The sequence below is a fragment of the Gossypium hirsutum genome, chromosome D05 (genome assembly GCF_007990345.1).
Source record: "Gossypium hirsutum isolate 1008001.06 chromosome D05, Gossypium_hirsutum_v2.1, whole genome shotgun sequence".
In the NCBI taxonomy this organism is placed as follows: domain Eukaryota; kingdom Viridiplantae; phylum Streptophyta; class Magnoliopsida; order Malvales; family Malvaceae; genus Gossypium; species Gossypium hirsutum.
Window position 1 is genome coordinate 27,314,593 of NC_053441.1, and position 72,089 is coordinate 27,386,681.

Below are 72,089 nucleotides of genomic sequence, written 5' to 3' on the forward strand. Positions count from 1 at the left end.
CAATGGCGATATCAAATGCATCCTTTACATTGTTTAAACCCTTTTGGGGTTTTGCATAAACTATTTTGGGAATGTATTAAATCACTTTCTCCCTCATTTGGTTTATTTCTTGTTTGTAGTAACTTTGAAGAGCGGTTTTAATGGAGGAGGTACCATTTTTGACCAAGTCACGGTGGCTGAAAATAGAGTAAGATTTGGGGTTATTGGGTAAGAACCATTGGTATCGAAGGTAAGTTGTTTGATGCCAGAAAAAGATTGGGATCAAGCCGACGATCATACAGTTGAAGACGGACTGGCGGGTAAAGCTGTCGCCTCTGGGTTAGAGACAAAAATCAGAATCTAAAAATGTCTGGAGGATGATAGAGGTGCCTTTGGAACAACGGTTGTCGGTGCAATCCATAGCTTTACATGGACCCGAAGTGTTGTTGCAATGGTTGAGGTGTAAGCCTCTAAAATCGTTCTTTGATGGCAACGCAAGGTGCTCAGACAAAGCAAAAGAGGGTTTTACGACAGTGGTTACGGACAAAGTTTTGCCATTGGACGATATTGAAATCGGATCTTGGGTGGAATCCGATTCGGTTTCCACAATAGCAAACTGGAATCACTCCAGGCATCTCTATTTTTTCTCTTATCCTTCTTCTTCTTCTCTTCTCTGTTATTAAGGGTTTTCAATTTCTTCTTAAATTGGGTGAGTTTCCATTGTGGACATCCAACGTGGCAAGTTAACTGGCCACATCAGCTAATTAACTTGTCACATTAGCTGTGCCGTTAAAACACTAACGAAAACTGTTAATCGGTGACTGTTTTGTCACTTTTTTATAACGGTAGTGACTGAAATGAAGCTTAGGTGATTGTTTTGTTAGCTACCTCAAAGTTAAGTGATTGTTGGTGTAATTTACCCTTATTTTAATTATAAAAGTTTATTTTTGTAATTTTTCTAATCGAGTTGGTGACCCGGTTAAAGGTGACACCAACTCAGTCAAAGAGTTTAAATAATAGTATAAATAAATACACAAATTTGATAAGAGAAAACATTTTATGTTAAATGTTAATTTTTTAAAGTTTACTCAAGAATTATTATCTGTGTAATGGTAAAAATTTTGTTTATAAATCTATTAAACATGAGTCCAATCCCAATACATGTTAATTTTAAATTTTTTTATTTAAAAGCTATATAAATGTATGATAAGAAAAAAATCATCAAAACAATAATAGTTGTCATTTAATAAAAAAATTATATTAGTCATTTCCTAATTAAGTTGGTACCCGATTAACTTGTGACACCAACTCAATCGGAGGTTTTATTAATAGTAATTATAGATATCCAATTGATGAAGGTAATGAAGTATGCATAATAAAATTAAAATATATAAAAATGTCAAAATAAAGTTTTTGCTAAGTGGTAAATTAAAGGTTTTATTAATAAAATTGGTTTAAGTTCAAATCTCACTATATATATTTATTGTTTTTTTAAATAAAAAGACTAAAATGCACTCGAATAATATAATTTATTTTAATTATGCAAGGGCGTTTCCATAATTTCTCTAATTGAGTTGGTGATCTGATTGGGGTGACACCAACTCAATTAAGAGATAATAGTTTAGATTAGAAAAATAATTTTAGACTGGTGTATATATTTTAAATTTTTTGATGATAATTGGATTTAATTTTAAATTTTATATTAAAAACTACACCATTAAATCAATGGCTAAATTCTACTATTAGTTCATATACTTTGCGAAAGTTATGGATTTAGTCTTTATATTTTAATTTGATCAATTTTAATCCTTTTCTTTTTTGAAATAGTCAATTTTATCCCTTGTACTTTTTAAAATTTGAAATTTTAGTCCTAACCCAAACATAAGCAGTTAAATTTATTTGGTTAAATTCAATTACTAGTCCTACACTATGCGTACAATTGTATTTTGGTCCATCTTCTCCAATTTTACATTCTAAGTCCCTATACTTTTTCGAATCCTGAAATTTTAGTCTTGAGTAATATGTGAAAATAATAATCGGATATAGTGTTACAGATATGATAATACGTTTGGTGTATCATATTTTGAAGTAATTTGCACTTAACAAATTTATTAGTATTATTTGGTGAGAATTGAAATTTTAAAATTCATTTAAGTACATGAATTAAAACGGATCAGATTAAAGTATATGGACTAAATCCATAACTTTCATAAACTAAAAGTAAAATTTAAGCTTAAATCAATTATATATTTTTATAGTTATCTATAATTACTATTTAATACTAAAACTATCTATTTAATATCCAAAATTTCAATTAAATAAAATAATTATAAAAGTGGGTGGGTATGAAATTTAACGAATATTAAGTAAGCTGAAGCCTGGAATTGATAAAATAAGTGGGGACCGAAATCATCTGTATACAAATAGAGTTAATTACCACATTCTCTTTCCAAAAGTTACTTTTGTTATGATAACTTTGGATTAAGACTGCAAAAAGTTGGTTGATTAGTCTCCACTTTAAATAAATCAATTTTTCATGAATTCATGATCTGGGTTCCAAACAAATAAAATGAATAAACAAATCATTAACCCTTATTGCATGAAATTAGAGCCATGAATTATAGTTTTTTTTATAATTAAAATCTTAATTATTTATATTCAGTGGTAATTAGCTTATATTTGAAAATATTTGTAATTTACTATATTTGGTAAACATCTTTTAGAATTTCTAGCATTTGATCCAACACTCTATTCCATATTGGAAACATCATCCAAGTTTCTTTCGATAAGCCAAGAGAGTTTCTCCATTGTCTGTGTGAAGAACTTGTGTCATTGTGACTTCAAGTAGAAAATTGTAATGGGTGAGGAGAGAATCTAGCTTACATTTTGAGGAAAAAGTTAAATGATACAAATAAATTTGTAGTGAATGATTGTTTGAAAATTTTAATAATTTTAGAATTTAGGATTTAATTGTAATTCAGCCAAGTACATCCGTATCCATAACTTTTTGACTTCTCAAAAAGCAGTTAATAATTGTTTGGAAGTGGGAACTTTACATTTACGTATTTTGTTTAGGATTGATTCAGAATTCAAGCATTTTGAAACCTTCTTTATGTGTTCCAATTTCCATATGGAAAAAACAAAAGAAAGCTGGCTTTTATTCCTTTCCTGAACCATGAATATTTATTTCAAGATTACAATAAAATATTCAACCATGAAGTGTCCCCTTTTTAAGGATAATATTATCAAAGCACATAATACTTCTTTACCGATCCACTCCTGCACTAATATTTCTATCATTCAGCCTTCCAGGGTCGAGAAGAAAAATGATCCCGCATCCATTAACTAAAGATTAGATCCTAGTTTTATACAATCAGTACCCCTCTTCTCGCATTTGCATAACTATGTTTATATGTGTTTAATTATCTCAATCACTATCACTTTTTATTCAATTAAATTCAATTTCTAATTATCAAATTTTGAAAAAGTTGAATAATGGATAATAAGAAAAGCATAATGATTTTTTTTGCCCTCCAACTTTACAAAAAAATCATATTAGTCATGCATTTAATTTTTTGTTTTTTTTTTAACTCTTAAACTTGTATTTTTTTGTCAATCGTCTCAAAATGGATGAAAAAGTTTAACGTTTGTTACCTTTGTTGACGTGGCATACACGTGGATTTCCACATGGATCACACATCAACATTTAATTAATTTTAAAAAATATTTTTTTTAATTTTTATAATTTTTGAATGATTTTTAAATTTTTTAAAATTTTAAAAAATTAATTAAACGCTTATGTATGTCACATCAACAAAGTTTAAAAAATCATTAACTTTTCCATCCATTTTGAGGTAAATTTGACAAAAAAGACGTAAATTTAAAAATTTTAAAAATTAAAAATTAAATAAAAAACTAAAATATTTTTTTATAAAATTTAAAAATTAAATAAATCATTATACAAAAAAAAAAATTTATGATCGGACCTAACCATAGATATCATTACTAGTGCCTAAAATCATCATTTTACAACTATGAAAAAATTGATGTTCAAATTTTAGTTTATCTGTTCTTTTTCGTGTACAACTTAAAAGAAAAAGCCTAAAAAACAAAAAAAGTTTAATTAAGAAAAAATATTTTCGTTTAATTTTAATTAAAATATAATACTTTTAAAAATTGAGTTGTATTATTAAAATTTAAATAAAACAAAGCAAACAAATATGAAGCGGTCCAAGAAATAATGTAATGGAAGAAAGGGAATCGAAAAGGTAGCATGTGCCTTTCCATTCGTACGAGTTTGATGAAACAAACAAAATATATAGAAAATGTGACAAAGCACGCACATGCTTCCTAAACCCTTTCTAGATTCTTTTCTTTTCTTTTCCTTTTTATTATTAAAAATCTTTCTGTACACAAATATAACATATAATAAATAATAAAGCATAATATTTGAAATAAATTAAAAATAATATATGAAATATTTACGATATTAAAATGAAAAAATTAGATCAAATTATTTTTTTATGATGTTACCATTTATCTTGAGTTAGTTAACATTCTTATTTTAATAATGTTACTTATTTAAATAATAGAAAGAGGTGACACTAAATTAATAGAAATATTATTATTATTATTATTAGAACCACATGTGTTTTGACAACTCTTTCCACCCACCTCAATCATAGGATTGAAAGAAAATATAAGAATTCATTAATGTAAATAAATAAAAGAATGGGTAGGTTGTCAATTTTCTTTTAGTTTTATGTTTCAATTTATGAATGAAATATGATTTATTTCAAATTTTAAATAGTAGATAGATAACGATTAATTAACAAAAAAAAATGTTGATATGGTTTCTTCAACTTTTGGCATTTTCACACAATTTTGATCCTCCCATCCATTTTAAATAATCATCTTGTTTTTGTTTGAAATGTCTCAACTCTCAAAAAAAAAAATTGTTGGTTTAATGTCCACAATAAATAATCTAATTTAAATGAAAAAACATTGACACGTATAATTTTAAATGGAGTGCTAACACATGATTTTAAAATTTTAATCAACGTTAATAATATTAAAAATAAACAAACGTGTTATTAATTCAATTTTGATTCATTTGCAACCTTAATATTATTCGTCTCCTACATTTTTAGCTTTGCCCCTACAAACATCTCATAGTAATCTATATTTATATATTAAAGTAAGGTCCTAACAATATTATTCATTCCGACATATGGCACACACCTACCTTGGTTTTTTTTTTATATTTTATTAAAGTGGTTAAATTTCAATTTTGGCCCTCTTAACATGCTTAAATTTGAGTTTTAGTCTTTATATTTTAGTTTCTAATAAAATTTAGCCTCTACATTTTTATAATGTTATTAATTAGTGTAGGATATATTGAGTGGAGAAAATAGATCCAGAGACAATATTGAATTAAACAGTAGACTGCGAGGTGCAGGTGGCGCTTTCCAAAGAGAACTATTTGCCTCCACAAAAAGTTGCTAGAAGGATAAGACAAAGGTCCTCCTGGGATACAACGAAGCTTTTGAATTTCCTTTGTTTAGCAAAATCAAGAAATTCCCTAACTCTTACTCTAATTTTTGAAAATATGATTGATTGTAATAATTTTTGTGAGTACCATAGACCCTCTATTTAAGGTCTGTTTGATTGCCAGTAAAATATTTTCCGTAAAATGATTTCGGGAAAATGTTTTACTTTTCTGTAAAATGATTTACTGGAAAATATTTTCTGGTGTTTGATTGAATCTGTGTAAAATATTTTCGGCTGTTTGGCAGATTTCCTGGAAATATTTTTCGAAAAAATTGTTTTTACATATATTGATATATATTAATAAATTTTTATATTTTAAATTATTTTTACATATATTGCAATGATTTATTTATAATAATACTCAATTATTAAGCTACAATATTAATCGTTATAAATTGAAAAAAATTAATATCAAATAAATTATTTGTAATTGTGTTAAAAAACAAGTATTGAATAATTAAAAAAACAAGTTACTGGAAAATCGATAAACAGAAGCAATTTTCTACCGGAAATGAAGGAAGGAATGAAGGAGGCGATAGAGAGGAGAGCACGGAAAATGTCTTACGGAAATTGAAAGGGTAAGACATTTTCCCTAAAATATAACCCATTTTCCCTTGTTTTGGAGTTCATTTTCCAAATGGAAAATGTTTTCCGCCAATCAAACGCTGGAAAAGTTGGAAATGATTTTCCGGAAAATCAATTCCTTCAATCAAACAGACCCTTTTATGCACTCAATGGATCCTATTTTGAAAAGTCACGACCCTTCATGTTGGACATACTTCTTAGAAGAAATATGTCCCATAAAAATGTATCCATTGAATGATAAATCATCACTTACTAATTTTAAATAAGTGCTCATCAATAATTAAATTTGCAATACAATTTCCAACAATTAGTTTAATATTTTTATAATGTAATTAATTAGTTCAAATAGTGAGTATTGATAGCTTTTCAATTAAAATGTTACGTGATTATATATAATTTGAAAGTAGATTTATAAATCCAAAAAGTAGAGGGATTAAATTGTTGAAAATAAAAGTAGGAGGACTAAATTTTAAATGTACGAAGTGTAGAGACTTAGAGTCATGATTGTTTGAACCGGTTGGGGTATCAACCTGGAGAACGGCATCAGACTAATTGACCTGCAAACCAATACGGATCGATTGAACCAAGTTAAAAAATCGATCGATTTAAATTTTTATTTTTTAAATATTTTTTTTCTTTTTTTAATGTTTTATTCAATCAAACTATACAAACTAGTAACCTAACCCGTTCGATCACCGATTTGGTTTTAAAAAATCTTGCTTGGAGTGTATTTTAATTTTCAAAATTTTACACTATAAGTTGATATAAGCAAATAATCAACCCAATGCGAAGCATGGATAGACCATACTAATTAATATTTATTACTTTGTAAAAAGAATGAGTTTTTAATCATTTTTTTGACTAAGTTGATATCTGGTTGACTCGTGACATCAACTTAGCTGTAGATTTTAATATACTACATTTATAGCTTAAATGTAAATTTTAAAATACTTAAGGTAAAAAAAAAGGTAAGGCTGAACATATCAAAATTTTGTACCAATTAGTATGACCTGGTATCTACTGATACAAGCCGGTATTGATTGAAACAAGTCAAAACATATAGAAACAGTCAAAACACACCAAAATTTTGACCAAATGAAACCTAAATTACTTGATAGATGATACCAATTGAAGATCGAAAAGAAACATACCAACTAGTACCGCTACTACTAATACAATACCGATTATCATATTTATTAATTAAAAAAAGTAAACCACTACACGAAAAATACTTTGCTTTTGAAAATTTTAAAATATTTTACAATAATAATAATCATAGGGCTGAAAATTTTAAAATATTTAAATTTACATTCACTTAATTTATTAATCCAGAAAGCAACATCCATCGAACATTTAATTCTCTAAAAAATTGAAACTATTAAATTGTTTATTAAATAAATATAAAACTAAACCAATAATATTTTTAAAAAATAGAAAATATATGTTTTTATTTTTTACCTACATTGTGATTCCTAAAAGGCGTGGTGATTGTAAAAATTATGGATTCCGGTCCCTCATAGAAGTCGACAAACAATTACTCAAAATGTTGAAAACAGCATCAATTGGCTACCGAAAAATATCCAATAATTAGCATTATAGTAAGGATTAGTATTTGTTATATTGATAGTAATTTTTTTTATTTTACAAATAATCTTAAAAAAAATTTTATGTTTTTTAAATATTTATTTATTTTAATAATAAATTTTATTTGTGAAATATAAAAACAGATGATGGGATTTTTCATAAAGTATGATCATATAGGTAGTACAAACTTTGTAATTGATATGTCAAATATTTGGAATAATGGGTGTGGTTAAATGTTTCGATTATTCTGTAGAAAATTACAACAAAATGATTGTCCACATGGTAGAGATCTCTGACAAGGTCTTTTTTTTCATTTGATGAAGTATGTGATAGGATGTAACTCTGAACAAGGGCGCTACATTTTGTGTCTTTCTTTCCAAATAAAAAAATAAAAAGAAATTCCATGTGTTGAGAGTACTTTATATTTTATTATATATAATTTTACTTTTACCATTAAAATCATGAAACTTGAATTTTATAAAATAAAAAAGATTTATTAGATGAGAAAAATGTGAGTCAAAAAGGGTAATAAAATTGGGTTGAAAGAGTAGATTAATATTGGGCTAGGGTGCCCACTTTATTCATAGATTGTTAAATAATGGGATAGGCAACTTTTAAAAAGTTGGGGACCCCCTAGGTGTTGGACACATGTTCTAAAGAAGAATTAAATGGCAACGCAAACAAACAAGACCTAAATCAATGAAACCTAAAAAGAAAAAAGTTGTGCCATATTGCTAAAATGCATTATGGGAAACATTAAAACTTAGGGTCGAAGGTAGCTCAATATTATTTTACCATCAGCATGCAACTACCCCTTATACCTAGGCTTGAAGGGAGCTTTGCTTGTTGTATATTGTATTTAATTTACACCACTTGTACGTCTATTATGTGGTTGGGTTTAGTGAGTTTTAAAATCAACATGCAATTTCTACCTACTTTTTAGTATAATATATATATATTTGTAAATAAAAATCAATTTCAGGAAAAGATTCTAATATCTTATTCTATATGTTGAGTAATATTTTCTCGTATCGTATTAAAAGAAACACATGAGGTATTTATACATGTTCCTGTTGCTACTATTACAACTCACAATAGGGTCTACTGTTTTGTCTCAACCTTTGGGTCAATGGTACTGACATTCTTTGTCTCGGGTTCTGACATTCTCTATGCCTCTTTTGGCTTATTGGACACTTGCTTGCGGAGCACGCAGTCCTTTCCGATCCTGGATTGACTCTCTCAGTGAACCTCGCACCTGCTAATCACGAGTGGAGATCTCTTGTAGGGCTTGCAATCCCTTTCGCGGACATAGCTCACGACCTCGCCCCTGCGAGGCTTATGCGAGCTCTCATTACGAGCTTCTAGTGCGAGCTATCTTTGCGAACATCTAGCATTCCCACGAAGTCCTCAGCTGACTATGCTTGTAGACAAATATTCTTCTTTCAGGTCGGAGATCCAGATCCTATCCATCACTTGGGCTATCAATATCCAAATCTTAACACTGTAATTATTTAATTTTAATAATTTTGTAAATATAGCTAATATCATTTAAGTTATAATCGAGCTTATTAGAATGTATCATACTTAAATAAACATCACATCACCTTTTGAGTAGGATAAACACATGATATATCTCTGCTTATTTATTTATTTATTTATAGAAAACTGTTATTTTTTAAAATTAAAAATGATTTTGAAAAATTAATTTAACCTTTTGAAGAAAAAAACTAAAAAATTCAAAACTTAACTACAAAATACTCTTTTAAAAATTCTTTTGTTTTTTTTTTCTAGAAATATAAAATTAAAACAAAAACGTTTTGAAAAAAACTATATATTTTTTAATTTCTTTTAAACACCAAAATAAACATTTCCTTACACTATTTAGAGTATCTAGGAAACGACCATGACACTATATCTGTATGTACTGAAACTTCAACTTTTCATGTGATGAAGAGTTTGGACCTAAGATCATAATTTCCAAGTGTAATAATCTCTATTGCATCAGTCTTTTCATAATTTCATTTTATTATAACTAATTTTTTTCAGTATCATTTTAGTCCATGTTCAAACTTCAGTCTGTGGGTATTAGTTATGTAGGTGTTATAAGTTTACTAGATATTAATTTAAATTGGAACGTATAAAAAATTATTTTTAATAAAATAACAAAGTGTAAATTATAAATTTAATTATTTATGTATGGTTTAAATTATGTAGGGGAGTGGATTATGGGATACAACACAAATTTGGAAAATGTTCAGTCTTTAATGTTGAACTGTGGGGAGTTCTTGAGGATTAGCTCTCATTCACAAAAGGCGCTATGATGGTGTATTAATACAAACTGATAGCTTGGAGGTGATTAAAGCCATTAAGGATTCCTCTTTTTCACGCTCGAATTCTGCCCTCATCAGACATATTCATCATCTGTTGCTGAATGTAAGTTCGTATGCCATTCAACATTTTCCTAGAGACTGTAATAAAGTTGTTGATTGCTTGGCTACAATGGCCTTTGATATGAATCAAGGTATGAAGATTCTTGACAATATATCGAGAGAGGTGCTAGCACTTTCCCATATGGTTCAAGCAAGTGTCAACACTGTCCCTAGAATTTTTATCACTTTACCAAAAAAAAATGTTTTTATCATAGAATTTCAACAAATTACAATATGGTCACTAACATTATTGATTTTTTTGCATTTTGGTTATTGTGTCATTGATTTCTGATAACAATGTAATGAAAAGCTGAAATTGGCATGTTATAGCATCATTTCAGATGAAAATTTTGGATTAAATTACACAACTAATCCCTATACTTTTTCTTTTTAAGCAATTTAGTTTTTTTATTATGTAATTTTCCTTTTCCTTTCTCTTTTTTTCTCTTTTATTCCTCCTGATGATATATCCAACAGCTGTCATTCTCGATCTTCAATTCAAACATTACATGCAACATCGATATATAAAAACCTCTAATATTTCCCCCAATTTGTTTCTTTTTATTTCTCTAATTTCTATCTATTTTTTTTTATAAAAAAATATATACTTGAACTTTTTTCTTTAGAATTGAAAATACTGGCTTCTTTCCCTTTTTTTTTTTATTTCCAAAGAACCAAACAAAATGAAATACTAAAAATTCCTTAATAAGCTCGAATGAAAGATGGTTGTGGGGACTTGGGAAGAAGAATAAAACAAGTTTGAGACGGCTTTCTTCGTTATTGTTTAATATATATTTTAAAATTTCTGGAAAAATGGAAGATGAATTAAGAGCTTTCTTTTAATTTCTTTCTCACACACGCATATATATGAATTAAATGAAAAAGGAAAACTGAAAGAAAATAAAGTAGATTGATTAGTTATCCAAATTGACTTATAGAAATGATATCTCATTATACCTTAATATCAGTTAACAATCCAGTCACCAAAATATAACAAATTAACAATATTATACTCATATTCTAACTTTTTAAAATTTAGTGACCAAATTGTAATAAATCAATAATGTTAGTGATCATACTGTAACTTTTTTTAAATTTTAACGACAAAAATATAATTTAAACCAAACTTACTCAATATCAAATATTATCACACAAGTATTACTATCTTTTAAATAGTACTAAAAATAGCTCCTTCAAATATCAACAAAGAAGCCTCAACCCATACTCTAAAAAGATGTTTACTTTTATCTTTGTTTCATTTTGTTTTCAGTGTCACATGATTTAACATATGTTTAGTTAAATTAATATAAAACATAAATAAATTAAGAAAGGTAATAGTTAAATTAAAACCCATACATATAATTAGTACTAAGAATACCGTTGTGTTTAAAAATAAGAACAATTAAGTAGGTTGTGATTTGGATAACCCTAAATTGAGAAATGGTGTGAATTATGGAGTTGTTCCAAAAAGATTTTTTGTTTGGGATCCAACTCTGAATAAATGCACTAACATTTAAAAATGAATTATCTTCAAATTATAAGAAAAACAAAACATTCACTTATTTGGAACTTGGAGTCTTCAATAGCATCACCCACAATAAAACTCGAGCTGTGTCTTAACTAGTCGATGTTTTAGAATTCCCACTAAATCACTCTATCGAATTATTTAGGCAAAAGCAGAATTATGAAATAGTTGACCTTTTAGGCCGAGGACATGACATTAATAATGGATCCGCCCATTTCCATTGAAAAGTAAACATAGCACTAAAACTCAACTTTGCTTTTCTCATAAACCCATTTTCATAAATGAGACTTATCACTTTCGCCTACATAGGTAGGTCATTTGTCCACCGCACCACCGACATAAGAAAACTACAATATTATGTTATAAATAAAATGCCCCTCATTTGAGTAATTCTTTTTATTTGTTATAATTGAAGTGAGGTAAAATCCACTCTTCCGAAACCCTTCTTTTACCATAAATAACAATAAATTATCATATATCTCCATTAATCAAATTATTATATTTTACTCTCTTTTTTTTATAGGTTTTTTAAACTAATGTATTTAATAGTCCAGTTCTCTTCTTCCTATAATTCATTTCGGCTCCATCATTACGATTTTCAATTGACTTCAAACAAAGTTTAATCTCACTATTACCCTGATTATCAGTCTGATTGTCCATCCAAATATCCTAAGCTCTACCACAAATTTCTGAATCTACCCCCTTCAATTAAAAAAAAAAATGAAAACAAAGTAAATAAAGGTTTCTTCTCTACCACCTAAACATTATCTCTACATGAACCCGATGATGTAAATGTTGAAGAAAAAGTTGGATCCATAATACATTTGCCCAAATATCTTTATATTATTGTTATTAGTGAGAAAGATTATTAGGAAACAAATGTGGGCACCAGAATCTCCCTCTACGTGACTTAAGGGGGGCCACCTCACCCCTCCACCAAATGCCAATTCCCCATTTTCTTCTTTTTCTCTCCCTTCAACACATGTTTCTGTCTTTACACTCCTCCAACGCAATGAACATCTCCTCTCCTCCTTCTTTGCTTCTACTCTTCTCTTTCTCTTCATTTCCTTAATTCTTCCCACGGATTTCAGCTCTTTCCCATTTTCTTTATACCATGAGTAAGCTTGTTGTTGAAGTAGTGGATGCCTACGATTTGATGCCTAAAGATGACCAGGGTTCTTCAAGCCCCTTCGTGGAAATTGAGTTTGATGGCCAACGTCAGAGGACTCAAACCAAGCACAAAGATCTTAACCCTTCTTGGCATGAAAGCCTTGTTTTTGATATAAGCCAGCCCGGAGATCTTGAGTACAAGACCATTGATGTCACTGTTTATAATGATAGGAAAGGCAATCATGGTCACCATCGGAATTTTCTCGGCCGAGTCAAGATTTCGGGGGCCTCCGTCCCCTCGTCGGAATCCGGTTCCAGCGTGCAGCACTACCCGCTTGATAAACGTGGCCTTTTTTCGAATATCAAAGGCGAGATTGCACTGAAACTTTATCAAGTCTGTGATGAACTTCCTCGGGAGCAGGTACAACGTGCGGTTCCTGCTAGTGTGGTGGCTGAAAATGAAGAGACTGGACGTTTCCAAGAATCCCAGTTCAACGAAACTCCGTTTCAGGAGATCAACGGTGGACGTTTTCAAGAATCCCAGTTCCAGGAAACTCCATTTCAGGAGATCAACAACGTCAACAATTTTGATGAAGAGATCAAGGTAGACGAAAAGAAGAAGAAGAAGAAGAAGAAAGAACCAGAAGTGAGGACTTTTCATTCTATAGGGAAAGAACCAGAAGTGAGGACTTTTCACTCTGTAGGGACTGGAACTGGCGGTCCTCCACCAGCTCCGCCTCCAATGAAGGAGAAACCACCAGCGGTGGAGATTAGAGCAGATTTTGCTAAAGCAGCAGCACCAGCGGCTAGTGTGATGCATATGCAGATGCCAAGGCAGAACCCCGACTATCTGTTGGTGGAAACTAGGCCACCTGTGGCGGCACGATTGCGATACAGGGGCGGTGACAAGACGTTGACTACTTACGACTTGGTGGAGCAGATGCATTACCTGTATGTAAATGTGGTTAAGGCCAAGGATCTTCCTGTAATGGATATGTCAGGAAGCCTTGACCCTTACGTGGAAGTGAAGCTTGGGAACTACAAAGGGCAAACAAAGCACTTGGAGAAGAACCAAAACCCTGTATGGCACCAAATCTTTGCATTCTCAAAGGAAAGGGTGCAATCAAACTTGCTTGAAGTTGTTGTGAAAGATAAGGATTTTGGGAAAGATGATTTTGTTGGGAAAATCGTGTTTGATGTCATGGAAATCCCACTTCGAGTTCCACCAGATAGTCCATTGGCTCCTCAATGGTACAGATTGGCAGATAAAAAAGGTGACAAGGTTAAAGGCGAAATAATGTTGGCTGTTTGGATGGGAACGCAAGCTGATGAGTCGTTCCCTGAGGCATGGCATTCCGATGCTCACAACATTAGCCACTCCAACTTGGCTAATACGCGGTCCAAGGTTTATTTCTCCCCCAAGCTGTATTACCTCAGAGTTCATGTCATGGAAGCTCAAGACCTTGTCCCGCACGACAAAGGCCGGCTGCCGGATCCATATGTTAAGGTAGTACTTGGTAATCAGATTAGACCTACAAAGGTAATACAGCGCACCATTCATCCAGTTTGGGATGATCAGCTTATGTTTGTTGCCTCTGAGCCTTTTGAAGATTACATAATTATATCTGTTGACGATAGGATTGGACCTGGTAAAGATGAGATTTTAGGGAGGGCAATGATTCCGGTTAGAGAAGTGCCTCAAAGATTAGAAACTGGTAAGCCACCGGATCCCCGGTGGTTTAATCTACTAAAGCCTTCAAAGGCAGAAGAGGAAGGTGAAAAGAAGAAAGAAAAATTCTCAAGCAAGATCTTGCTGCGGATTTTTCTTGAGGCAGGGTACCATGTTCTTGATGAATCTACACATTTTAGCAGTGATCTTCAGCCATCATCCAAGTTCCTCAGGAAGCAGAGCATCGGGATTCTAGAACTTGGGATTTTGAGTGCAAAGAATTTACAGCCTATGAAGATGAAGGATGGTAAGCTGACTGATGCATATTGTGTCGCAAAGTATGGAAACAAATGGGTGAGGACTAGAACTCTTCTTGATACTCTGTCTCCTCGATGGAACGAGCAGTATACTTGGGAAGTTCATGATCCCTGCACTGTAATCACCATTGGAGTGTTTGATAATTCCCACACCAATGGGAGCAAAGATGATGCAAGGGATCAAAGAATCGGGAAGGTGAGAGTTCGGCTATCGACTCTCGAGATTGATCGTGTTTATACTCATTATTATCCTTTGTTGGTTCTTACACCTGGCGGTTTGAAGAAGAATGGGGAACTTCAGTTGGCATTAAGGTTCACTTGCACTGCGTGGGTTAACATGGTGGCTCAATACGGTAGGCCATTGCTTCCCAAGATGCACTATGTCCAGCCTATACCAGTTATGAACATAGACTGGCTGCGCCACCAAGCAATGCAGATTGTGGCAGCAAGACTGCAGAGAGCAGAGCCACCACTTCGGCAGGAAGTGGTTGAGTACATGTTGGATGTGGATTACCATATGTGGAGTCTCAGAAGAAGCAAGGCGAATTTCAATCGTATAATGTCGCTTCTTTCGGGGGTAACTGCTATTTGCAAGTGGTTCAATGATATCTGCTACTGGAGAAACCCAATCACAACATGTCTGGTGCATATTTCGTTCTTGATACTTGTTTGCTACCCAGAACTAATATTGCCTACAATTTTCCTTTACCTGTTTGTGACTGGGATATGGAACTACCGTTTCAGACCAAGACATCCCCCACATATGGATGCTCGGCTTTCACAAGCGGATCGTACACACCCCGATGAGCTAGATGAAGAATTTGACTCGTTCCCAACATCCAGACCATCAGATATTGTACGAATGAGGTATGATAGACTGCGAAGTGTTGCTGGTAGGGTACAGACAGTGGTTGGAGATCTGGCAAGCCAAGGGGAAAGGGCTCAGGCAATACTAAGCTGGCGTGATCCAAGAGCAACAGCAATCTTCATCATCTTTTCCTTGATCTGGGCTGTGTTCATTTATGTTACTCCGTTCCAAGTGGTGGCTGTTCTGTTCGGTCTCTACTGGCTGCGTCATCCTCGCTTCAGGAGCAAGCTGCCATCGGTGCCTGTCAACTTCTTCAAGAGATTACCATCAAAGTCAGACATGCTAATTTGAGAAACTAAGGTTACTTCCATCATTATCATTCGTTTAATCAGTATGTGAATAAAGATGATTCGGTGAATAACTTTCAGCAGATCTTACCTGGAGATGGGGGAGAGAAGAGCAATCTACTACCCCATTACAAAGAATCTCACTTTTCCTGGTCCGAATATGCACTTTCACAGCTTTCTTCAGATTCATCTATGAAACCCCACCATTCTTTTCGGCCGCTATTCAAGATTTTGCTTTAGTTATCATGTGTACTTCATGACTGAAAGCTTATTATGTCCACATGGGTGCTGTAAAGGAGTGAAAAAGGTGAAAAGAACTGTAGGCCAGTGCCTGCAAGTGTCAGAACTAGTTTCTATTTATAGGATGAAAATGTTTATATAATAAACATAAGATGAAAAATAGTTCTTCAAATCCCTCAATCTCATTGGCACTTGTGTTAAAAAGTACAAAAAAAAAAAGGCAATTCTGACATTGGAAATCTTCCAAAACCAAAAAGAGAATTTCAGGCAAAGGACTATTCATTTTGATAGTAAAGTCCTGAATTCTAGATGCATTATCACTGCAACAATCATCAAAAAGCTGACAAAGATTCCAACAAGAAGAGCCCTATCAACGAAACCCCAGCTGCCCGGGGCCCAATCCTGCTCATTCTCTAGCCCCAAGGCAATGTCATTCTCCACCTTTTTTTGCGCATGGTTCCTTCGCTTCCTTACAAACCAGTGAATCGGATTTTTGCTGGCTCGATTTTCCATTGGACTATCATTCTTGGAAACCGTGCATTTATCCAATTTAATCTGTCCCCCGCAGATGTCTGGTCCACAAGAGCAAGGTTCTGGCTCCTTTGAACATGCACAACTGTCGTACTGGTTGGAGCAAGGAGAATGTTTCTCCTGATTAGAAACCTTATCTGGAGCCATTTTTACATTTACTTGGGGGAGAGTCTCGAGCACTTCTCCAAACACTGACCATCTTCCCACAGATGTTATCTTCACGATAGCTGAAGTACCCAAAATAGTTTCAGGAGCAACTATGAGAACCTGCACATATCCCTTCGTATGGCCAACCTTGGGATAACGAAATGAATATGAGCTTAGATATTAGATAAAGCCTTTTGATAAAGTGACAAGTTGTAGCTATATCCAATAAAAGGTTGAAGCCTAAAGCTGTTTCTAACAACTGGCACCCACAAGATAGATATCAGATGGCACTGAAAATTGCATTTAGATAAATTGTGAGCACATGAAATGCCAAGTACCAATTTGAAATATATTAAGAGAGTGAAACAGAAATGCTTGACAACTCTTGCAGACTTTCAAAACAGAAGTAAAAATGAAGTTTCCCACATAGCATTCTATCAAACCCAGAAGAAAAGGAAGAAAAATTGAATGCAGAGTAAATTAATTAAACACTAAACGGGGGTTTGCAACTTGCAAGGGCAGTTCATTTCTAACAAAAATAGAAGAAATCAAGTTCACCAGAGAGCAAGACACCAGGACTATAAACACATTAATAAGCCATCGCAAAGCAACCCAACAGAAGGGTTTCAGTCCACAAACATTGGAAAATAAATCTAGTTGATTAACCAGGGCCAAAACAAAGGACAAGGAAGCATACAGAAGTTGCGCAAAAGTTTATTTTACCAGTAGCAAATCTTCTTACCAAGTGAATTCCATCAGTTGCAATTTCAGTAATCCATATTCTTTCAACTTTGCCTTCCATTCCATTGTACGGTGTAAAAGCTTCAAAAACAGAAGTTAATTCACGGCTCCGATTCTTCACTATAGTACTTGGGACCTTTTTCATCCTTGCAGCAGGAGTTCCTAGTTTTAGAAAGATCATACAAATGAACGTCTTAGCTTACTTTAGCTAAGAGCTAATAAATGGACAATATTTACATTGACCAAGTAAGCTATCAAGTATAGTTTGTTTAACAGATGGAACTTTTGAATTATAAAGTCAAGTGATGTCTTAATATCTCAACTTTTTGGAGTACATACATATGATTACAGCCGCAAATCTAGAATCTAATACCATTTCAAACATGGATTTATCAGAACCAAATACTACATAATCTTCTGAATGTATTAGCAAAATCTCATTAGCATAGCCAGATAAGGGCTAATAATTTGTTTAGCTCTAGACTACAGAAATTATCATTCTCTCCAATAAGTCAACTATCAATGTTAATTGGCTAATTAGGCAGTTGGAGCTTCATTTATTAACCTTATATCGGTTTGTACTACATAATTTTTATTCCTAGCATATGGAATTTTGGATTATATCTATCATCTACATCTCACAAAAGGCAAATGCTTGCAAAATGATGTACACAATGCTAAATCTAAAATTCTTGTTCCTTCAACTTTAGGGGCTTATATTGACTTTGCTCAGGGTGATTTCTAGATAACTTTTTATAAAATTAACCTTTATAGTTTTATATGTTGCATTTTCTTACTAAAGGCACGCTGCTTCCTCGATTTATGGTTTTTCTGTTGCGATGCTCACAGAACATAGATTGAAATAAAATGTACTGATGGTTGTGGTCCTGTGCAAAAGGAATGGTTAAACATCTGAACTAAAACCAATTGGTAATAGGTGGAGGGGCCAAACTTTAATATAACATGGGAAACTTAATATTTAACAAATGGAGGATAGCACTACTTAACGCTCCCCTAATGTCTAGCTCACAGGGCCTATAGATGAACAATCTCACCAGGGGTCATCAACCTCCCATGGGGTCAGGTAGGAAGAATAACATGAAAAAATTAAGGATTTCATACCATGCTTTGCATCCCACCTAAAACCAATTGATAATAGGTCAAGGGGCCAACATTAATATAAGACCAAAGGAAACCTAATACTTAATATATGGGGGTAACACCACTTAACAAAAATCAAGAAAATCAAACAGCTGACATGGAGATGGGGAAACATTTTCAGCACTAAACAAGCCCTAAAAATCTGTATTTTACACCCTCCATCCTTGTAGCTGCTAGAAGGAATAAAAACCACCGAAATAAAATTTTTCTAATTTTAAATTACTCATTAAGGATTTGTTTGTCTAAATTTTCTAGTAAACAAAAGAAGCTGCCTTTGACATTGAAACATAGGCTAATGATTGCTACAAGAATACAAGTGCTTATGCATAAGTAATTATGTATGAATATCAAGGAATTTATGAGCTCCAATGTAACATGACAGAATATGCCTTGCAAGTGACCTCTTAATAATTGGTAAATGAAAGAAAGATTTTAAGTTTTTAGTAAAATAACGTCCAAGGGAAGAAAAAAGAAGTAGAAAATTATAGTAAAGAAACTGGAACAATAACCAACACCATACCAGGTCTAGGATAGAACTGTGATATATGAACTTGAGAGAACTTGTATTCTTTAATAAGGTTTACTGTTTGAGAAAAATCTTCATCAGTTTCACCTGAAATGACCCAAAAATTATTATAATTAAATAAAAAACCATTGAACTAAGTCATTAAGCAGCTTATTTAAGAGTAAATGTTCTGATAAGATACTCAAAATATTTGTGATGGGATAGAAGTTTTTCCATAGGCCCGGTTCGAGAGGCTTTGTAGCCAATTTGGGCTTGGGTGTTGAAAAGCTTCCCTAAGCCCATAGGAATGGAGTAGATCAGTTCTTGGGCTAGCTGCCTGCCCGGGCCACAAGCTTCAACATTTTTCAGGTAAGATGTTAAAGCGCAAGCCAGAGCTCAAGCGACTATTTTATTAAATACATAATTTAATTTAACCTTAGTTTAAATATATATTTAAAATTAAATATTAATATAATATGATTTTGTACTATTTTAACAATAAAACTTCAGGTACATGTGTTGGCCAAGAATAGCTCTACAAGGTTTGTGCCACATTGAAGTCTAGGCCATGGGCACCACTAGCTTGGAGTTCTCATAAAATAAATTATTTTATATTAACATAAAATCATTTTGATTTTTGAAAATTGAAACCAATCAACTAGAATTTGTTGTCCAATAAACTAATAGCTTATGTTCGCCTGGTTCTGAGCTTGTGCTAAAATCCTGGCTCAGCCGAACCCAAAGCAGGCCAGGGTTTCTGATGTGAGCAGTCATACAACCCCATGGACAAGAGTGTAACCAGAAGAATTCCCATTAGTAGAAAACTGTAATTCTTTCCGAACTGAAGAGAGATGTTTTGAGCCGGCTGATGTTCAAAAACAATTATATATTTACCTTCCACCTTTATTCTAGGTATGGGCATATCAATAGTTGCAAAACTTTTTTCCTAATTTTCTAGAAAAACAGGGATAACTAATTTTAATTTATTTAGGCTTTGTTTTTCATTGCTTTTCAAAGTGCTTTTAGGGTGGAGCTATAAGCAATGCTAAATAGATAGCTTTTGAAAAGTACTATTGAATCTAAACGCAAAAGCTGTAATTTCTAGTTTTTGCATTTGGAAAAAGCACTTTTGGAGTCAAATGACTATTTTAACCCTTATTTATAATCCAATAAATTTTATGTAATATTTATATTGGGTATAAAGTTATTTCCTTATTGAAATTTATTTCAAATATATAATTCTATATTTGAATTGAATTTGAAATGATTATATTTAAATATTTAAAAATAATTTATATATTCAAATTAAATTTTACAAATAATTAAATGTTAATTGCTTAAAAATATTTAATATTTATATTCATATATTAAAATATTAATAATGAGTTTTAATAAATTATTTTTTATATTTTTTACTGAGATATAATAACATTAATGAATTTAAACATCTTTTAAATGCATATTCTTTTACTTTATAACATTAGGTCTAAAATTGAGATTTTCTTTCTCAAAAGCACTTTAGCAACATCAACATTTAAATCTTAAATCAAAATTTTGAAAAGCACTTTTTAAAAGCAATACTAAACTAGCCCTCAACGTTCCATAAAACCAGAAAATGTTTTCACTCATTGATTAAAAAATCAGATCTAGCTGACCGGTTGAACCAGAAACCAGTAGACTATCCCAGTCAATATAATATATAGATCAATGAACCGGTTTAGTATATATTTTTTGTTCTTTTTTTTTTTCTCAGTAATTAATTAGATTTAAACCTATAACCTCCCAAATAGTATATTCAAGATCATATCATTAAGCCAAATACATAATTTTATTAATATTTACTGCATCTAATATTTATTTAGCATTAAAATAATTTTTAAATATTTAACTTTTTAAAAGTGAACAAAGTCCAACCAGTTGACTGAGGTAATAAACATATGATCTCCAATCCAATTTTTTTTAACCTTGGTTTCCATAATCAGTTCTTTACCTTATTTGATCGAGATCATATTTAGAATTAAGCTACATATATAAAATGGAAAATATTTTCCAAAAATAGAAGTGCTCTATGGTTCAAAGTAAGAGAATTAAGCACCACAAAGGCCCCTACATATGCTTTTCAATATATATAAATCAATGATGGCAGAGAAAAGAGACAACTACTAACCAGGAAATCCACATATTATATCAGTTGCAATCTGCATCCCCGGCACAAGTTCAGTCAAGGTATCTACCACAGTCCTAAACTCGCTCACAGTATATTCCCGATTCATAGCCTAAAACAATAAAAATTACTTAGTAAGACAATTATCATTTAGCATAAAGTTAAGGACACTTATCTGCATTAATTACAATTTTTTATTTTTTTTGTTTTAGTTACTAAATAACTTGAAGCCATTAGCCAAGATAAAGAGACATTATATGACCAAATTTTGGACTTACAGTCAAGACAGCATCACTCCCAGATTGAACCGGAACGTGAAGGAAGGAATATACACAAGGATGACATAAAACTGCTGCTATCTCTTTCAGATGCTCCAAGATAAAAGGAGGATTGGTCATCCCAATTCGTAGCATTGTGCTTCCATCAGGAGGAAGTTCCGCAACAATGGCATTCAACAAAATTGGTAGGTTAACCCCAATGTCACGACCTACAAGATTGCATGACCTATAAGAACACTCTCCGTACATGCATGCATGCATGCAACTATTACTCTTTACAAATATATGCATGTATGCTTGTATTTGAAAACTTGAACAACATTTTCAACTATAGACGCTGCAGGAACAAAACTCTTAAATCTGAAGTTTCCTAGGCATCATGGGCAGACACAAAAACTAAAATACCATATGCTCCAGTATCTTCACTGCTCAACCATATCTCCCTGACCCCATCAGCTATAACGGTTTTGACACGCTCAACCTGCATTTCGGAGAGGTTAGTAAAGACAACCAAAAATAAAGGGTAGTACTTCAGCTACATTACTTACAAGACTGTCAACAGTGTAGCTCCCTAAGTGACCACGAGCATGCTTTGTCTTGCAATAAGTGCAAGCACCTAAACAACCAACATTAATCGGAAGAATCTCAACAAACTTGTTCTTTCTGACCTGATATAAGATTAAACAAATTTGAGTTAAATTAATCTTTAAGAGTAAAAAGTTATCATCTGTATGCTATTTTGAAATTATCCACACTTTTAATTAAGGGAAAAGTCTGGAACTTTTAACAATGAATTTGGTACCAACATTCAAAAGCTAACTATCAGCCATTAAACATCATTTCCACGTGAACATTGTCAAAGCTAAAGAACACGTTGGTACTAAAAAAAATGCAGCTTATTTCAGTTGCTTCTTTCAATATCACCTATTCGATTCACCTCTCTTCCCTATTGCAATCTCTCCCATGCTAACTTTTTTGTTGTAATTGTATTTTTCTGATAAATAAATTTATAGATTTATTTGTTTCACCTATCTAGGTAGGAGGTTTTAGACTCTAGTCAATGCTTTAGAAATATGTCCAATACAACTAGGATAGTCAAAAATCCATTTAAGTAATTGAAGTAGCAATAATTAACAGTTCAAACCTTAGGAAGGTCCAGCGCTGGCAAAGTCTTGCGGTTCAAGAGCCGCACCTCATGCCCTTTCAGGGTCTCCTCTACAACTTCAACAACACGGTCAATTTGCTGGACTCCAACTATACTAACCCCTTCTAGCTCTTTCAGATCTCGGCTTCCTTGAGGAACACACCCAGCAACCACCAGTGGCTTTTTGGCACTTTTACATTTTGTTATTAACGTGTTCATTGCTGACTGACTTGGGTTTTTCACTGTGCATCTGCAAAACAAACCGAAAAAAAGATAAAATTATTAAAACATATAAGCATGGATACCAAAAATAGTGTTTGAAGGGAATATAGTGTGTCAAAGAAAGTGTGTTTAGACAAATGCTAAAACAAAGAGAATATAGTGGAGTGGAAAAAGAGGTGAGACAGCTCTTAGAAGTTACCAAAATTTCTTTTTAAGACAAATGTGTAATTCTTATACGGTCATTCTGATGCCTCTGAGGATAATAGACATAATAACAGCAGCACATGCAACATATCTTAATGAAACCATTATTAATCAGCAATCATGTGCTGCAGAATGAATAAAATAATAAAAGGTAGAGGATGACAAGACAAATATTTATGCCTCAATACATGATAAAAGGTAAGCGGCTATCCTAGGAAATGAAAAAAGTTCAAAGGCTCGTCTGCAGGAAGCAGATGTCTCTCATTCTGTGATGCCTGCTGTTTATTTAGTGTCAGACTAGTTCACACATCTTATAATCATCACACTAATCAGAAGTTAATACACAACAAGATTTCATGTTTAACTCTTCAAGAAATGCAGCTTCTGCTATAATCTTGATATTCCAATAATTTATGATAATTAAAAAACCAATGTAGAAAAGTTGAGCGAATAATGAAGTTGAACTTCATGGGCAGACATAAAAAGCAACAGTGAGTTTATTATCCACAATATGGCAACCAGAATTCATCAATCTTTCCCTCCACCATGAATGACCCAAGCAAGCTGAAGAACTTTTCAAAAATTAAGATCTATGACAACCTCAGCAAATTTGGGATTATATGACCTTATTTAAAGCTACTGTTATTTGGGTATATTGATTTTCACATAGTAAAGTAATACATCCATTCAAATCCTTATGAAACAGATAATAGAGGAATATTACTGAGGTTGTGAGAACCCGATGTTTTGATGATTTCATAATTGTTAAAACCATGGTATAAATGTACTTATCTCCAGTACTAAAAGAACATTAAAGAGAACAAGGTAATGACAATCAAGAAAAAGATAATAAAAAATTAAATTAATTCAATGGTGCAAGCCTTACGTATTTATTAGCCAAAGGTCTCCTTCCTCAGGATTGTCAGATATTGCATAGCCAAATGCTGAAAGCTGACCCGCCATATATTCACTGTCACTCTGACAAGATGTCAAAGTATCAGATAAACTAAAAGCAAAAATCAAATTGAATTCTAGACTTGGAAAGATGTATGAACATGAGTGAGATGGGCTGCACCTTTATTCTTTTTCACAACAAAACGTTAAAACTCAATTACAAGATCAGGTTTGACATGAATTCAATGCAACTAGTATCTTTAATATTAAAAGATTTTAAATTAGTATAGATAACACGATATATTGCAAAAGCAATTTTTGGTTAGATATAAGGTTTTCTCATCTTCAATAACTTTCAAGTGTTAACCTATGTTACCAGGACTAGGGAATGAGTGTCACATACGGGTATGCTTAGTTTTTCTTTAAGTTTTATCACATAATTGGAAGATCAACCTGATATTCGAATATAGGTTGACAAGTGTTGGACTCTAGAACAAGTATTGGATACAAGTATGTATTTAGGTATGCTCTTTTATATTTCTAAGTTTCTTCAGATAATTAGAGGATCAACCTTCATACCACATTATTACAGAAAATAAAGTAATAAACTCAAATTCACAAGACATAAGAACTCAAGGCAGGGTGCCAGCTATTTCAACTATTTAACATCCATGAATTTCAATCATATCTTATGGATAAGCATGTAAGACACAAACTCTTGGTGAATCTAAGTATTTAAGGGAACAGAAAGAAAGAGCTAAAAAGAATTTAGTATTCAGATATATACAACAAGACAAAAACGCAGTTCATTGAGTAAACCACAGTTTTTGGGTCTTCTTTTGAGCTCAAAACCACCCATTAAGCTAATTCCTAAAACATTACAAATTAAAAAAAAAAAAAAGGAAGACTTGCCTGGTTATGTGAGCATCCAAAAGTCTTGACATAAATCGTCTGCAACAAAGAAATTGAAAAAGAAAAAGAATGAATAACTATTTACAAATTGATAAATGATAAATATAATTATATTAGGAAGTAAGAAGGACCTGAGTGCCAGGGATTTTGGGAGGATCATTCATTTGAGAAACCTTGCTGGGTTTGGCTTTGTTCTTTTCCTGGGGTTAACTCCAACCGCATTCAAAGGTAACCTAAACCCAGGAGGAGCTCCGCCGCTGCGGACCAACAAATCTTCTATGTCTTCCATTTCCTTGGATCGTCCCTTTCGACTTCAGGGGCCGCTGCACTGCAAAGTGCAGGATAGAAAAAAAGCAAACCAGACCTCTCTGTTCTGCCAAAAAGTGAGGTTTGGGTTCACTAATCGGGCTTTTGCTTCACTTTAATTCATTCCAAAACTATAATAAAGACGGGACTTGCTGGGCTTTTGTTTTCTGATGTGAACTAGAAGCTCAAAACAGCCCAAGTTTTCTGGTCCCTAATAAAGCAAACCAGTAAAATGAATCACTCCCAATTTTTAAATTGAGCAAATTCGTCCCTACAGAAAAAAAAATGGAGTAATTTAATCCCTTTTAATTTTGAAAGTGAGCAATTGAGGACAATTAATCAAGGCGTTAAGTCTTTCATAAATTGTGTATATTTTTTATTGGTATAATAACAAATTTAGCCTTCAATCTTTACATATTTTGTTAATTTGATCTTGATTCTAAAAACATCAACAAATTTAGCCTCAACATTTACACATTTATAGAAATATTGTGTGCTAAATTTGTTAAATCATGACCAAATTGATAGAATGTGTACATTATGGGAGCTAAATTTGTTATTATACTAGTCAAATTTATGTAAAATTGATGAAAAGCATTAACAATGTGATTAATTGTCCTTAGTTGCTCAATTTTGAAATCAATAATGATTAAATTGCTCTGATTTTTTTTTTAAAAAAGAACAAATTTACTCAATATTAAAAATTAGAGGGATTGAAGAGGTATTTTAACCCATATATACGATGAAGGTTTTGAAAAATAAAGGGTTAATGCAAATTTTGACTGCAATTAGATTTATTTTGGTTTTTAGTCTATTTTAGTACATGAATTTACTAATTAGGTTTTATTTTGGTCCTTCAAATTAATTAGAAAAGTGTAAAAGTCTATTTTGATTTATTTATCATTAGGTCTATTATTTTTAAGTAATGTCATGATATAATTTTAGAATATTATATTATTGAACTTATACATTTTTTTTAAAATATAAGGATCAAAATAAATTTAATGGTTAAATTTAAATACTAAAATAGAAAAAAAAGATACAAATACCAAAATGGAGAAAAAAATTATATTAACCAAAAAGAAATAAGGTTTAGGCTGCAATGGATTTGAGTGATAGAGAGAGGGAGATATAATGTCGGGTAGGCAAGCCAAGTGGTCTTCATATATAATAAGTGATGGCATCCTTTATCCAGTTCTCTTCAGCCTCAATTAAAAATAAATATTTTGTGGTGCTACTTTCTTTGTTTGTTTACAAGTTCATAGGTTCAGCACTTCATTCCACTCTCATCTCACGATGGCAAATCTCTCAGCTTTACCTCATCTTCCTCAATACACTCCTGGGATGCTAATTAATGGAAATAAGCAGCTAATTAAACCCAGAGCTTTCCCTGTCTTTGCTGCAAAATCTGGTCCCTTAAACTCGGTAATTAAACTCTCTTTCTCCTCTTCTAATTGATAAGCTTATTTACTGCATATAAGATCATGTAATATATGATTTATTAGTATACATTGAAATCATTCACACTATATATACATATTACAGATCTTGAAAAGATGCCAGAAATGTGGAGGCAAAGGAGCTATAGAGTGTCCTGGGTGTAAGGTGTTGTGCTTTCTTCAACCCAAGAAAAAATGTTACAAGAAAATCAAGTATTCTTTTAGCTAATTCATATCAATTTTATTGGGTTTACAGGGAACAGGAAAAAACAAAAAGAATGGCAACATCTTCGAGAGATGGAAGTGAGTTATATATATATATATATGATTTAAGAATAAATGTATATAGAGATAAATTTGATTCTTATAAGAGAAAACTAATTGTTTCAGATGCTTTGATTGCCAAGGATTTGGGCTGAAAAGTTGTCCTAATTGTGGGCAAGGAGGGCTGACACCTGAGCAAAGAGGAGAAAGATAAAGAGTTTGAGATTTTCATCCAACATATTGTATCTAATCTTCCCACTCACTTTACTTCTTATTTTTATTTTAATCTTCCTAACTCTCCCATACTCATCATTAAATTATAATCTTACGATTTAGGTTCGGTTTTTCAAATTTAAATAAATTTACATTCAAATTCGAGATAAATTTTAGATTTAAAATCCATTTTAAAACTTAAAATTTCCAAAATCTAAATATCATAAACTTTTCTTTCTTAAATCAAATGATATCAAATTGTTATTCAATTAAAAATTATATCAAGTTTCCATAGCTATGGGTTTTTCTGATTTGGCTTTTTCTTTTTTGAGTTTTTAATATAATTCTTTTATTTTTCATTTTAACCCTCAAAATTTAAGAATAGCAAAAAATAAAAAAAGGATAATATAATTTTTGGTCCCTAAACTTAACAAGTAGGTCCACATTGGTCTTTAAACTTTTTTTATCTAGTTTTACCTCTGAACTTGAAAATTGTTATTCATTTAAGCCCATTCTAATAATGACCGTGAAAAAAATGGGGATAATATAACTTTTGGCCCCTAAACTTGGCAAATAGGCTTATATTGACATCTAAACTTGACAACTAGGTCCACTTTGGTACATGTACTTTTTTTGTTTCACATTGGCACTTGAACTTAACAATTAAGTCCATTTTCATCCTTGAACTTGCAAAATTTAAAAATTTGATAAGGTGACTAAAATGTTAGTGACTAAATTGAAATTTTTCATAATTTGGAGACCAAAACAGAAACACACTAATAGTTCAATGACTAGTTCTATAGTTTACCCTAAAAAATAAAGAGATGAATAGATTATTATCTTGAATTTATTTTATGCGAAAAGCGTTTTTAAACAAACCAAATACACGAACATTACACTAGAATACGCTTTAAAATTTTTAAACAATTTCTTTTTAAGATTGTTCAGTTCTCGATTCAAACGGTTCGACCGTTGGACCAATAATAATTAAATAAATAATTATAAAATTATAAAAATCTAAAGATTTAAAGTAAAATAGATTTCATATATATATATTACCTTTTTAATTTACAGATTTTTATGAATTTTTAATTATTTAATTATTGTTGGTCCGACTGTTGAACTAGTTGAATCGAGGATTGTTAGTCTAACATGTTCAACCATCGGTTCGGTTATTAAAATACTGAATATGATACTTTGAGATTGTATCATATCATTATCTAAAAATTACACTAGCATAACTCTAAATATGAGAGTTATCAATGCCATGACACTTCATTCTAACGTGGCATTATAAAAATATAAATATTAAAAATTAAAAAAGAGAAAATTTTAAAAATTTTGATAGTTTTTTTAAAAATAAAAATCATTTTAAAATTTCAAAATTTAATTACTTGTTTTATCCGTTGAATCTTTTCACAAAATATGTTGTTTTATCTTTTAAATCATTTAAAAATTACTAAAATTCAAACGAGATGAACAAAATACAAATGAAACTTTGCATTAATAACAATTAACTTGATTTAATTAATAAATCAAACATAAACTACAAATCAAAGAGAAATCCAAATCTCAAATCAAAACATTTAAAAAGAAATCTAGACATTAAAGCTACAACTTTGAAACCCATGAAAACAAAAATCTGCCACAAATTGGAAATTTCGGAAGATCAATCTACGCTTTTCTTTAAAATTATAAGTGAAATTATCAGTATTTCAGTTCAATATCTGCACTTCTTACTTTCCTTCACTCAGTTTTAGTTTTTCTCTCACAAATCTTTGTTCCATCTTCTTCGTTGCATCTAATAATCTACCGACAAGGAGAAAAAGATATCTACACTAAATATGAGACTCAAGATTTAATTATATGTGCTTAAATATAATTATATTTAATTATATACGCTTGAGGATCAAATTGATAGAATTCGTAAATGTGGATGGTCAACTTTATTGAATTATTTAGAATTAGGATCAAATTGATAGAATATGCAAGTATTGAGGACTTAATGTGTTATATACCAATTAGAAAAATAGCCACATTATCACTTCCTTTAACCATTTAACGGCTGTGGCAAAAACAAAAACGATATAAAATGTGAGTGACCAAAATAGAAATGATCTAAAATGTTAGTGACTAAATTGAAAATTTTCATAATTGGGTGACTAAAAAAGAAACATGCTAATAGTTTAGTGACTAGTTGTGTTGTTTACCCTAAAAAATAAAGAGATGAACAAGCGATTTTAAACAAACCAAATACACGAACATTACACTAAAATACACGAAAAACACGAGACGAAGTGAAAAAAAAATGAATACATGACACGAATACATAGTTGTAAAAAATAAAAGTTTTATTTTATTTGAAATATTAGGATAACACATATTTAGATATGATTACAAAAGACTTGGAAGTCTTTAAAACATTTACATGCAGTGTTCGTAGGCAAACACTGCACTTTATTTTGAAGATTACAGAACGATAAGTAGCAACTAGAATTCAACCTTAGTTTGAACCTATGTGGGAAATCACCCTCCACCGCTACCATACCCGGAGCCATAACCTGAACCACTTCCATAGCCGGATCCTTGGCCCGAACCACTGCCTCCACCTCCACCTCCTCCACTTCCACTGCCACCACCTCCGCCTCCTCCTTCACCGCTACCACTTCCACTTCCATATCCAGACCCACTTCCGTATCCGGATCCGGACCCATATCCCGACCCTCCTCCACTGCCACCACCTCCACCACCGCCACTGCCGCCACCACCTCCTCCACCGTTGCCACCACCAACGCCACTTCCGTATCCGGATCCAGACCCACTTCCGTAACCGGATCCAGACCCTACTCCACTGCCACCACCTCCGCCGCCGCCACCTCCGCTACCACCGCCACCTCCTCCACCACTTCCTATCCCACCACCAGACCCATACCCCGATCCGGATCCTGACCCATACCCAGACCCGTACCCTGATCCTTCACCCCCACCACCACCGCCTCCTTCACCCCCACCCCCACCTCCACCTCCACCTTGTCCAAGACCACCAGCTCCTGAGCCATATCCGGAACCACTCCCGGAACCATACCCTGAACCATATCCAGAACCTGTGGCACCACCCCCTCCGCCACCTCCACCTCCACCACTTCCTCCTCCTCCACCACCACTAAGTGACCTTGCAGCGAAAGCTAAATCCACAATGAGCAGAACCAAGAATGCAGCACCAATAACCCTAGAATTTCCCATATTCAAACCGCAATTAAAGCAAGCCTTGTTGATGGAAAGTGGGTTAAGGCCGAGCACCCTATTTATAGGTGTTACAAATCAAAACAAGAAACTTGAAATTAATATTTTAACCCACCCTTAGAAATTAATTATTCAAATATCTCCAAGTTAGCTTAAATTCTAGTAGTTTTGTCACAAAAAGAAGGTCGAGAAGAGGATTATAAGCGAAGGGAAAGTGTGTATGCTCTTGGGACTTGTTAGGGGTGTAGGTGATGATGGTGATGGCGGTGGACTTACGTAGTCTTCTCCATGCAATATTAGCATAAAAAAGTCTTATTCTATATCCCACGTTTGACTTGAAGATTTTCTTTGTTGAGAAGAATTCGTAACAACTGTGGGCAAAATATTAAAGTTTTATTAAAACTTATATGCATGTAGATATATTGTAGTCACCGGCATTTGGTTTTGACTTTCAGAACAATGTTTTAGTGGCAAATACAACCCATGTTCCATCATGGAGTGAGGGACCAAAGTTTCAAAAACCATACAATATACGAACCAGTACCGTTTGGTTGTTTTAGGATTAGAATTGCATGTTTTTGACATTCGGTTTCGAGTTTCAACAATCTTTGGTGGCAAATACGATTGTAGTTTTGGGTTGATGAGCTTGAAAATAAAAAATTGCATTATAAGTCAAAATAATTGTATTCATAGCTCGTTGGATTGGGTTCTGGGTTTTCTTCACCCTTGGATTCTGAATTGAAAGGTTAGAGTCTGTTGCTTCTTTACCAAACTGCTTCCAAAACTTAATTTCCTTTTCGAAATCAGATATTTGCATTCCTGTTTGAAAGACTTTTTCTCTTCAACAACACCTCCTAGCTTCTTGAGCACTAGTTCTGGTGGTGCTCCCGTCTCTTTTTTCTCCATCCGACTCCGGCTGCAACTCAGAGGCCGCGGTGTCTTCTCTTCATTTTCAGATGCTACACGAGATGGTATGGCTGGCTGGCTGGCTGAGAAGGGAAGGGCTCTAAACCAGCAGGTGAGTCAGAGTCGATCACCGTCGGCGCCGCTGCTGCAATAGCGGGATTCTTGGGCTGGAGTTTCTTCGGCCATGTTTCTTTTGTTTGTTGTATGAGAATGTGTCAGCAGAAGCAGAATTCCAAGTGAAAAGCAAAAAGAAAAGAGCAAAGAAAAAGGTTAATTGACGCTTCTTTCAAAATTCAAAAGGGAAAACAAATAAAACTACTTAGATTTAATTTCTTTTTTTATATATTTAGAGTTAGGATATAAATTGAATTTGAAAATTGTGAATTCTTGTGTAACAATAAAATATTTTTTATATTTTATTAATTATTTATAATCTATAATATATATAAATAGTTAGTTAGGGTTTTTCAGGAATTTTTATTTATTTAAATGCGTTTAAATATATAATGTTATTTTAAAATATTGATTTACATTCTTAAATTATAAGATGCTTAGATTAAAACATCAAAATCTTACCTCCTTGAAACCACTTCAAAAGTATATCGTAAAAATATTATTTCATGTTAATTTTTGCTTTATTTAATGCGGGTTCATCATAAGATGAGTTTGGTTAATCATTTATTATTCTTCAAAAATTTTAAATTGTTCAATAACTATAGGAACAACAATCTTGAAAGAAGTTCGCATTCTAACCTTTTTGCACTTTTAGTTTACGGGGTTTCTAAAGCTTTCACTAATTCCACAATTGTTAATAAACCTAGAATTTTCAAATTCAATACAGCTTTTTGCATTATGATGAAGAAAATAAAACCTATAACTTTAAGGGGGTGTTTGGTTTTCAAAATCTTACAATCTCGATGGTAATGTAAGACTCTAGAATGTGATTAATTACCATGTTTGGATTTCAAGCATTCCTCTGAGGCTATCGTCTCACATTCTCAACAATATCAATATTCGTAAATGTAAGAAGTAAATATCACATTTTCCTTAAGTAATCTTACTTTTCGAGCATAATATGAAATATTTTGGACACTTTTGGAATTTGCTTTTATTATTTTAATCAATCTAATCCTAGTTATGCAAATAAAATAGGCATAATAACAATATTTGCCCTTAACATTTACTACCTCTCACAGTGTTCTCCTTATCTTTTTCTTTTCACAATGTCAACCTTATCGTTTCGATTTTTGTCAAATAAGCTTGGTTTGGATGGAAACCGTTAGTCAACTAATGGTCAACTTTTTTGTTGACATGGAGTGACATCTCACTTTTACTTACTGATCTGGCGTGACATTATAAAAATATAAATCTTAAAAAGTTATTCTAAATTAAAAGTAAAATAAATGAAAATTTTAAATATGTGATATTTTTTAAAAAAATGTCACCCATTTAAATATTTAATTACTTGTTTTGTCCGTTTAACTTTTCGAGAGAATCCCTTGTTTTATCCCTTAAATCATCCAAAAATTATTAAAACTCAAACGAGATGAACAAAACTGAGATGAAAAACTGCATTAAAAACAAGTAACTTGATTTAACTAATAATCAAACAGAAACCACAAATCAAAGGGAAATCCAAATCTCATATCAAAACATTAAAAGTGAAATCTAATCAGCAAAGCTACAACTTTGAAACCCACAAAAAGAAAATTCAGCCACAAACTAGCAATTTGTAAAGTTCAATCTACACTTTCCTTGCAAATTATCAGAGAAATTATCAATATTTCACTTCAACACCTGCACTTCGTGCTTTCACGTCCTACTCAATTTCCGTTCTTCTCTTACAAATCTTTGTTCTATATTCTTCGTTACAAGGAGAAAAATATGTATGTACGATAATATGTAGCTTATCATAAAGTTTTAAAAGAGACCTAAGCGATTTCATTACTTGGATATTAGAAAATTAAAAATATTCAACAACGATAAAAGATTACTGTGATGGATAATGAGATAATATTTTGATATTTTAATTTAATTTTTTAGTACTTTATTTTTAAGTGTCAAGCATTTTAATAAATTCTTCAATTACATACAAATATGTTTCTCTAATTGATCTTGTGCCAAACGATTAATAATCCAAAATATAGTTTAAATTATTTCTGAACTAAAATTAAATAAATGTGTAAAATCAGGTGTAAGGCTGCTTTCTTACTCGAACTCTTTAAAATTTTAATTGTTTCTCAAAAGTAAGACTGTTGGAAAAATCGATTTAGAAAATAATTTTTCAGGCCTAGTGGAAGTTTAAATTTTTCTTTAAAATCGAGCTATTGTGATGTTTATATTAATAAACATTAGCCGAAATTATACGTGTACTTTGCACGAGGCAGTTTAGGTTGATCCTGACTTTATACTTAACGACTTTCTTTGTTACTCTCGAACCACGAAGTACTTTGAGCATGAGCTCAAAGTGTCACAAATTAATTGCATAGAATGGAAACTTTATTCTGTAAAGTAGATTTCCACTATTTTTTGAAAGAATAGTGACGTAGAATAATGAGTGTAAAAATTAACACATAGTTCCTATTTAATGAGAATTAGTACAAGAGTTATATTCAAATTAGGTCTAACTAAATAATAATTTTTTATTGAAAATACAACTTCTACCCTAAGTAGAAGTATAAGAATTGAAGAGACACCCTATAAGATACTAGGGTTTCCTGCCCGTTGTATGTAATGAGGCCTAATTAGACTTTTCATGTATTGGGTCAAATTATAAGTGTTATCTAGACTTTTATTCAGTCTATTATTTATTTTTTGTTTTCTAAAATATTATTTATTTAATCAACTAATTTAATTAATTAAAGTCACTAAATTAATTTCTTAATTAAATTATTTTTTTAATACAATTATAATTTCATTAAAGTCATTGAAACTTTAGTTTATTAGAATCTATGAGGAAAATATATTTAAGTTCCTTATTCAACAAATTTGTGATAATTAATTGATTTATTTCTTACTTTGAACTTCAATTAATAATTACAATTAATGAAATAATAATTTGAAGAACCTAAATTAATTTCTAAGTCATCTTTTGTACTTATTGAGAAAACGCATTCAATGCGGATAGTGTTATGTGCTATCTATTTCTTTTATTTCATCATTTTCATTTATTTCATATTATTGGTTCTACATGCAATTTGTTTCCAGTTATCTAAAGCTAGCAGAGGAACCGATTGGATATATATACGTAAGGGGCTCAAATAATTGGTAATTAACTTCCGGCTCTTCCCTTGTTAATTACAACATTATTTAGTCATGATTGATCTCTCCCTTATTATATACTTTTACGAAAGTTACTCAATAAGAGTCCGTCTAATGATATTGTCACAAGTGTGTTACCCTCGTAGAAATAAAGAATATCATTAAATCTATTTGGAATAAAATTGTTCTCTCAATATTATCCTATTTTATATAATAGTAGTTATTACATCTTTCTTAATGAAAAATAATTACTATTAAATAGTAATTAAATTATTTATACCACTAAGGCAAATGACCCGTGAGCACATTACTTTCCATCTATCATGTAATGTCGATAAAAAGTTATCATAACACCTTTTCAAGTAGAATGATACTACATCTTACTTTTCGAGGAGAATTAGAATTTTAGACAATTTTATAATATGCTTTTAATGTTTAATTAATATAATCTTAATTGTGTAAATAAAATATTAGTGTAATTTAAAATAAAAAGTTAGATCCTTTTTCTTGCAAAAGATAATTATTTTCCATGCACATATAAGTGTAATTCTATTCAGAATTTATTAGTATTTATCAGAGGATATTGCAAGTTTTAATATGGATATGCCCGTGTATTTGCGTGCATGTCAGTCAGCCAATTCTTTAAAAAAACAGTTGATGACCTATATAAATAAGTTGTCATAACTTGGTTCAATTGTTCGAGCAAAAAGGAAAGGTTCAAGGTTCATGATAAATTTCTCTATAACACAATTTTTTTTGGTGTATTATTTTAATTTTTACAGTTTTTTTTCATTTTAATGCTTAATATTTCTTTACTTTAACCTATACTTAAAAAAATGTATTTTTAAGTGACTAAAATAAAAACAACTTAGAACTTGGGTGATCAAAATAAACGCGACCTAGAAATTGGGTACCCAAAATGAAAGTGTAAACAATTGTGGCGTATATAATTAACCGCCATTAAAGATGTAATACATAGGTGACTAAAATGAAAGCACTTCAAAAATTAAGTGACAAAATTACAATAATTTTATTTTAAATGACCAAAATAAAAACGGCTTAAAAGTAGGACGACTCAGATAGTTTATCTTTATTATAATTAGGCTTAATGACAAATTTGGCCACTAACATTTACACGATTTGTCAAAATGGCCTTAATTGTATTTTTTAGTCTTTTTTCGCCATCAACATTTATTCTTTTTTTTTTCAAATTGCCTTTTTTTAATAGATTTGATAAAATTCTCATTAAAAAAATTAACCGGATAATGTGGAATTTCATATGTAGAATATTTTTAATGAGATGTAATTTATTACTTAGATAACCCAATAAAATAATAACATGTGAGAAATAATAAAATAAATAATTAATGAAGTTAAAAAAATAACTCTTTATTTAAAGAAAATAAACGTAATTATCTAAAAAAAGTTTCAAAATGAATGCACACATTCAATATTTTCGGTTTGATTTATTAAGTATATTTTTAAAACCTCTAGTAAACAAACGTATGCATTCATTTTGAAACTTTTTCTAGATAATTACTTTAATTTTCTTTAAATTAAGAGTTTTTTTTTAATTTCATGTATGTTTTATTTATTTTATTATTTTTCAAATGTAATTATCTTATTAGATTACCTCAGTAATAAATTACATCTTAGTAAAAATATTCTACATCATCCCCGTTAATTATTTTTTAACGATACTTGCATCAAATCTGTTAAATAAAAGCAATTTAAAAAATAAAACAAAAGTTGATGACCAAAAAAAGCTCAAAATTAGGGTCATTTTGACAAAAACATGTAAATGTTAGTGACCAAATTTACCATTAAGCCATATAATTAAGACAAGGAAACTAAATTTAGAAAAAACAAAACATAAAAAAGAGATGTAAAGATATTTAGCATCCAATATATTCAACCATTCCTTATGTTTCAGGCAATCATTTCATGTAGCGTCCTTTTGATGTTCCTTCTTGCTTGCCGTTCCTCCATTCATTGTTTTATAGCTTTCTTTCGAGCATTCTGCTTAGGACATGTTTGCCTTTGTTTCATCGGAAATAAGCGCATTCACAGAGAAAAAAGAACAACTATAATCTTACAAGAATAACAACTATAATCTTACAAGAATAAATATAGAACCCACTATATTATTAATATACATCCCATTCATTACAAAGTTTTCCTATTGAAGAAAACGGCATGTAGCAATTCCAAAAAAAAAAAAAAAAAGGCTTACATCAACTAATAAAAAATTAAGAATACTTACACCTACCGCTACAAGGATAGGTTGAGATAGCAGATACAAGAAAAGTTCAATACAGCTATGGTTTCCACAGCACGTTGTTCAACTCAAGTACCAAACTACTCAGAGGTTACTCATCCTATCCACATTACGAACAAGCAGGAGCTGGCCCCAGATCCATCGTTGCATCCATTTGTGGTGGAGTTACTCTTTTTCGAACAAGCATTTCCACAGTGGGGCATGTTCTCTTCAGCCCGCCCCTTGGCTTTGAGCGGAACTGCTCATCAGTCTCCAGGAAGTTGCCCTGCACAAGAAACAGTTCAAAAACCATAAAACTTTGTTTAACATGAAAAATAGCAACACAAGACGAAAACCTACAATAGAATTGAGCCATTGATAACAAATAACTTACAGGAGTATAAACGTGGCACCCTGATTTCTCATGGTTGTCTCTAACATGCTTGTATGAAAATCTCATACCACAACCAAAGAAACTACATGCAAAAGGCTTGAGTTCTTCATGCACAGCCTTGACATGCAGGCTAAGATTTGATTTCTGTAAAAGAATATTTCAACATGTCAGTGAAGAAGAAAAATGTAATTGATCAAAAAATGATTGTAGTATGAATACTCGATTAGTCCAAAAATTTCACATTCAACTTCTTATGTGTAAATTAATCCAAGGTTCACAACATCTTACATTTGAAAATGTATGAAGACAACCCTCAAAATTACACTTAATTCTCTCTGATTCAACCCCTCCTGGTTCATGTGATCGGAGGTGTCTCTTGATGTTCTTTTTCAGCTGCTTTGCTCCACATATTTGACAGTTAATATATGCATGGCTAGATAGCACATGAGCCTTAAGGCATTGCTCGTTAGTAAAATACTTCATGCAACCTGGTTCAGAACAGAAGGCTTCCACTGAATCCAGCTTAACTATAACAATTAAGGCATTCATCAGACAACATGTTGACTACTACAATTCAATCAAAGAGTGCATGCCTGTTTTCTTTTTCTTTTTCTTTTTTAAAAATAAGGAATATAAGATTAAAATGAATTAAGATATTATATTATGAATGCCACTCAGTTTTAGAAACATGAAATAAGACACTTTGCTACAAATTTGAAATCTGTAAACGAAAAGAAACTTGCCATGAGAATCCTCGTGCTTTTTAAGCTTTGACTTAAATTCGAACACCTTTCCACATCCTACTTCTTGGCAGACATATTGCTTCTGACTTCCAGCATCCAAGTCAGATGACTCTTCATCATGAAACTCTTTTAAATGCCTTTTCATATTGCCTTGAAATGCAAATTCTCTATTGCAATTCTCAATCAGACACTTAAAGAGTTTTCCTTGGTGCTGAAGAAGGTGGCGAGTCAAGTGGTCTTTCCTCCTGTAGCTAGCATGACAATCTTCAACCAAACAAACAAATGGCCTCTGTAACAAAAGAAAGATTATTAGAATTACTAGTACATAGCAACCAATATTGATGCATGCATGCACATTAACAAGTCTTCAAACCTCAAAAGTATACCACACCGCGTGATTGAGGCTCACTTGATGGAGCTTCTCAGGAGGTCTCCCAACCTGATACTGGTCCATTCAAGTTACAACAATTTAGCCTCTCGCATTTTGGAGTTCTTTTTGTGGGATCCAATGCTTCACGCTATAACATCCATTGGTTACATTATAAAATGAATTGGCTCCTGCAAAAAAAGTATGTCATAAATCATAAGTGGTAATCTATGTTACACAGGCTCTTCAATTTCACTATTGCAACCTTGTCTTGCATAGCATGAAGGTATGATCCTCCAAATATATAAATAAACTTAAAACAATTGAGCTTATCCATATCAAACATATACTCGTATCCTACACTCAAACAGGTAAGAGAGGTGGTAATAAGATACAAGACATCATGATACAGAGATAGGTTGTTTAGTCACTTATCATATGATTGTTTAAAATTGCTATAAAATTAAGGCAAATAAAACAAATACCAAAATCATGTTAAACCGTGAAGTTGGTTTATGAGTAAGCCAAATCTTCAAAAACTATCATTCTTCTATATATCTAAATATGGCAGATAGCAAAGAATCAACTAAGATTAAGTTAACAAAGTATTAGTTATTGGGCAATCAAAAGGATTATTAAAAAAAAAAAACTTTTTGACCGTGAAACTAATTACAAGTTAAAAAGTACCTCAAGCGAGTGGCTTTGCAAGTGTTGCTTCAAATAAGCAGGCTTCTTGAAAGAAGCACCGCACTCTTCACATGTATTTGACGATGAAGCTCCCTCTTCTTCCTTTCCCCCTTTGTTTACTTCGTCCTGAACCAAACCCACAGTTCAAAACAAAAATAAATCTTCAGAATTAAAGCCAATTTGAATTGAAAAGGGAAAAGAAAGAAGAAGCCATTGGCAGGTACCGTATGATGAGTGAGAATGTGGGAGTTGATGAGAGACTTCTTAGATCTGCAGATTCCACAAAATTCGCAGTAATAACGCCTTATGTCTTTGAAGATGGCTCCTCCTACTTTTTCTTCTTCCATTTTTAATGGATTTTCGCGGAGACTGGTTGTTAAGGACAGCAAACAGGCGCGCCGCTCTGGAAATCCTACGCTGGAGACACAAGATGTTCATATATAGCCTAATTACCCAAGTATTTGCCTTGGAAGGTAATGTTTTAATAGACAGGATTGGGCCTTGGCCCATCCAATTTTGTTGAAAATATTGAATTTCTAAATGCTTTTGTTTTAATAAAAAGTACTTAATATATAAAAATTTAACAATATTTGTAATTGTTCAATAAAATTGCATTAATACTAAATTTTGTACTACAATTTAAATGTAAAATATAAAATATAAAATGAAATGTTCATTTATAGTTATTTTTTATTAACATGATAGTCACGTGTACTAAATAAAATGGATTAATAAAATAAATGTAATAAAAAATAAAAAAAATAAGTAAATAATAGAATAAAATAATATGCTAATTAAGTTTCAAAAGTATGGATGATTTTTCGGAAAAAAGAAGTATAAATAGTTTTATAAATAGAAAACTCTTGAAAAATGAAAATAGATTGGTGAACTAAGATTAAAGCTATGTAATGTTTAAAAAAGTTAAAAAAAATTTCAAAATTCAAAATATTTAGTATAAACATTATTTATTAAAACAAAAAAAATAAGGAAAAAAATAGAAAAGTTTAAAAACACAAAAAAAATGTATAAAAGTAATTCATATTACAAATTTTATAAAATACTTAAGAATAAAAAAAATTTAATTCAAAATGTACACTAGATTGAGAATCATGTGGTATATATAAAGCATATTATAGTAGAAGTATTATGAATTTCTTCAATACTCTAGTCCATTTTTAAATTTGATAAATTGAAATTCTTTTTCACAACAATGTATGGTATCCCGAATGGTATGAGACGAAGACTATTATGGGAGAGATTAAGTTGTGCTGCTCATCAGTCAACGATAGTATGGATCATACTTGGAGATTTTAATGCTTTATTACACGAGAATGAGACACAGGGTGGTTCCGGAAGTTGAGCTGCAAGCTTTTAAGAATTTTGTGTTTAATAATAACCTGAAGGATCTTGGTTTCACAGGACCCAAATTTACAAGGAGTGGAGGGTCCCCTATGAACGTCTTGATAAAGTATAACGTAATTTGGCTTGGGAACTACTGGAGCCTATGTTGATAATGTATCATCTGCCAAGAATAAAGCCAAATCATAGACCTCTGTTACTGAAGACTCTAAATCATAGCAGAGACACTAAAGTTAAACCATTTCACTACTTCTCCGGATGGCTTTCACATATTGGTTTCAATGAGCAAGTTTAGGCAAATTGGGACAATCACAAAGCTTTGTCAAACACGATAAAGCACTTTGCAGCTGCTGTGACAGTGGAACTCACAAGTGTTTGGGAGCATTCGGTTCAAGAAACAGAAGTTGATAGCGAAACTTCAGAGTGTATAAGCAGCACTCAAGAGGCATCACTCTTGTAAGCTAGAAAAGGTGGATCGAGACTTGAATATTGAGTTGGAGACTGCTCTTGATCAAGAAGAGCTATTGTGGTGACAAAAATCTCGGATGGACTGGTATGGAAAAGATGACTGTAATACTAGATTCTTCCATAGTAAAGCTCTTTGTAGAAGACGGAAGGACCAAATTAGAGCTCTTTTCTTTGAAGATACATTATGGTGCTTCGAGGGAAATAAGTTGGAAGTTAAAGCAATTAGCTATTATTATGGAGTTTTCCCTTTAAATGTTGATATGACAATGGAAGAGATCAAAAAAGCTCTCTTTGACGTGTGACCTCTTAAAGCCTAGTGGAAAATGGATTACATGCTCAGTTCTATCAGAAATAATGAGATGTGGTTGGGCAATCAGTTTGCAGCTTGATACCGGGAGTTTTTAGTGGTGGTAAACTATGTCCTTTCTTTTACCGGACACTATTTGATCCTATTCCCAATAAGGCTAATGCAAAGTCTATTTTAAAATTTTGCCCCACCAATTTATGCACAGTACCATATAAAATCCTGACTAAGGAAATTGTGAATAGGTTAAAATCTATCTTACCTAGCATGTGGCGGAGTTAGAAAATTATTTTGAATGGGCCGGATAGAATTATTTTAGACGAACAAGGAAGAGAAATCCAAGATGCAGTAGCAACTTTAGTTTTCTCATTCTCTAAACACTTTATTGGAGATCCTTCTCATCTTAAAGATAGAAATTCAGAATTATTATCAAATTTAACATGTAAAAAATTAACCGATTTTAAATGGTATAAAGATGTCTTTATGACTAGAGTCATGCAAAGATCTGATAACCAACAACCATTTTGGAAAGAAAAATTTCTAGCAGGACTTCCCACATTATTAGGAGAAAAAGTTAGGAATCAAATAAGAGAAAATTACAAAGGCATTATTCCATATGAAAAGCTTACATATGGTGAACTAATTAGTTTCACCCAAAAAGAAGGACTAAAAATTTGTCAAGATTTAAAATTATAAAAACAACTCAAGAAAGAAAGATATCAATGTAGAAAGGAATTAGGATCATTCTGCCACCAATTTGACATCAGGAATGAGCCTTCTTCTTCTAAAACATGTTGCCCTGAAAAGCCAAAAAAATAGGAAAAAGAATATTTCAGAATATTATAAAAAACCTAAATATAAAAATACAGAAAAGGGATGAAACAACAAAAAACAGAAAACAAAATTGACAAAACAATAAAATGTTATAGATGTGGAAAACCAGGACATATCTCAAAATATTGTAAAATCAAAAGAAAAATCAATAACTTAAACTTAGAAGAAGAGATAGAACAAAAATTAAATGAAATCCTATTAGAAACAACTTCTTCTGAAAATGATATATCTACTGAAACAGATGAATTACAAATAGACGAATTACATACAACATCCCAGTCTTCTGGAGATGAGAATGAACATTCAATTAATATGCTAACTTGTAATAGCCCGATTTTAGGCCTAGTCGGAACAGTGGTTTCGGGACCACAAATTAGACGAGAAAAAAAATATAATGGCCTGAATTTTCAGAAGTGTCGGAACGGTGATTTGAGATCACTAAATTCGACAAATGGGTAGAAAATATTATTAATTTAGTAAGTATAAGTAAAATGTGAAGTTAGGAAAATTTTGAAATAGTGAATAGTGCACTAGAAATAAATATTAAAATAATTAGAATCGAAATGAGGTATCAAGACCTCGGGGATTTTAAACCGAGCCATAAATATTTTTATAAATATTTATGGAGTGTTAAAAAGTTAGTATTAAAGTTTCGTTAAGAAATTTTAAAGTTCCGATAATTAATTGAACAAAAAGGACTAAATTGTAACAAATGCAAAATTTTGGAAAATGATTAAATAGCTTAAATGATAAAAAGGAAGAGGGCTTAAAAGGGGCTGGACGGCAAAGGCATGAAATCAGCAAGAAAGTAAGAAGAATTAAGGGCAAAATTAGAATATTGCAAAATTTGCTTAATAAAGTTAGGACCAAAGTGAAATTATCTAGATTTCTCTTCATTTTTCTGAATTCTCATCAGCTAAAACACCATGGAAGGGCTTCTTCAAGCTGGTTCTTCATATTTTTATTACAAGTAAGTTCAATTCTTGACTATTTCTTGAAATTTTTGTATTTTTATGACTTTTACAACTAGGCCCACTTGTTAAATTCATTAGTTTTTGATTTTATGAAAGAAGTTGAAAGTTGATATGAATATGTGCTGGAATTTTATGATGATTTATAATGAAATTAGAGCTTTAAATTGTTCATATGCTGATTTTATAGAAAGAATTGAATAGAAAGTGAATGTTTGAGACCTAATAGTAAAAGAGGTTGAAGATAGAGTTATATGTGGAAATTCTGAATTTCAATAGTTGTGTAACAACTTATAATGTCTAGGTAAAGTATTAATTGAGAAAATTAGATTAATTGAGGTGTTAATTGAGAAAGGACCGAATTGTATAAATTGTAAAATTTGGGACAAAATGGAAATCAACATTTTGCACTAAAGCAGTTTTGGACAGCAGCAGTAGTGTAACTTTGAAAAATCACCAAAAATTTTAGAGATTGAATTAGAGGATGAATAAAATATGAAACTAAATCTTATTGAGTCTAGTTTCTTATAAAAGAACGGTGTGAGCAATGGAATTGTAAATCATGAGATATAATAGATTTTGTGAGACAAGGTCAGAATGAATTCGGGTTCCCCTATTCTGAATTTGGAAAATCATTACAAATTGTAAAAAAATGATTATGAGTTATAATTTATATGGTTAGAATCCTTAATGAGTCTATTTTTAGAATAAACAAACAAAAACATCATCCTAATTCTGTAAAATGAGATAATTAATTTTTAGTGAAGAGTGGTCGGAACTGTCAGACAGCGAAACAGGGGAAAATTTAAAGAATAAACTGTACTATTTGGCTGAACCAAAAATTCTGAAAATTTTATGGTATGAAGATATGTGAGTCTAGTTTCAGGGAAAATTAACAGATATTAATTTGGAGCTCTGTAGCTCTGGATAAAAATAATTTAGTGACTCTGACTCGGATAAATAGTTTTGAATATACATGTGAGTGAATAGTAAAATTATAGCTAATGTTGTTTAAGTGTGTTATACACATTAAGGATGTGGAATGGAGAGGAGGAGGAGGAAAATTGGGAAATATATGAATGATTTGTGTATAATTGGTCATATGCTTGATTTTAATTGATGAACGATGAAATAGAAATGATGCTTATATTTGTGCATTATTGGTCATGGTTTAAGCTCATGTGTGAAAACAAAGTTTCATAGTATGCGTGTATGGTATATTCGGTATATGATTGGCATGAAATAATATCATGAATGGTTTATTAATTAATACATGTTGGTAAGCCTGATACATGAATAATTGTTGTGCTCATCCATGCTTATAATGCTTATGCTATATGTGTATTTGACTGACATATTTGGTGTATATGCTTAGGCTTTGGCCAAGTAGTGGCTAGATTATGCTATGTTAAATTTATAAGTTATGCATTGAAATGGTTTATCATGTGGTTAGCCCCAAAAAGAGTTATGTTTAAATACACTAGCTTGCGACTATGGTTGAATGATATGCTTATATCTTATGTGATGTGCATAGAAAACAAGTGTGGAAAGATGATGAAATAATAAGTTCATATGGCTGAAATTTAATGATTAAGTGTTAATTTTATGAAATATATATTGTATGATGAAATGTATTTAGTGTTGAAATGAGAGTAAAATAAAAATGTGAAAATCGAATAAATGATCAAATTAAGCGGAACACCGGATTTGAGTACTTCTGATCAAGAGATAAAGTGATAAGTGGTAGCTTTAGCTACACTTATCTGATCAAGTGAAAAAGTGATAAGTGCTATACTTATCTGATCAAGTGAAAAAGTGATAAGTGTTATACTTATCTGATCAAGTGACAAAGTGATAAGTGGTAGCCTCAACTACACTTATCTGATCAAGTGAAAAAGTGATAAGTGGTAGCCTTAGCTACACTTATCTGATCAAGTGAAAAAGTGATAAGTGGTAGCCTAGCTACACTTATCTGATCAAGGACAAGTGATAAGTGATCATACGTACGACCATAGTTATACTATGGCAAAGTGAAAGTGAAGTACTCAATTTTCGGTAACCGTTCCCTAATTTGATTAAGGATGGTAAGTGACAAATGAACCCAAAAGAATTAAAATAAATGGATAAGTGGTAGTGTATTTATATCAGGACGATGTTGTTATTCAAGCTAAAGTGATATTTTCATTGCAAAATTGAGAATTTCATAAATGTGTTATAATCAATAAACATTGAGTTAAATGGTAAATACGTATTAGTGTTGAACTTGATGTCATTGAATTGTACGTGAATTAAATGGAAATTTCTAGTGATATGATTTAAATTGTGAGCATGAGAAATTGCGAATTGAATGAAATGGAAACGAAGCATTGAATTGCATGAGTATGTATCGGGTCTCGTAGGCCCAATTTTATTATGATTATAATGTTTTGAGGATATATTGTGAAGAGTTATAAAAGCATGTTAATAATTTTGAAAGTTTTAATTTAGATGAAATTTTATAACTCGGTTAAATACGTTCGCAAGTGTATGTGTTCTAGTAATGCCTCATACCCTATTCCAGTGTCGGATACGGGTAAGGGGTGTTACATAACTAAAGATCAAGAATTTATTATAGAAGTCATTGATAAAATTCAAGACCTAGAGCTTAAAAGAGAATACCTTTTGAAATTAAAATTCTCATTAAAAGATAAACCAGAAAAAGAAAAAGAAATCATTTCTAGTCAATCACAAATGTATAATATACAAGACATAATATTTAATAAATATGAAAAAATAAAACCAAGACAAATTATAAACTCTGAATTACAGTTGGAAATAAAACAGATTAAATCAGAACTTTCTCAGCTTAAAATAGAACAACAAGAAATGAAAGAACAAATTAGGTCCTTAAAACACAAAACCTCAGAAAAAAGTTCATCAGAAACTGAACCTGAACCTGAAGAAAATACACAAGAATATATGATGGTTCTAACCGAAGTATCTATTCAAAGATATTTAATAAAAATAAATATTGTCATAAATAATGAATTTCAATTAGAAACAATAGCCTTTTTTGATACAAGAGCAGACCAAAACTGCATTAGAGAAGGAATAATTCCAACAAAATATTATAATAAAACATTAGAATCTCTTAAGGCTGCAAATGGTAAAAAATTAAAAATTACTTACAAAATTCTCAATGCAGAAATATCCAACAAAGGTATAAAATATCAAACATGTTTTTTAATGGTAAAAGATATTACCCAAGATGTCATATTAGGAACCCCATTCATATCCTTACTCAAACCTTATAAAGTAACAAATAATTATATCTCCACTAAAGTTTTAAACACTAAGGTAGAATTTCCTTTTGTAGAAAAACCGAAAATAAGAAATCTCAACCTGTTAAAATCTTTATCCATTCATAATGGACAAATTAATAATTTAATTAATTACAAACAGAAGCAAATCTCTTTCCTAAAAGAAGAAATATGTTTTAAAAAATTAACTGAACAATTAAGAAAAAGAGAAATACAAAAAAGAATAGATCAAATCAAAAAAGAAATAGAATCAACGATTTGCTCTGACATTCCTAATGCCTTTTGGAATAGAAAGAAACATGAAGTAACATTACCATACGAAAACGATTTTGATGAAAGACAAATACCCACAAAAGCAAGACCTATACAAATGAACAAAGAAATGGAAGAATTTTGTAGAAAAGAAATATAAGACCTTCTTAATAAAAAATTAATTAGAAATAGCAGTTCCCCTTGGAGTTGTTCAGCATTCTATGTAATAAAAAATGCAGAACTTGAAAGAGGAATTCCAAGATTAGTAATTAATTACAAACCTCTCAATCAAGCCTTAAAATGGATTAGATACCCAATACCAAATAAGAAAGATTTGCTACAAAAACTTTATAATGCAAATATTTTCTCAAAATTTAATATGAAATCTGGATTTTGGCAAATCCAAATAAAAGAAGAAGAAAGATATAAAACAACATTTACTGTACCATTTGGACAATACGAATGGAATGTAATGCCTTTTGGGTTAAAAAATGCTCCATCTAATTTCCAAAGAATAATGAATGATATTTTTTACCAATATTCTCAATTCACAATAGTATACATCGATGATGTATTAGTATTTTCAGAAAATTTAGAAAAACACTTTAAACATATATCGATCTTTATAAAAGTCATAAGAAATAATGGTTTAGTAGTTTCTAAATCCAAAATAAGTTTGTTCCAAACCAAAGTAAGGTTTTTAGGTCATTATATTACCCAAGGAACCATTACCCCAATAGAACGATCTATAGAATTTGCTAGCAAATTCCCAGACCAAATTCTTGATAAAGTCCAATTACAAAGGTTCTTAGGAAGCCTCAATTATGTTATAGACTTTTATCCAGGTCTTAGCAAATTATGTAAACCATTATATGATAGACTCAAAAAGAATCCACAACCTTGGACAAAAAACCATACCAATATTATCACCCAAATCAAAAAACAAATCACTAAGCTTCATTGTTTATATTTAGCTGATCCAAATGCCCCCAAGATAGTTGAAACAGATGCTTCTGAAATAGGGTATGGTGGGATCCTAAAACAAGTTAAAGGAAGAAAAGAGCAAGTAGTCCAGTTTACTTCCAAACACTGGAATCCAACTCAGCAAAATTATAATACTATTAAAAAAGAAATTTTATCAATTATTTTATGCATTACAAAATTCCAAAGTGATTTATTAAATCAAAAATTCCTTTTGCGATTCGATTGCAAATCAGCAAAAGAAGTTTTACAAAAAGATGTTCAAAACATTGCCTCAAAACAGATTTTTGCAAGATGGCAGGCAATTTTGAGCATATTTGATTTTGATATTGAATATATCAAAGGAGAAACTAATTCTTTGCCTGATTTCCTCACCAAAGAGTTTCTTCAAAAATGCCCCCAAACTCCGAGACAAAGGAAAAGGGAAAATAGAAGAATCATCCAAAACCCAAATCACATCAAAACCAATTAAGACATGGTATGAAATTTGCCATGAAGAAGATGAGAAATCATCATCATCATCAAAATCCTCAAAAAATACAATAATTCAAGATGCACAAGATCCAAATGAGATTGGTTCTCAAATCAAAAAATGGATTGAGTCCCTATCCCAATCTCCAGAAGTAGCATTGGCCTTTTCTCAAATGAAAGAGGAAACTCCTCTCAAACAAATTGCTGCCGAAGCAGCAAAGGTTTCAAAAAATAAAGAGATTGTTTTACACAAACCAAAATCTCTTAAAAATGTTTTAAAAGAGACTTCTCTCCAAGATGTTTTTCCAAAAGAGATAGCGGTGTCTTTACAAACTGCTACATAAAAATCTTCACAATATTTTCCAAACAAATATTTTGAAAAAATTCTTGTTATGGAGGAAGAATTTTCAGAAAAACCTCTACATATACTGGCAAAAGAACTTTTCAATGGATGGCATTTCAAACCATTGGATTCTCAAAAACCCCAACGGTATTATGAAAATATACTGGTCCAAACTGGATCTGTATTGTTCAAACATTACACAGATCCAAAAGATCCAAATTTTATTACCCATTCAACAGCCCAAATATTAAAAATTCTTCGACCAAGAGATTGGAGTGAAAACCCAAATTCTCCAAAGAAATTCCCAGCCAAATTTACCACCAAAATAGACCATTACCCATATTTTACATATTGGGATTACCAAATGGCATGGTACAATGCCTTTTTAATGAACAACCAACATATGAGACATTCGTGGCTCATATATTTCAAATATGGCACCCAATTCAAATTCCCAAACTGGTTCCAAGAATGGTGGAATTGGTATGGACCATCATCCTTTGAGATACTACCAGAAAAAATTCAAAACTTATGGCCCAAATTCTTTGACAATTTTCATCCTAAACCAGATCAAAAACACATTTACAAGACAATCCGTTTTTTCTCAAAACTATGCATTTCTTGGATTGTCTCATGGAATTATTCTTATGAGCAAGACCAACACACTGGAATTCTATTATTAGTTCGCAATTACAGGACTAAATGGTGGGACAAATTTAATGATGAAAAATATGATTCAAAATATTTGGATAATTTTTTCAACAAGAATCCAAGATTATGTAAGTCCGCAGGCCCGGATCAAACCACAGCAAAATTTATAATTTTATTATTTTAATAGTCTATATATTTATAATTTTTAAAGGACTAAATCATTTTTTTATCTTTTGAGGGGCAATGTGCAATTTTACCATTACTAATTTAAAATTTTATAAATTATAAACGGCCTAAATAAAAAAATTTCCAATTTAGGGAGAGCTAGAGCCCTTGCCAACCCCCTAGCTCCGCCACTGATTGTAGCTCCTAACCTAGTCAATTTTGTAGTCGGATGAAGCCTATGTGATAATATAATTATTACATAGGAAATGAGCTTTATATGGTAGGAAATGTTGGATGAAAATCAAAGTTGACTTGGAAAATGTTTATGATTGAGTGTGTTAGGACTTTATGAGTTATGCATTTAAAGATGTAGGGTTGCCCTTGTAACAACTCATTTTTTAATAGTGTTGAAAATAGTGGTTTTGGGACCACAATTTCGACGAAAGAGTCCGTAGATATATTTAATTAATATTTATGAGTTCAATATAGTATAATAGTGAATCAAGATTTAATAGATTTTATTAACTAGTTAGTTAGTCAAGGTACAAGTGGTGTGTATCGAAAGTCAAGTGGTTTTGAAAAATGAGATATCGGGACATCGTTTCTGAAAACCGAGGCCCTGAATTTTTTTATTAAATATTTAATGAGCTATTATATAGGTGGATTGAAGTTTGGTCCAAAAATTTTGATGATTTAATAGTTAATTAAGGAAAAAGGACTAATTGTAAAAATTATAAAAGTTAATCGATATTGATTTTTATTTGTTAAAAAGCTAAATTAATTAATGTTAAGGGTTTTATGTAGCAAATTACCCTTTTATTTGATAGTGGTCGGTTGTTATATGTTTTAGTTGAATTTTATAATTTAAATTTTATTTAAATTTTAATGTTAAAGTTAATAAAAATATTGGTTAATACATAAAAATGAAGTCATCATCTTCATTTTGAGTCTTCTCACCGAAACAAAAACACAAAACCACCATTTTTGAAGTTTAAAGATCTGTCCAAGCTTGTGTCTTTGCATGTAAGTCCTCTATATGTCTGTTTTTCATAATTTTTATGCTTTTGAGATTGTTATAGTTTAATCTAATTAACCTATACTTTTGTTTTCAAAACTGTTAAAGTTTTAAAACGTTTTCATCAATGAAAATTGAAGATTTTGATGTTTAAGGGTATGTTTGTGAGCTTAGTTGGGAATGGAGGTTAAATTGTTAAGTAAATTTTGTTAGTTTTGTGTATAAAGATCAAATTGTAATAATGTAAAATTGTTCATGAAATTTATGTTTTTAGAAGGCTGTGCAATGATGAAATTTTAATTGGATTAAAAATCAAATCTTGAATTTGAAAGATATAATAGTTTTGGTTTTAGGGATTAAATTAAATAAAATGCAAAACTTTAAGGAAATTTGCAAAATAAATAAAATATATTATATTCATGAATTTGGATGTTTAAAGTGATAAAAGCTGATAATATGAAATGAATTATTATATAGGTCAAGGAGTGAATCGTACGGAGGAAAATTGGAAAAAGGAAAAATTGCAGAATAGTCCTTACAAATCAACTTGTTATCTGAATACGTTAGGTAAGTTCATAATGTATTGAAATGTATATATATTGTTGTTGTTGAATTTCGAATATATATGTTCTTAATATTGTGAATTGGAATTAAAATGTTATAAACTAATGTTAAGGTGAGTAAGGATTTAATTGAGAAATGTTAAATACTAGTGAAACATGATTCATATGGATTCGGAATGAATGTGACTTGTTTATAGCATGTGTACTGAGAACATGGAAGTGTCCCTAATTATAATATTACGAATCCTATTTAAATGCCCATTTAAACGTAGTAAACAATTAGGATACGATTGATGATGGTCACTAAACTAACTATAATTACGACAAAGGCAAGCACACCTATCGGACAATAGTATAACTATGGTGAGTAGGAAATATTGTATCCACAATGACTAAAAGTACTAGTAATTACCGTTTTTCTATTATTTAGCCAATAAATTGGAATGATTGTTTTTAATCTAAATTTACTAATCTAATTTAACTAAGAACGCAATAGAGAATGAAATAGGAAAATAATCGAAGATAACCAATGAGAAAGACAATACCCAAGAAAGAATCCACCTAGACTTCACCTATTATTCTGAATCTGAATTAAACGATTTATTCACTTGTGTCTTGATCCGTAAAAGTCCTTAAATTATGCTAATATCTCTTTCAAGAGTAAGAACAACTGACTCTAGGTTGATTAATTGAAATCTCTTTCTAATTAAAACCCCTATTGTCGCACTAACTTGATCAATGGATTCCCCTATTAGATTTGACTCTAATCCAGTAGATTTATGTTGTCCTATTTCTAGGGTTGCATGCAACTCCACTCAATTATGCAAGATCTACTCTTAAACAGGGACTTTTGCTCTACTAAAATAAGCACATTAAACATGAATTAATATTCTAGAAATATTAAAACAAGAAATAAGCATACATAATTGAGAACAAGAATCAAGTATTTATCATGTAAATCAGAAATCAAATAATAAGATTCATCATAGGTTTCATCTTCCCTAGGTATCTAGGGAATTTAATTCATAATCGTGAATAGAAACATCTTAAAGTTAGGATAACCACAAGACATAAAGAAACTCAATAAAACTTTGAAAGGAATTAAATGAATATTTTCGATCTTGAGGGAGATCCGCTTCTGAGTTGATTCCAATGGCGTTCTTTGAGTATTTTCTTCGATCTTCTCTCAGTGCCCTCTTAGGTCTTTTTCTAATTGGCATTTATAGACTTTAGAATGCTTAGAAAGCCTAAAATTTGGGTTTTTATGTGTATCTGAGAAGTAGGGTGCGATATCGACACGGGTTGGTACATGGCATATGGCCAACCCGTGTGTCTCACATGGGCGTGCGGTCAGCCCGTGTGGAAATGCTCAGGTTGTGTGGATCTTAGAAACAGCTCTATTCGTCCGATTTTGGCTCTTTTTTTGCTCCTTTCACTCCCAAATGCTCTCATAAGTATAGAAACATGAATTTAAAGGATTAGGAGCATCAAATTCACTAATTTACATAATTAATCATCCAAAAACGCATTAAGAATGAGATTAAAATATGTTACTTTTATAGCTTATTAATTCACATACCAATAGGGGTATCTCGCGCATTGTACGGGTTTGATATGAGATGAGATGATGACAAATGATATGTTTATATGTTTACTGAATGTGTCAATATCCAACATTTTTTGCACATTGCCGAGTTGTATTTACAGTGATTCAAGCGTGTTAATAGGGAGGATGTGTAGCTTTCGGGCTTGACACTTAATGCCCAGGTCTGTTTCTGGAAAGATGTTAGCCTTCGAGCTTGGCACTCAGTGCCCAGACGTGTTCTTTATTGGTTTAGATCATTTGAGCATTCTGGCGTGTTTTGGGTGGATAATCGAGTATCCAAATTATTTTGATTTCATGAATTGCTTGGAAATGATATATTTGCATGGCTATTGAAATATTATCTGATAAAATTGAATGAATGATAAGTGTGTGTGTGTGTTTAAAAGTTGTTTGGAAACGATATCAAAATTATTTGAAAATTTATAGTTTACATGTATGATACACTCGCTTTGTATTTGTGACATGTGGTGATAGTGTTATATGTTTAAAAGAAAAAGATATTTGATTATGTATGTAATGAGTTGAAAAGAATGTGTTCAAGAATGGATTTGATTAATTGATTAACTTGATTCATAGGTTATACAGTTTGATTGAATGATACTGTTATATATCGTATTGAATGGATTTGGGAAGATTATCTGATTTGATTCGTGATACACTCACCTTATTATTGTAAAATGTTTTGACAGGAAAGTGACTTAAACTAGTTAATTCTATTTACTTAAATGTGAATCTAAGGTAAGACTATTGTTTATGTACCTATGAACTTGCTAAGCATATAAATGCTTACCCCATTTTATTTTCCTGCCTTTTGTAGTTGCATCTTTGCGAAACTTTATCGGATCACTTTTAGAGCTCACACTATCCGGCGTCACTGCTGATAATCTTTGGTTCATCTTGATTTAGTTATAAATGGCTTGTAATAGATGCAATATATGTGAGTGTGTGTGTGTGCGCGTGCTCTTGGTGTTCAAATTTTATGAACTTTCCCATTTTGGTATGTTTATTTAGGTATTGTATTAAAGGAAGTTTATAAGATTATTTTGGTAAGTTAAACTATACTTATGCTCGTGAATATGTGTATGACTAGCTCGATTGTGTGCTAAGTGATTTAGAATATGGAAGTTGGATAAATGCATAAATTATAAGTGAATGGATTGAAATAGTTTAGATGATTGTCGTGTCAGTTGTGGCATATTGGTTAAACATTTAGGAATGCTTCAAAAGTTATATTTTGGGCATGAAATGTGCATATTTGAGCAAGTGTTGATGTTAGTAAAGGAATGCATTATAGGTCTTTATGTAAGGTTGAACCAAATTGTACATTAGGTGCCTTTTCCTGCACACACGATTTGCCACATTGCTGTATGTCTCACACGATTAGTTGACACGACCGTGTGCCACTGGTAATTTAGATGCACAAATGTTGACACAGTCTTAGTCTCTCACACGGCCCAGCCACATAACCGTGTGAATGTTGGCAAAATTTTACAATTAGGTTCACACGACCACAATTTGTTACACAGCTTGGCAACACGGCTGTGTGACCCTTTTATACATGGCATTAGTCTTACACATGGTTGGACTACACGGCTATGTGTTTCAACCCCACACGACTCAGCCTATCACATGATCGTGTAACCCATGTTTTATGTTTTTACCCTATTTTTATGTTAAGTTTCAAATTAGTCTCTACTTAGTTGTTTTTAGAGCTTTCGTAAGCTCGATTTAAGCCCGTTCTTGCATGAATAACATTTTTAATTCAATGATTGATAATTATTGATTGATTTAAAGAACTTTTGAATTGAAATATCATGTTCATGTTCTATTATTTATTGTAGCATCCCGTAATCTGATTTCGATGATAGAGATGGGTGAGGAGTGTTACAACCCTCAAGATTCATGATGTTAATTATGAACTACATATCATCGTCTTTCATGAAAAACTTGTGGAATGGACAACTTATGGATAATTTTTTTTCGACCGAGGCTGTTCTACAGAGAGATCCTTCATCTCCTTATTTATTTGTCATTGGCATTGAATAGCTTGGAAATTTGATTGTCAATATAATTCGAAGAAAGAAGTGGAGACCTATTAAGCTTGTGAAAGAGGGATCAAATATCTCATATTTTTTTCTTTATAGATGATTTAGTCATTTCCATTAAAACGTATCCTGACCAAGCTGAGGTAATTGATTGTGTTTCGGCATACGTACACCGAACAGAGAAAATTGTAAACAAATAAGATAAAATGCAGTATTCTGCAAATGTCACATGTCTAACAGTAAGATTTATGTGTTTCAATAGAACACTAAGTATTCCAAAGATTTAACCCAAAAGAGATTGGGTGATATGATGAATTAACAAAAATAAAGCATGCAACTAAAACGTCTAGCTAGCTAATATCTAAAAAGCATAGTATTGCAAACCATGAAATTGTCGAATTAAATTAATGTATTAAATAAATGACTGAAATTTAAATGTACCAAAATTATAATTGAAATAATCAGAGAATAATGTAATATTTGATTAATGCATGTGTTAATAACCAATTATCAGATTAGGGAGTTAAATTGATAAATTTTCTAATCAGTTTAATTTTACCTTTCGATCACTAATTAATCTCTCGATATCACTTAGATTAAATAGGAACAATTGAATATATACTCAGTAAGGTCTCCTTTCAGCCTCACTTATCTAATTACTCACCTAGAGTCGTAAATTCTAAGTTTTTATGTTTATTCAATTTAGTCCAAATCTTTTCAATTTAGTCACTAAACCTTAGATTAATTAATTAACATTTTAATTAAAAACTATAATAGAAAATTAGTTCATATCCATATTCAACAAATAAAACCCATTCAATTTCATATTAATTTAAATATTTATATCACATAAAAATAATAGAGTTTAGAAATGTTTAAAAATCTCGATGAAGTCCTCGATTTGATCGTTGAAATGAAGTGTAAACATGAAATCCACAGCCCCAATTATTTAATTTCAAGTTTGGATTGAGAAATAAATCAAAAATATATTGAACTTTGGTGCAAAACTCAAAGGATATAAAAGGTCATTGTACCTTTAAATGCTAAAAGAAAAGTGTAGAAAATTATATATAAAATAAGTAGTAAATAAACCCTACGAATTACTCTAATGAAAAAGCTTTCTTTAAAACATTTCTTAAAGAAGCTTAAATAGTCTAACATATGTTGACCTAAATGGACGAAAATGCCCTTACTTAACATCTAACATAAGTTTGAATTGATTGAGAATTGCCCCTGCAGACTTTGTCTTATCATGTTTCGATGTCGCAACATCCTCAACAATCTACTCCTAGGGATGATTGTCATCTTTAATGTTGTGACCATGATCTCCAATATCGCGACTTACAACTTTGGATGACTTGGACTCCTCAAATCCGGTGATTGCTCATAATGTTATGACCTTAAAGTCTCAATATCGAAATCCTAAAGGTTGATGTCTCGACATCACTCCCTTGATGTCGTAACTTCATCAACAGTCATCAACAGCTTACCTGTAATGTGATTTTGTTGAAGTTTAAGTCCTCGTGGTGATGGAAGGCTTCAGTGTCACGACACCAAGGATCTGGTGTCACGACCTTGACCACAAGGGAAACATTTCTTCAAGTTTTGGCCTTCATCACTTCCTGTATCAACTCAAGTTAACAATTAAATTTCTGAAGGCATGATTTTGCCATTTTGGTCTTAAAAAGTACTCAAAATGCATAAAAACTAAATTCTAAAAATCTAATAGTTACTAAAAAGTGATAAATAAAGCTATAAAATACTTAAATTCAAACTCATTAAGTGTAAAAATGACTTAATTTGACGTATCAATTTACGGCATATAAATGATCAAGACAATTTTTACCAGTTTTGCTTATTCTTTAAACACAAGGTGAATGCTCAAAAAGACTAAGATTTTTTTCCACTAATATGAGTAAATAAGATATAAGTACTAGGTTTTCAACAAATGGATGACTTGGGAACCTATTTGGGTATATCATTGCTACATAAAAAAGTTACTAGAAACACCTACCAATTTATTACTGATAAAGTGTGACGGTAACTTAAAAGGTATAATGCAATACTGTTATTTATAGCTGGAAGAGTTACATTAGCGAGATCAATTTTGTTATCATCCTAAACTGTTTCATGTAAACTTCTTTGTTATCTATTAGAATCTGTCTTGAGATTGAATAATTAGCACGTGAATTTATTTGGGGAGCCACAAATAGGGGAAGAAATATAGCATCGATTAGTTGGAAAAGATGGTGTCATCCTAACAAACATGAAGGACTTGGTATTCAATGACTATTGATCTAGAATAAGTTGTTTTTATACAAATTGGGATTCAGCATTGTTACTCAGTCTCAAGCATACAAGGTGCAAGTATTGAAGGCCAAATATAATGTTAGTGATGGATGCCTAGTGAGTATTCAAATAGCACAATGCTCTTATTTATGACACATCCTATCAAAGTTATGGGGTGATTTTCAAGAATGTTTGAACTAGTTTTTGGGTGATGGCAAGTCTGCTTGTTTTTGGGATGACGAATGGATCCCGAATTTATGTCCATTGAAAGGACATCTCGTTTGAATACAATGGTTTAGATGATATAAAGGTAGCTAATATGGTAGATGAGAGCAATGAATGGAATTGGAATTTTTTTTGCTTCTAGATTTGGCCAAGGGATTCTTGACAAAATAGTAGTTATGCCTACTCCAAATGAAGAAATAGGGTTTGATGTATGTATGTGGAAGTTGATAACTTCGGGCAAGTTCTCTGTGGCAAATGCTTATAAATCGATGGCAAGTTGTAACTAGGAGCACAACATGTAAAGCACATTTTATGAGAACGTATTGACTAATCATGTGAAGCACCTTTTATGGAGAGTTAATGTGCGAGAATGTATTGACTAATCGTGTGAGATGCAACAAGGGCATAATCAATGATACATCATCTATTTTTTGTGGCTACTTTGAAGAAACAATTCTACGTGTATTACAAGATTGTTCTTTTCCAAGACTATATAGTGAATATTGATCCTATTAGATGTTACACCCCCTTTTAGGAAGCTAGTTCGGTCTGAAAAACTATGCTAACGAAGACCGCCTAAGTCGCGAGACTTAGATAGGGTAAGGATGGTAACTTCATGGCAAAGTATCTTGTAGAACTTCATCAATACTACAAAATTCCACTTTGCGGAATGACGAGTTCTTAGTTGTGGCAAGAACCATAATAGACAGACTTTTCTGCTAATAAGACCACCACTGGTGTTTTTGTGTCTCTACTAATCTAAGTGTAGCAGTTAGTAGGACACGTTTAAGTTATTTAGCATCCTAATGAAGGTAACTGTAACACCCTAATCCCGAATACAATGTACTCGAATACTAAGGCGTTACATCAGGTCACCGGAGCAACCCAACAAAATTTTCAAATAATTTAGAACATTGAAATACATTTTATATAAGAGAAAATACCATACATAATTATATTAAAAATAGTAATAAAAGTAGTTATACAAAATATGTGGAGCTCTAATATCACCGTATATCAAAATAGTCAAAATAACAAAAATGATAAATGAGTTACAAACGTCTAGAATTCTCTCGTCGATGATGTTCCTTGGACACGAAAAAAAGTCTACAAATCTGAACATGAAGATAATTCGAAAGCTGAGCTTTACAGGCTTAGTGGTACACAACAAATCTACCATACTTCAAGCAATTCATAAATATAAGCATGCAAATCAAATGTATACATAGAAGCATGCCATGAGTACCGAATAATTAAATCATGAGTCATTAAATCTACATAACTGAATCACTTGCACATTAAACATATAATCATGGCTGCTAGTCAAAAAATCTCGGGTGTCAGTAGGGTTATCCCAAGCCCCACTTATCGCCGCTAGTTAGGTTAGAGCCCGAAGGCTGAGCGCAAACAAAGCATCAAACATATAATCACAAAAATGCAACCATGACATTCAAGTCTCATAGTCGTTTCAACTTGCTTATCATTCCAACTAAAATATTAACTAATGAGATGTGACAGTCTGCTACCTTGACATTTTGACCTTTTCTCATTCAAAAATTAATAACTCTTAATTTATAACTCTAAATTGAGCACCATTTATTTTAAACAAAACTAGACTTCTGTACGGTTATATAGATATAAGGCTCACTTCCTATTTTATCTTATGAATTTTTTTGTGATTTTTCAAATCCACTACTAAATTTGTTTTATAAGAATCCTACTGCCAGATTTTTATGATCTTTCAACACTAAAAAATTCATATCTTTTAAAATAAAAATCAAAATTGATCTCCATTTATTCTAAACGAAACTAGACTGACTCAAGGTTACAACAATGTATAGATCACTTCTTAATTATTTTTACATAATTTATGGCAAATTTTCAAACTTACTGTTCATGTCATAATTTATTTCTGGCGGATTTCACAACTAAGTTTTTAGCTTCATTTTAAATAATCCAAACATAATTTCCACCCAAAGACATATAATATGCATGCATTATCACACAAGTATCATATTTATGACTTATCAAGAAGCATAGGAGAGTTAGAGGGTACCACCTTGATGGAAATACACCAACAAAGTTTCTTGCCTAGCTCTCCACTAGTTTGCCTTTACCCTTAGCTTTAGAAGATTCACCACCTTCTTTAACTAATAACCATGTAACACATAAGATTTCCCATAAAAAAATAAGAGTGGATAGGATGCAAAAATACATACTTTAAATAAATAAATAAAATATGATAAGATGGGCAGAGACTTTCTCAAACTCAAACCCTCCCAAAACACTCAATAACCTCCACCTTCATCCTTGAAAAACATAGATTTTTTTTCATGGAACTTTTTAAAAAAAAGCTACATCAAGACCCTTACCTTTCTGAGGCTGTTACAATAACGTGTCAATAATTAGAACACCTTGGAAGCCTCGTAGGATGTGATTATTAGTGGAAGCATATGAGAATAATTACTGATTAGAGCTAATCCTGAGTGGAATTTGGGTGTGAGTTATCGATAAATAAGATAGCCTAGAAGCGGAGAGAAGATTTTCGTTTCATCTTCTCTCCTAGTCTTTGTTATCATCAAAGAAAACTAGGATAGTTCTTCATCGTTAACGAAAGTGCTTCCTATTAAGCTGAAGAAAGCTTTTGTCCTAAGTTGTTTGCTAGTAAACTCTTAAACCAAATAGAAAGAAGTTGTTTTAAGATTGGTTCAGTAGGATTTTCATTTGGATACTAGATAGGGAGGAAACTTCTATCAAGAAACTATTTGCATGTCTACAGATTCTTGTTATTTCGTAAATTTTTGGTTATTTTTTATTATTAATGGAGTCATTTTATTTTCTTTTAGCCAAAGAAACGGGAGGAGGTCCCTATACCAAAGGGAAGGAACTCGTATAGTAGATAAAGCTTCGAGTAAAGAATTTTGGTGAGTTCTTTTATACCTTGTAACACCCTTAACCCGCGTCTGTCGCCGGATTAGGGCTACGAGGCATTACCGACCAAAATACAAATCAGAATAGACATTCATTTCAATTCAAGTACCAAATAATATAATCATTTCAATTCTATTCATCTAGTATAATTATACACCAATCTAGCATGCTTTGATTCTGTAATTCATACTCTTCCCAAAAATACTATTTATAATTATGCACTCTTCACATTTTACTAAGTCAAGCCATACCACATGTTTTATTAAACATTAATATATATATACGGCATTAACCACATCTCATTATGGTCAAGTATAAAATTTGGTTTTGTCAAATTATGCACACTTAACCAAAATAATAACTACCACTTTCACAATCTCATATCAAAGTTAATTGTACCATTTATAACCGTACCTAAATGACCATCAAATCAATTACAAAACATGTTCATATTTTACCTTCACAAGCTATCCTTTAACAATCAATATGCAAGCTATCACTCATATATATAACTTAACTTAGGTGAGCATAAATATTATATCAAAAACACATTATTTACTACTTTCAAACCTTTACACAAGACAAATCATACATCCAAAATAAGTCAATAATAAGCCTAAACCGAAATATATCTATAAACTATATTTACTTCACGTAAGCCGAATTATATAATCAATCACCACACAATGCTACAAATCATACTTCTAAAATGAGCTACTTGCATGACCGATTATACATCATCATTAACACTTCTCATTGTCGAATTATATAACCAACATCATAAACATATTTAACAAGAAACATACCTCCAAATTAAGCTTATAACATGACCTAAAATATATACCAACATTAGTATCATGATCAAGCCATTTTCACATGGCTATATATATATATACAAACTTCAAAACCAAACAAAACAAATACTAGTCTATACATGTCATATGTTCAAAGTTTCAATGCTTTTAAAATACCAAAATAGAGATCGATAGTGTGACGAATTTCCTTGACGATCCCTAAGCTCGTAACTAGCTTTCAGAATCCATAAAAAAATGAATGAACAAACACACCGTAAGCTTAAATAGCTTAGTAAGTCGTCAGCAAATAATTTTTTCTAAGTACACATATAAATTATATAAGTAAACCGAATTCTACTTGTTGACACCATTTTTGGATGAAAACGGGGTCGACTTGGGTTTTTAAAAATAAAAACGAAAATGGGAGTCGCCACCAATCTTTTTTTGATGAGGTGTGATCGGGTCACCTCGTAAAACGGTTGTTTTTAATAAACGATTTGATTTTATTAAAACAACGAGTTTGGTCTACGAAATCCAAAAACGGGTTCGGGAGTCGGTTACGCACGAGGAAGGATTAGCACCCTCAACACGCCCAAAATTGGTACCTTAGTTGATTATTTAATGTCTTTATGTCGAAAATTAAAAACTCGAAAAGAATTTAAAAATACGATCCTTCTTTATATTGCGTTATTTAAAAAAATTACTTGGATAAATCAAAATGAAAAATGCCTTCTTATCTTGAATTAACAAGATGTCACATCCAGTAAGTTAGGACACGACACCTTGTATTTTTTTTTAGAGTAAGCTTGCCTTTTATTTTTTATTTAAACCTCATTTATTTTAATTTTAAAAGGATATTCGATTACTTAGAATCAACGAGAAAAATCGAAGCTCAGTAAGTTAGGGCACGATTTTCTCGAATTTTCTAAATACGGAATATTGCCTTTACTTTCGAAAAATCCTCATATCGAGAAAACCACGTGTCATATCCAATGCGTTAGGACACAACATATTGAAATCCCGATAATGAGTTTTTATTTTTGTTTTGTATTAAAGAGCATTCTCGAGTATTTAGATTCAACAGAAAATTAGAACCCGGCACGTTAGGGCCCAATTCTCTCGAAGATCCCAAGTATCGAGTATTGCCTTTATTTCCAAAATTTTCCTTCTTTATGAATTTGGGTAAAAATTGACGTAACGTTTGAAATAGCGTATGGAAAAAGGGTTGTGTTGATGGAATGACAATTTACAACAAGGAGAAACAATTTATCAAACAATAGGGTACGCAAATGAATTATCATAGCATGGAAATATGAATAAACGAAATAATACACCTAACGACAACAATTACACGACACATTGAATGCAAATGCTGATAATCAAAGTAAACAAAACGAACAATATATAAGAGTCAATTTAAAGAAAATAATAGCTCCAAATAAATGATGTGCAAAGGCATTTCAAAAAAATAAAAAAAAACAATTCAAATAAATAGAATATATATAAAAATAAATAACAATGAAAACAAAAATAAATAAATAAATAAAACACTTTTTAAAAAATATATATATATATGTACATAAAAATTTTGAAAGATATTCATATAAGTTTATAAGAAATAATATATATATAAAAAATAAGAATAAAAATAAATTTAGTATAAAACATCTTTAAATAAATAATAAATATAAAAACTTAAAATAAGTAATGATAGCAGAACATATTTTAAAAATAAATAAATTAAATATGTTGGGGATGTGGTTGAAACGGAATTAAAAGATCCGGCCTTAAACTGCAAATACATGAAACAGGTTGCTAGGGGCTGAAATAAAAGGCGCTGAGGACATGGGGGACCGATTGCGCAATATTCCCCGTCCCTGATGCGCGTTGGTCTGTACAGGACCAGATTGAATCAAACGCCAAATTATGTGGCCAAAATTAAATGAAAGGAAAGGCTGCCTTGAATCTGCAGTAGGATTGGAGGGACCAAAGGCGCAAATTATCCATTAGGGCAATAATGCGCAGGTCTTCCTCCCTTAAACGGCGTCGTTTTATCCTATCATTTAAACCCCAAAAATCTGTCACCTGCAACCACATTTTTTTAACCCTAAAAAACAAACCCTCATGCTCTCAACTCCCTCTTCTCTGCTCAGCCAACGGCCTCCCAAGACCTCCGTCGCGCCACCAACGTGGTCGGCGACCGGTGCCGGAAAGTGGTCCCATTAGCCCCTGCTTCATGGTATCCTCGAAAGCCAAAGCTCTCTCATCCCACGGGAGTCAAAAACAAAGGAGGTTCACGACCTCTTGGACCCGATTCGGGCGACGGGGGAGAGATCCTCTGACGACGCAACCACGGCCACCCGGTGAGTTCCCCTCCCCTTTATTTTTGCTTTTTGATTTTTAGTTACTTGAAATAGATTTGCAAAAGAAAAAAATATAAAATAAAATAAGATAAGAGAAAACAAATAAGTAAGAGAAAACAAAGAGAAAATTGCAAGGATTCAACCTTTGAAAACTCTATTCTATTTTGATTTCTTGATGTGCATTCGTTTTTACAAGAAAAATCCCCCTAATAATAGTGAGATTTTCGGTTTTTATAACCGAATCAAAGTTATTATTTTTCCTCTTTTACATTGTTTTTTCTTTGTTGTTGCGCCTGCTTCTTGGCTTTGCAGGTGACCGTGGCCGACAGTGGTGGCAGAAGCGTGTGAGTGGAGGCATGGGCTGGAGGCGTGGCAGACGAGGAGGTGGAGCGGCACACATGCGGCGCTTGGAGGCTAGGGTTTCCTTTGATAGCTGAAATTTTTGTTTAAGTTTTGTGGGTTAGGGTTTTCCTAATTTTGGGCCAGATTTTGGGCTTGGGATTTTATTTTGGATTTTATTATTTGGGTTATTTTGTTGGTATGGGCCCGGGTAAAAATGGGCTTTTACACTACTAATATTGTACACACACATATACTCATAGTGAAGTGTTTAATTCATCTTTTCATGTTACACATAATGCTTACCTTTACTATCAAGTTTCGTATAACTCAAACTCATCTGAATTGCTTAATTCAAACTCAAATTCGGTTTTACCATATAATTTCCTGTTATACCATTCGAATTCAAAGAAAAGATACTCAGACAGCTCGAAAAACTCGTACAATGCCAACGTCCCAAACGTGGTCTTACATGTAATCAAATAACGATGTCACTGTTCCAGATAGGGTCTTACACGTAATCATATACGACGATGTCCCAGAAATTTTCTTACACGTAAATCTTAAACCGATCCCAACGTCCCAGACGTGGTCTTACACGATATCATATTTCAGCATTCTTGTGGTTCGTATGACTTGCGGATATCATAAATCAATCAAATTAAACTCGTAATTAATCATCCTATTTTAAAACACAATTCGACATTGCAATATACATACACACATTTCTATTCGGTTATGTATAAAATAAATACATTAAATTTATCCTCAATTATTTACTTACGAACTTACCTCGGATGAAGACAAGCAGATGGAATCGACTACTCGACCACTTTCGACTTCCCCTGTTTTAATTTCGTTTCCTTTTGTTCTTGATCTTCAATAAATTAAAATTTAGCTATTTAATAACACTTTTCATTCAATTTAACCACAAACACATAATTTGGGCAATTTGCACATCATCCCCAAAAATTCACATTTTTCACAATTTAATCCCTATTTTATAAAATCACAAAATTTATCAAGACCATGCCTTAGCCGAATCTTTATATGGTCTCTAACAACCCATATATTTTATTTATTTCACATTTAAGCCCCTAAATTTTCAAATTTCACAATTAAATCCCTAATTGGCATTTTTGTCAAAAATCACTTTACAAAACATGTATATCAAACACTAAGCTTGCTTAATTCATCATCAAGCATCATAGAACTCATGAATTCATTAATAGAAACTTTCAAAATCATCAACACTTTCAAAAATTGAGGCATAGGCTTGCTAGAACACGAAGCAACAATCACAAGAACATAGAAATCATCAAAAACGGATCAAAAACTAACCTTCAATTGATCATTAACATGGCCAAACCCTAAAATGCATGAAAGCTTCCTTTTATTCTTTTTATATTCGGCTAAGTATCATAAAAGATGATACAAACTTTGGTTTTGTTTTACTTATATTAACATAATTATCAAATACCAATTTTAACCTTTATTATAAAACATGATAATTAATTAATATATGTCCAGAAAGGTCCACTCGAACTATTAATGGTATAATAACATCATAAAGACCTCTCATTGAACAAGTCATAGCAATTAAGCACATTTAACATATAGAATGCCACTTTTTATTTTTTTATGCGATTTAGCCTTTTTTTTCCAAATTAAGCACACAAACGGATAAATTAAATCATGAAAATTTCACACATGTCAATTCACGTACTATAAGCACAGAAAATAATATTAAAATATTTTTCTAACTCAGATTTGTGGTCCCGGAACCACTATCCGGCTAGGGTTTAAACTGAGCTATTACATACCTTGAATCTGATATCTGTATTATTTCGTTTAACCTTTATCACTGTACAACCAGGTAAGTTGTTTTGTCCTTTAGCTCTAGTGCTCGTGTCTAAGGTAGTGCGTTCAAAGAATCGGTGCATGCAAGGATATAAACTGTTAAACAGACCCAAAAATCTGATATATACATGGTGTAAATGCTCCTTCCTTGGTGCACAAGCTCTATATCTAGACTGGTGTAAAGAGGCAATAGAGGGATGTTGCGTATGATGATGAAAAGAAGATACAAGATAATATGATTTACCTCCAGTATAACACTCTGGTGCAAATTGTGACTGGTGAAAACCCAGCCTTGCGAGGGTATGTTCAAAAATAAGAATGAATACTAGGGGGTACGGAGGTGATGACTGGTAAATAACTCTGATGAGCAGCGTAAAGATACAAAAAATGTTTATTTGAAACAAGGATCAGAAGCTAGTACAAGGAATAGAGTATGTGGGAAAAAAGGTGCATATGTGTAAAATAAAAAGTGCACGTTGCATGAAATGTAAACAATAAGCCTAATAGTTAAAATGAGATAGTCTGCATAAGTGGTGTATACGCTAATAGATGTTCTTGTGTCCGTCATATTCAAGAACCCAAAACAGTTAGTGTCCCTTGATAAGTTGAGTCTGATCGCGATAGTATCCGCCAGCGGATACTTTAGATCAAAGAGAGATTTGTATCCGCCAAAATTAACATTAGTTTGAGTTTAACCTCTCAATGTCTGAAGGTGTTTTTAGTGGGATTCATTTCCTATAAGTTCACTAGGTTCTCTCGAACTTAACTAGTTTCTTCTTTTTACTTTCAGGTCATTAGTTGAACGTGGTGGTAGCAAGGGAACAACCAAACTAGCGGCCCATTTGTGAGCCTTTCTAATTTTCTTTATGTGACATGTAATTGTTGGGGGTACTAGGATAATTGTTAAATGCCGCCATTTAAAAGACATTACACTGTATTTTGAAAACTATATTTTGTACTTTTGAATGTTTATTGGCAACCTTGCTGCTTATTATTAATTATGATTTATGGTGTTATTAAATCAAATTGAGTTAAATTTTAAACTATCGCTCAAATAGTATTTCAAAAGGAAATTTCGTATGAACTAATGAATAGTTTCTAAGCTGCAGTCAAAGGCTATTTACTTGTATCTTTAACCTTCTAGAGTGGCGTGGTACCATTTTAAATTTCATATTCAATTATATATTTTTTTAAAATTTATAGAACACCGCTCTGGTAAATGGGTACATGCCAAATTGGAAAGTTGGTTTTAAAAGGCAATGTTTAATGATTTCAACGGTTTGACTCGTGGTGCTCCATACCTAGATCTGACAATCGGGTCGGACATGGGGTGTTACATTAGATCACTATGATAGTCTCTTCTCCTATACAACACAATAATGGTTAATGGTTAACACGAAGAATGTCTTTCACCTAAGGCCTGAAAGAGTATTGTGGCCTACACTGTTTGGTTTTATCTATAAGGAAATTTTGAAGTAGTGTAACTTATTTGTTTTTTAGCAAGAAAACTATAACTTTGATAGGTTGATATCACTTTTGATACATGCACGTATGGGGTGAACTTTATTAAATTTCATTCACCGAAGCTACCAATTTTTAAGTTTGGGAAATCAATAGACTTGCGACGACATTTTAGATGGGATCCAGGTATTTTTGGGTTGAGATGTCTTCATGGAGTTCAAACATCTATCTCTTAGCTTCGAAACGCATTTTGAATCACTTAATTTCGGGTTCGGGAGCTCAAGTTATGACTGTTTTAATTAATATTACGCGAGTAGAATTTCTGGAAGTGATTATGACGGGGATTACGAGTTTTAGGCTTATAATTCGAGTTTAAATTATATTGGGTTCGGGATTTATGTTTAATTTTTATTATATATGAGCCAAATATTGTATTTATCAGCTCTTATTATTTTATTATTTTAATTATGCAAGTCTCAAGGCCTAATTTCAAACCCATGGATGTGATGGGCTCACACTACCTCAAGGCCCAACAAAAATGTCAAAGGCCAAGCAAATCAAACCAAGATTCGAGGACGAATCATATTGGGTTTGGGTTTTGTGCTTAATTTTTATTACATATGAGCCCAATATTGTATTTATCAGCTCTTATTATTTTATTATTTTGATTTTTTAATAATTATTAAGTAGTTTAAGTTATTTAGGAGTTTTATGTCAACAAGAAAGTTTAGTTTAAAACTCTTCTTGAGGAAGGGGGAATGATACGAGTCTCAAGGCCCAATTTCAGACCTATTGATGTAATGAGCTCACACTACCTCAAGGCCCAACAACAATGTCAAAGGCCAAGAAAATCAAACCAAGATTCGAGGGCGAATCTTTTCAAGGAAAGGGGGGATGATACATACACGAAGGGGGTGAAATTTATTAAATTCTATTCACTGAAGTTGTCAATTTACAAAGACTTTTTGGATGGAATCCAAGCATTTATGGGTTGAGATGTCTTCTTGGCGTTCGAAGATCTATCTCTTAGCTTTGAAACGCGCTTTGAATCACTCAATTTCGGGTTCGGGAGCTCAAATTATGACCGTTTTAATATAGGCTGCGCAAGCAGAATTTCTGGACGTATTATGATAGGACTTATGAGTTTCGAGCTTTTAATTTGAGTTTAAATCATATTGGGTTCGGGTTTTGTGCTTAATTTTTTATTATATATGGTATTTATCAGCTCTTATTATTTTATTATCCGAATTTTTAATAATTATTAAGTAGTTTAAGTTATTTAGGAGTTTTATATCAACAAGAAAGTTTAGTTTAAAACTACTTATTGTTTAGACTAATTAGAAATCTAGTATATTTAAGAGTTTTATTTAAATTTATTTAGCTAGCCTATATATAGGCCTTTGCATTGTACACAATTTATCATTATTCAACTTCTCTTTTGAGTTAATAAATTCTCTTTGAGATTTTCTTTTTAAGAATTTTTTTGAATGTCTTTTGGAAGAGTTTTAACAATATTTTCGGATTGTGGGATTATCTTTAAACTTTTTCTTGCCGAGTTTTCTTTCTTGGAGGGGAAATTAGAGTCACTCGAAGGGGGTTGCGGGTTCTTCATGTTTCCAAGGCTTCTTAGGACTTTTACATACCACGTTATATCTTTCCATCTATCTTCTTTATTTTCTTTCTTATTGTTCTAATAGTAGATTTATTATTCTATTTTAATTATCTTAGTTACTTATTTTAATTATTTTATCTAACTTGGATTTGATTGTATTTCAGGTTGTGTCAAAATCTAAATTTCTTTCCCAATGTATAGAGCCCTAAATCAAATCCGCGATTTGGACAAACTTTACGATCCACTTCCTCATTCATCCATTTCAATTCCATATAAACTTTGCTGGAGCTTGGCTCGTGGGTTTGAAATTGTTGCAGACAAACTAATGCAAGACCGAGGAAGTGGACACCACCTAACCAAGGATGGGTCAAAGTCAATGGTCACGGGGCAACCGGTGTGCAAACGAGTAATGCCAAAGATGGTGGTGTTATTCAAGATTCACAAGGCGTATAGAGATCGAGCTTTAGTAGGAATATTGGCACTGCCTCGATTCTTCATTCGAAACTATGAGTTATTCGTGGTGATTTGGAATAAAAGTTTTTAAAGGTTATGCTTGCAAGTGACTGTAAAGGTTTGCAACCAAGTAACTGATTATATGGCAAAATTTATAAGAAATTCAAGCAATGGTTTACAAATATATGATCAAGCCGATCTTAGACTATGAGGCTACTAATTAGGAGAAATATATAACTCCTTAGCCACTATTTTCATTAAAAAACGATGTAGATATTTCATATATTTTAATGTCTTTACAAATATTCATGCTTTTCTTGTTTACTATCTCATTATGTAGTTGTATTAATTCATTAGGGCAATACGTGTAATTTTTGTCAAGTTCAAGAAAAACATTGGTAAAAAAAATTATAGATATTAAATTAAGAAAAATGTCAAGTATCAAACTATATTAAATGTATTATATATAAATTTACCCTTGCTTTTAGAGTATTATTTCATTATTTATATATTAACAGTAACCCGTTCGAATTAATTGCATGTTAATAAAAATGTGATGTTATTTAGTTTTATAGTTAAAAGAAAAATATGAAAGACTATTCACTCATTATGTCACTTCAATTTTTTTTAAACTAAATAAAATCTAGATCCAAATTCACTTAAAAATTAATAGCATCATTATTTTTGCCTTCAGTAAAGACAATTTGGATTAGTAGCAAATAAAAGTTATGTTGAGAAGAAATACATTCATTATATATATAAGATGAGGGTGACTAGTGAGCAAACACAATGATATTACATTCATTGTAATCTAGACTATGAGTTTTAATTCTAAAGATTATTTCATTTCATTGAATGAATATAGTAAATAAAATATAAATCCAACTTGATTGAGCAGAATTATTGTTTGGAAAATAAAATTTATAGTTATTTTGGGTATATTAAATTTTAGAAAATTTATGTAACAAAAGAAGAAATGTTTTATTCATACCTGTTGAGAGGGAAGAAATTAATAGAAGAAGATGGTAAATTATAATAAAAGGGTATTTTAAATTAAACTAATATATTAATCTTAATCGTTGATTTAGTTTTGGTTAAAGGGTTATATCTATTTGATGATTAAAGTTAAGAGCTTCATGTATTGTAGGGATAAGATTTTAATTTAACATGTTTAATTTTTTAATTTAATTCGAATAATTTCTCTCGTTTCGTCTTAAAAATTCAATTTGAATTAAGATAATAAAATAAAACTTGTTAACTCAAAATTTTTTTACTCGATTCAACCAAACACTCTCCCTACTCAAAAGAGCTGGTAAGGTGGCTTACAAGTTAAAACTCTCACCAGGTTTTAAAGTCCACTGAACTTTTCACGTATCTCAGTTGAAGAAGCACATCGGCAAACAACCTTCTCAATAGCAACTACCCACCCTAGGCACTAATAGAACCATGGCGATAAAGCAGTGACTCGAGTTCTTGCACAGTGGACTAATACTTGGGAGGTTTTACATGAATTGCAACATAGGTTTCCTTGAGGACAAGGGTTGGTCACTGTTGTGGCATTTTTTTGTATTTTCTCAGGAAGTTTGTTGATTGAAAGAATGTGGAAATGTAGTCAAATATTAAAAGATGCAATTGCAATGTTGAATGGACAAAGGAATATTCCTGCTCTTACGTTCTCTTTCAATTCTCTACTAATTTTCTTTCTTTTCTAGAATTGAGCTTGCATCGAGAAATCCTTCGCAAAACCTTAACATCATCCATCTAAAGTTATTGATAAACCCTTTACCTTTTTCTTCATCATTCTTTCAAGTTGGCGCCTAACAGCTCAACATTCCATATTTTGTTTGAGTGAGTTCAACCTCTAGGTAAAGGCTTTAGATTGCAAAATATGACATATACTGAAACATGGTTTTCTTTGATGTTTTCAAGAGAGTGGTTGGGAGGGAGAAAACGATACAATCATAAGCAAGATTATAATTTTGTATTTTTATTTTGAAAGAAAGAGACAAAAATCAATGCGATTGAAGAGGGATATTAGCATAGCAATTTGTAGAGATTGTCGAAAAATTGTTGGGTTCTTTTCTTATATTTTTCGAGTGGTGATTATGATTTATGAGTTTATGTTTTTAGATTTGAAGATGATGGTTTGATTTTAGTGGGAATGAAATTTTTAAATTTTTGAATTTTATATATAAATTATCATGTATTTTAGATTTGGTGTCCACGTTATATTGTATTTCATATAATTCTCCCCCTTAAGCCATAATGTTATATTTTATATTAACAAAGTAATTTTCAGTTTTTAATTATATAACTTTAATAATAATCAAATATTAATGTATGATGGGTTTTAAAAGACTAAACTTATAGACTCAATATGGACTTTAAAGCCAAATTCTAGGATTAATTGATTTGGCTCATACTCATACATATTATGTTAGTGATTTTCTTGCATTTTGATTTGTATGTCTTGCTAAGAAATTACCTTCCTCTGATAAGGTGCCGACACTGCTAAGAGAAAATTAAAGGAGTTTGAGGCCGAGACTGAGAGCATAGAGTAAAAAGATACAAATTATCTTCCTCTCGGCTCCTTACTCGAAAGACCCCTCGAGAATTTTCAACAGGTTCTATCATTGATCAGTTCGATCTTATGAAAAAGTGGAATGTGCAATTTAGGATATCTAGTATTAAAAAATAAGACTAAGGCCAAGTTTTTTAATTTAATTTTTGGAAGTATAATGATATTTATAAAATTTTTAGTATAATATTAATTATTGCATATTGGAAAGAAATATTTGTGATTTTTTAAAATTTTCTTTACAATTAAAGCGTTCATACTTTTAAAATAATTATTAAATTAATTTGTTTGATAAAAAATATTCAAAAAAATTGATAATTTTTTCGTTAACAAAAAAGTCATTTATGAATTTAAAAATTTCATCCTTCCTAAAATAAAATCCTGAATCCATTCCTAAACTTCAGAAAGTTGTCGGGTCGTTTATAAATTTCTATAGTAATTTTGGAGCAAAAAAGTGTTCTAAAGGTTTTAAAATGCTAGGCGCACTCTCTTTGATTTGGCGCCTAAAATTTGGAAAAACCGGTTAGTTGAGCATGAATTCTTTAATTATATATTATAAGGACGGTGGTTACACCTCTTACCAGTGTTAGTTATAATGTTTAAACTTGTGTTGTTTCATATTATAGGCTTTTTATTATTTTTGCTTCCACAACTTTGTTCTCGTTTTCTTTTTAATGTATTTAGGAGTTTTGATACGTTATGGATTCTATTAATTTCACCATCTATATTTG

The 72,089-nt window shown here is 31.6% G+C and overlaps 5 protein-coding genes across 9 annotated transcripts; 2 read left to right on the forward strand and 3 right to left on the reverse strand.

Moving 5' to 3' along the window:
• The first annotated feature begins 12,346 nt into the window (after positions 1 to 12,346).
• Positions 12,347 to 16,315, forward strand: LOC107904896 (FT-interacting protein 7). Of its 2 annotated transcripts, XM_016831413.2 has the most exons (2): positions 12,347 to 15,391; positions 15,493 to 16,315. In XM_016831413.2, the coding sequence occupies exons 1-2, from the start codon at positions 12,767 to 12,769 to the stop codon at positions 15,553 to 15,555; spliced, it is 2,688 nt and encodes an 895-aa protein (XP_016686902.2). In that variant the 5' UTR covers positions 12,347 to 12,766; the 3' UTR covers positions 15,556 to 16,315. The 2 variants fall into 2 exon arrangements, with proteins under 2 accessions (XP_016686902.2, XP_016686901.2); XM_016831412.2 differs by having other exon boundaries at positions 12,347 to 16,315.
• Positions 16,242 to 25,454, reverse strand: LOC107904897 (threonylcarbamoyladenosine tRNA methylthiotransferase). Its single transcript, XM_016831414.2, is given in 12 exon segments — positions 16,242 to 16,968; positions 17,564 to 17,724; positions 19,244 to 19,336; positions 21,396 to 21,504; positions 21,671 to 21,879; positions 22,076 to 22,151; positions 22,219 to 22,338; positions 22,815 to 23,064; positions 24,127 to 24,218; positions 25,047 to 25,085; positions 25,178 to 25,245; positions 25,248 to 25,454. Coding segments are annotated over 12 exon segments (1,851 nt in total). The 5' UTR covers positions 25,336 to 25,454; the 3' UTR covers positions 16,242 to 16,422.
• A 953-nt stretch (positions 25,455 to 26,407) lies between these two features.
• LOC107903115 (protein PHOTOSYSTEM I ASSEMBLY 2, chloroplastic) lies at positions 26,408 to 27,390 on the forward strand. Of its 2 annotated transcripts, none has more exons than XM_016829163.2 (4): positions 26,408 to 26,777; positions 26,898 to 26,957; positions 27,048 to 27,094; positions 27,182 to 27,390. In XM_016829163.2, the coding sequence occupies exons 1-4, from the start codon at positions 26,649 to 26,651 to the stop codon at positions 27,267 to 27,269; spliced, it is 324 nt and encodes a 107-aa protein (XP_016684652.1). In that variant the 5' UTR covers positions 26,408 to 26,648; the 3' UTR covers positions 27,270 to 27,390. The 2 variants fall into 2 exon arrangements, with proteins under 2 accessions (XP_016684652.1, XP_016684653.1); XM_016829164.2 differs by having other exon boundaries at positions 26,426 to 26,777; positions 27,199 to 27,390.
• Positions 27,391 to 29,598: 2,208 nt separating this feature from the next.
• LOC107904895 (glycine-rich cell wall structural protein 2) lies at positions 29,599 to 31,768 on the reverse strand. The gene has a single exon (XM_016831411.2). The coding sequence runs from the start codon at positions 30,509 to 30,511 to the stop codon at positions 29,795 to 29,797; it is 717 nt and encodes a 238-aa protein (XP_016686900.2). The 5' UTR covers positions 30,512 to 31,768; the 3' UTR covers positions 29,599 to 29,794.
• Positions 31,769 to 36,806: 5,038 nt separating this feature from the next.
• Positions 36,807 to 39,582, reverse strand: LOC107904894 (transcription factor IIIA). Of its 3 annotated transcripts, none has more exons than XM_016831409.2 (6): positions 39,351 to 39,582; positions 39,127 to 39,252; positions 38,073 to 38,361; positions 37,618 to 37,817; positions 37,330 to 37,473; positions 36,807 to 37,221 (listed from the first exon to the last, which is right to left on the reverse strand). In XM_016831409.2, exons 1-6 carry the CDS (start codon positions 39,471 to 39,473, stop codon positions 37,066 to 37,068), a joined length of 1,038 nt encoding a protein of 345 aa, XP_016686898.2. In that variant the 5' UTR covers positions 39,474 to 39,582; the 3' UTR covers positions 36,807 to 37,065. The 3 variants fall into 3 exon arrangements, with proteins under 3 accessions (XP_016686898.2, XP_016686897.2, XP_016686899.2); XM_016831408.2 differs by having other exon boundaries at positions 37,618 to 37,856; XM_016831410.2 differs by lacking the exon at positions 39,351 to 39,582 and adding an exon at positions 38,446 to 38,630 and having other exon boundaries at positions 37,618 to 37,856; positions 39,127 to 39,258.
• Between the last annotated feature and the right edge of the window lie 32,507 nt (positions 39,583 to 72,089).

Bases quoted from the DNA above. Each gene is read 5' to 3' on its own strand.
- LOC107904895 (XM_016831411.2), bottom strand. From the start codon at position 30,511: ATGGGAAATTCTAGGGTTATTGGTGCTGCATTCTTGGTTCTGCTCATT.
- LOC107904894 (XM_016831408.2), bottom strand. From the start codon at position 39,473: ATGGAAGAAGAAAAAGTAGGAGGAGCCATCTTCAAAGACATAAGGCGT. The intron at 37,857-38,072 runs GCAAGTTTCTTT...TAATTGTTATAG, and splicing joins AAAGCACGAGGATTCTCATG to TTAAGCTGGATTCAGTGGAA. The intron at 37,474-37,617 runs GTAAGATGTTGT...ATTCTTTTACAG, and splicing joins GTCTTCATACATTTTCAAAT to AAATCAAATCTTAGCCTGCA.
- LOC107903115 (XM_016829163.2), top strand. From the start codon at position 26,649: ATGGCAAATCTCTCAGCTTTACCTCATCTTCCTCAATACACTCCTGGG. The intron at 26,958-27,047 runs GTGTTGTGCTTT...TTGGGTTTACAG, and splicing joins TAGAGTGTCCTGGGTGTAAG to GGAACAGGAAAAAACAAAAA. The intron at 27,095-27,181 runs GTGAGTTATATA...TAATTGTTTCAG, and splicing joins AACATCTTCGAGAGATGGAA to ATGCTTTGATTGCCAAGGAT.
- LOC107904896 (XM_016831412.2), top strand. From the start codon at position 12,767: ATGAGTAAGCTTGTTGTTGAAGTAGTGGATGCCTACGATTTGATGCCT.